This window comes from Gordionus sp. m RMFG-2023, chromosome 3 (assembly GCF_954871325.1).
Source record: "Gordionus sp. m RMFG-2023 chromosome 3, tfGorSpeb1-WG-v2, whole genome shotgun sequence".
Lineage (NCBI taxonomy): Eukaryota > Metazoa > Nematomorpha > Gordioida > Chordodea > Parachordodidae > Gordionus > Gordionus sp. m RMFG-2023.
The window spans coordinates 4,512,932-4,582,071 of NC_088777.1; the positions used below are offsets into that span (position 1 = coordinate 4,512,932).

The 69,140-nt window shown below is 26.9% G+C and overlaps 2 protein-coding genes across 3 annotated transcripts; one reads left to right on the forward strand and one right to left on the reverse strand.

The window, feature by feature from the left end:
• The first annotated feature begins 8,861 nt into the window (after nt 1–8,861).
• Nucleotides 8,862–11,663, forward strand: LOC135926642 (uncharacterized). The gene is made up of 5 exons (XM_065462571.1): nt 8,862–8,937; nt 9,188–9,248; nt 9,322–9,520; nt 9,689–9,793; nt 11,445–11,663. The coding sequence occupies exons 1-5, from the start codon at nt 8,862–8,864 to the stop codon at nt 11,661–11,663; spliced, it is 660 nt and encodes a 219-aa protein (XP_065318643.1).
• A 4,030-nt stretch (nt 11,664–15,693) lies between these two features.
• Nucleotides 15,694–59,214, reverse strand: LOC135927371 (slit homolog 2 protein-like). Of its 2 annotated transcripts, XM_065463339.1 has the most exons (36): nt 58,593–59,214; nt 47,299–47,370; nt 45,868–45,939; nt 44,676–44,747; nt 40,533–40,604; nt 39,846–39,920; nt 39,439–39,510; nt 38,861–39,027; nt 38,378–38,588; nt 38,210–38,281; nt 37,948–38,019; nt 37,804–37,875; nt 37,014–37,085; nt 36,866–36,937; nt 36,103–36,269; nt 35,810–35,960; nt 35,479–35,550; nt 35,095–35,166; nt 34,660–34,731; nt 34,149–34,220; nt 33,969–34,040; nt 33,632–33,789; nt 33,238–33,466; nt 32,579–32,650; nt 31,832–31,975; nt 31,387–31,550; nt 30,810–31,041; nt 30,254–30,417; nt 29,829–29,919; nt 28,484–28,733; nt 27,723–27,892; nt 27,123–27,382; nt 26,792–26,964; nt 25,733–25,994; nt 24,199–24,441; nt 15,694–16,476 (listed from the first exon to the last, which is right to left on the reverse strand). In XM_065463339.1, the coding sequence occupies exons 1-36, from the start codon at nt 59,129–59,131 to the stop codon at nt 16,031–16,033; spliced, it is 5,448 nt and encodes a 1,815-aa protein (XP_065319411.1). In that variant the 5' UTR covers nt 59,132–59,214; the 3' UTR covers nt 15,694–16,030. The 2 variants fall into 2 exon arrangements, with proteins under 2 accessions (XP_065319411.1, XP_065319412.1); XM_065463340.1 differs by lacking the exons at nt 15,694–16,476; nt 24,199–24,441; nt 25,733–25,994; nt 26,792–26,964 and having other exon boundaries at nt 27,341–27,382; nt 27,772–27,892.
• Nucleotides 59,215–69,140: the final 9,926 nt, after the last annotated feature.

Sequence of the window (69,140 nt, forward strand, 5' to 3'; positions counted from 1 at the left end):
TGCGTAAAAATTGAATAAAAATTAATGGATCTCTATATAACTAATAAATTACGGTTAATGCCTATGTTTAGCAAAATTTATATGATTAGAAGTATTGATAACAATATTATTTAATAATATATTATATTTAGAAATAGAGAAATAATTTAAAAAAATAAATTAAAAGTTATAATGAATATTAAATAGATACGATTTTTTTTTTTTATCTTTATAAATTTTTTTATTTAAAATATTTTCCTCACATCAAATATAAAATAAAATAAAACAATATTATATAAAAACGGAGGTGGGACTACAATTCCCAAAAAACATGAGTAATTATATTTTAAAATTGGAAATAAAATTGTCAAATTATTTTAACATATAAATTATCTAAACTAACAATAAAATAGATACAAAATCTACCACAGTTGGTTTTGAACCAAAAAAAGATATTTTGGCATACGGGACATCTGAGAGAGATGATAATTCGTTTACCAACGAAACCTTGCCTTTAGACATAAATCCAACACAATTTATACAAGGTAATGATTCTGTAATATACTCATACTATTAAAAATAATGCGTAAAAATTGAATAAAAATTAATGGATCACTATATAACTAATAAATTACGGTTAATGCCTATGTTTAGCAAAATTTATATGATTAGAAGTATTGATAACAATATTATTTAATAATATATTATATTTAGAAATAGAGAAATAATTTTAAAAAATAAATTAAAAGTTATAGTGAATATTAAATAGATACTATGATATTTTGAAATAAAATTGTCAAATTATTTTAACATATAAATTATCTAAACTAACAATAAAATAGATACAAAATTTACCACAGTTGGTTTTGAATCAAAAAAAGATATTTTGGCATCCGGGACATCTGAGAGAGATGATAATTCGTTTACCAACGAAACCTTGCCTTTAGACACAAATCCAACACAATTTATACAAGGTAATGATTCTATAATATACTTAAAATATTGAAAATAATGCTTAAAAATTGAATAAAAACTAAACGATTATCACTATATAAACTAATAAAATACGGTTAATGACAGGGATCCAAACCGAAACGAATATCGGTTCGGTTCGAACCTCTAAAAACCGGTTTAAACACTTATGTATTCCAACCTACATCCGAATTATATACAGGGAAGAATTTTTTTTTATTTCATAATTAATAAAAAACACATACATAAAACCTTCATTTTTATTAATCACACATTATAAAATAATGTGTAATTTTATAAATTTTACAAATAAAATTTGATTAATTTTAATATGAACAATTATTTAAAATTATTTATTGATTAGCACAATTAGTATATTTTCAAAATTCGTCTCACTCAAATTACATCTATAAGGAGATAATATAAATTTAATTGTTGAAAAGAATCTTTCCACATAAACTTAGGTAGCCAGCATTGCCAGTGTGATATCAGATTTTATGTATCATTATTAATACTATGGATTTAATTTTTCTTTAGGCATCATAATTTACAACCTAAAAATCTAATAAATGCTACAAAATGGCAATATACTTAAGTTTATAAAATATATGTCGGACACTTATCAATTAAATGTGATTGATAATAATCTTTAAAACAATTCGAATATAATTAAAATTGTTGCAATATACTAGTAATAACTTACACATTATTTTATAAGCATAAAATTATGAGACTCGAGCGGTTAAAATTTTAACATATAAATTATTTTAACTAAATATAAAATAGATACAAAATCTACTACAGTTGGTTTTGAACCAAATAAAGATATTATTTCGGGTTACGGAACATCTGAGAGAGATGGTAATTTGTCCACCAACGAAACCTCGCGTTTAGACACAACTTCAACACAATATTTCAAAGGTAAGATTCTATTACTCATAATACAATAATGTTTAAAAATTGAATTAAAAAAGTAAAATCTAAAAGGAGAATCAGTATACAAACTAATAAATAAAGTTTAATGCTTATGTTTTGCAAAATTGGTTAGAAATATATATTTAAAATTTGATAAAATAATAACATTATTATATACAAAATTTTTTATATGTATCATAATATTTTGAGGAAATTTTCTTTTTTTCTCTCTTACGTATTAAATTAATAATTTTTTTTTAAAATATATATATTTAAAACATTATAAAATTAAAACACTATCTAAGTTATAAAAACGACTACATAATTGTGTTCCTAAAATACATTTTTTTAGAGAGTTAGTTGGTTAGTTGGTTGATTTATTTATTTTTATTTTCTCTACTCGATATAAAGGGGGAAGATAGTACACTTGTTTAAAGATTTAAAATTCTATTATTCTTTTCGTTTTAAAAATAGTCACTGCAAAAAGTATTGAATCAGAACTTCTTCACAACCTTCTTGACCCTAATAAACAAAGGTAACATTTCTTATCAATAAAAATAATGGTTTTATATAATTATTTAGAAAAATTAGTACAGCAACAACAATAGATTTTATAGATGAAATTACCTTTATTGCTGATTTGGTGCAAAGGGAAACGAGCAAAGGTGGCAAAAATAAAACATATTTTGTGCCAATATTCAATGATAATTTTGAAAATATTAAGGAGTGGAAAAATTTATCCATCATATATAATAAAACGATAAAATCTACCCTACGCGTTCATTGGAAAAATGCCACAAAAGGGGTAAAAAAAACAAATGAATTTGTTCATCTGATACATGTTTACAAAATAGCTAGTATAATGATATAAAAATTATTATCCTAATGATAGATATAAATATTATATTTCTAATTTTTACAAATTTAATTTATATTATATCCTCTCATACAAAAAGGATCATTTTCATAAGACTAACAAATACAACCAAAATTGTTCAATTCTGTTACATTTAAAAAAAGATACCATAATAAGATCATTCAATTCGGCAAACGTTCGAGGGGTAATTATTTTTAATATCACGAAATAATAATTACGAAAAATTAAAGAATAATTTTTTAAATGAACTGCAAATCTAAAATAAGACAAAAATTTGGGATCGGGCTGGGCCGGGTTTAATATTTTTCAGAGACCATCAGGCCCGACCCGGATACATGAGCGGGTTGCGAAAATTTTTTTAAAAAAAATCCGAATACTTCTGCAGGTCTCTAGAATTTGGAACGGGTTAAAATTAAATATATGATAATGATGCAATTTAGTGAAATAAATTTATTTTTGAAATTTTTGCCCAAGAAACAAGGCTCCAATATTTTTTTTATATCTATAATATATATTTTACGATTAATAATAAAATTTTTTTTAATCTTTTCTATATTTAAATATATTCGGGTTAGGACCGACAAATAATTTTTTATTCAATGTCTGGCTTTTCGGGACATATAAAAAAAATTAATTAGTCGGCCAGGCTTGAATAATTAAGCCCGATAGCAGATAACTAATGAGCATTATTCAATATATTCATACCATACTATAAATTTTGAAATGTTTTTAGATGATGGCGCAGGGGTTACTTTAGCATTTATATATATAATATAAAGGGGTTAATATATTTATATAAATAAGGAAAATAAATCAAAAAAAATTTTCTATAGACATTGCATTTGAAAATTCATAGGTTTTCAACAGACAAGTTATGCTCAATAGGCTCATTTTTAGAATGATGAAATTAAATGAAGAAAGATTATAAAAATAAATTGAAATAATAAAATAATAAAATTTGGAACCAAAAAAATATACTACGCTAATCTTTTTTATCCATGATTGAACATTTATACATTTTGATGTTAGGTCTTCCTATTTTGAATGTTAATTAACTCTCATTTCTTTAGATATATATATATATACATTAAAAAATATCAGTTTGATCTAGACGTAACGGGGAAAGAAATAAATATATCGTACTATTTACACAATGGAAAATTCAAAAATTTTCACTACCCTGGATATTATTTGGTGGGTATATTCTTTACCAGAGGTTGCCATAATCCTATCCAGGACATCGAGAACATGACACTCAATCTTCGTATTCATGACAGCAAGAACATGACATTTAGTTATGAAATTTTCCCTTAATTACTTTATATAAAATATATCATTTATTTTTCCCATCGGCATTACAACAAAGATATAGTATTGTTAAACGGCTCGTTTAGACCCGAGTTTTTAAAACGGCTAACTCAATTTTTTTTAGCCAGAAAAATATTACCTAAGCCTCGAGATTTCGATAATATATGTCTAGACCTTTGTTCCTTCTATGGACAAAATCTTCAGGTTTACTTAATATTTTTCTGGATGTAATATTGAGTTAGCCTTTTAACAACACCTAATAATTGGACTAGTGTTGGTAATTTCCTAATTTTGACCATCTCTATTGTGTCTTAATTAAGCTTTTAGACTAAAAAGTGGAATTAAGCTTCTAAGATGAGCCTCGACTTGAAGATTGGTTAGAATATTTCTGGATAAAAATATGGCTACGCTGTTTTATAGTTGACTAAAGATGGGTAGTTTAACAACACTAAATTAGACTTAAGGTTTGGATTTACTTTTTTTTATAGATAGATTTTTAATTTAAGATTTTTTGTAAAATCAAAAATAATCAGGTGCATCGGGTTTAAAATTTACTTATGATTATCAAATAATTTTACTTATAATATTTATACAATCTTCCATTTCTTTTTAATATGGGGGAAAAAAAATGTTGATACTTGGTTTTAATGGAACTGAAATTAAATTAATAATTGATATAAAACGAAAAAAATAATTATTAAATATTGTATTTACCAAAATTAAGCCGATTTCGATTTATTAAGGAATTTATCAATTTGTTGTTTTAGTTGACATATTATTAAGGTTTCGAATTTAGTGGAAATCATACATTTTTTGCATATATGAAGCATCCATAGATGCAAAGGAAGCATTGCTTTATTCTTAATTTTTTTAAAAATAAAATTAGTAGAAAATTATACTATTCAAACTTATTTTAAAAAAAATAAAAATTATTATTACTATTTTTACTTTTAAAAGAAGTAATTTTCTTTTAACTTCTTTTAACCAAAAAAGAAAATCAAAAAATTAAGCTAATGTGATGTTTAATTTTTTATTTTAAAGAATAAGGGTTGGAGAAGAAATTTTAAAAAATTCTTTAAATTTGGCTTCAACAACCTCTAGCTTAGAGTCTGAATTTTAAATTTAAAAAAGAATGAAACTTTTATAATCTATCTCACCATAGAAAAAAAAGAAAGAATTATTAAAAATTTATTCGCGTGTAACATATGCTATTGGTGAAACTGTTAAAGTTAATATATTTGACAATTTGTTCTTAGGCTAAAACCTGCACAGTAAATGTCTTCGTTTCTCACGTGTTTTTCATTATATATATATATATATAAATAACTTTAGAAAATTATAATATATAATGTTTCGTCGATAATAGAAATTTAACCCTTGTCTTCTCTTATTTATCTGAATATTTTTTTCTTCCCCCTTCGAGAGGACTTGGACATAACCTGAGAATTTAATGAAATTGGGTGATAATTCAGTTGAATTAGATAGAAAAATATAAACAATGAAAGTTAAAAAAAATATATATTGTAATATAATTAATTAATTTATTTTAAATATAAAAATTGACAATATTATGATTACAGCACCACTCTCGCAAGATTCTTCTACCTTAAAGTTCAAATCGCTTGATACAAATATTACTTTGGCCGAATTTGAAACTTCGATAAGAAGTTTACCCGCTACCTACTTTTCAAAGCCTTTAGACCAAAGAGGTAAATAAAAATATTCATATTGAGAGACCAGTATTTAAAAATTTCTCTATAAACGAATAAGAGAATGTCTTTACAAAGGCTGATATATTTATATTTTCAAGATTATAAGTCAACCCCAAGAAGGCGGGCATCGAAGCAATCCAAATTATATTACTAGTTGGATCCATAAAAATTTGTTTAAAATAATTTTACAAATCGAGCTGCGCAAAAAAAAATCTAAAAATTTTTTATATTTATAACAAAGGACTAAAAAAAAATGGATTATAAAATTAATTAAAAAATTTATAATAAAAAAACAAGAAAGTTTATATTTAATCTACATAAATAAAGGAAAAGATGTAGTTGAAAAACCATTTATACCAGAAGATTTTAATATTTCAAAATCCAGCAACCCAAGTGAAAATAATTCGATCAAATTTGAAACTTCGATGAAAATTCCAGCCATATACCCTTCACCATTATCCAATAAAAGAGGTTTTTAAAACAAATATTTTACACTTTTCAACTTGTTAATAATATTATAATTAGCAAAACGTTAAAATTTATCTAGGAAAAATAGATTAATTTATGATTATATAATCTATTGATTTACACTAATTATTTCCATTTATTTCAGGATCCGGCTTAAATTTAACAAATATTAATTCTACCAAAGTCAAAACCTCAATGGAAAGTTTAACTGCCAATTATTCTTTACCTGGATCAACTAATACAAGTATTATCATGAATATCTCAAATATATAAAAAAAATGGTTAATCAACTTGACTAATGATTTAAATATCTTTAGAAACAATTAAACTAATTAATATTTTATCTAAACAAATAGAATTGGAACAAGTTTTAGTGGTGGGCATAATAGCCTATTCTAAAAAGTCTTTAAAAAATCAGAGATTAGTTTAATTTCTTTATTAATTATAAGACAGTTGCGATTGATAAAAGCGTATGCTTGTGTAACATATAATATGCGAAATTGTTAAACTTAACATATTTGAAATTTCTTTTAAGATTAACGTTTGAATCAAATATTCATTTAAAATCATATAATATCAGACTCCTCGTAAAATTTTAACTTTAACAAATAGTTTCATATATTTTATAGAATGTTCAAAAAGATTTTAATTAAACCTGTCTATACGATTTTATATGTTCTTTATCACATTCAAAATTTTTTTACATTTATATCAAAAGAACTCAAAAAATGTAGAATAAAATAAGTTAAAAAATTTATAATAAAAGCAACATATCTCTTTAAAACTATGTTTATTTTAAACCTATATAAATAAAGGTAGAGATGTAGTTGGGAAACCAATTAAACCGTCAGATGTTTATAATATTTTAGAAATTAGTAACCCAAGGGAAAATGATTCCACCAAATTTGAAACTTCAGCAGAAAATTTATCAGCCATACACTCTTCGCCAGCACCCAATAAAAGAGGTAAAATTGACTAAAAAGTTTCAAATATCAAGAATTCAATCTTTAAAATATCAATCTGAATAAATGACTTTAACAATTTTAAATATAAATTATCTCTAAATTTATTTAAATTTATCTTAAAAAATATTTTACACTTTTCAACTTCTCATTAATATTATAATTGGAAAAACGTTAATATTTTATTTTATTTTCTCTAAAGATTAGGAAAAATAGATTAATCTATGATAATATATCCTATTGATTTACACAATCTAAATCCATTTATTTCAGGATTCGGTTTACATTTAACAAATATTACGTCTTCCAAAGTCAAAACCTCAACGGAAAGTTTACCTGCCATTTATTTTTCACCAGGATCAACTAATACAAGTATTATCATAAATATCTCAAATATATAAAATAATTGTTAATACAATCTGACTAACGAATAAATATTTGCGGATATAAATTAAACTACTTAATTATTTTACCCCAACAAATAGAATTGGAACAAATTTAAGTGGCGTGTAATAGCCTTTTCTAAAAAGTCTATAAGAAATCAGAGAATGGGATCGATTTCTTTATTAATTATCAGACAGTTTTAATTGATAAAAGTTTTTGCTTGTATAACATATGATATTTGTGATACTGTTTGACAATTTCTTTTAGGAATAACATTGAATGTGAAATAGGGTAGCTGCCTGCACTGTAAATGTCTTAAATGTCTCCCACTTGTTTTTCAGTATATATTATATGTTTTGACAATAATGGCAAATTTATCCCTTTTCATCTCTTTTTTTTATAACTTAATATCTTACATAAAGGAAGGGATGGAGTTATAGTTGGAGAATCATTTATACCAAAAGATTTTAATATGCCAGAATCCAGCAACCCAAGTGAAAATAATTGGATCGAATTTGAATCTTCGACAAAAGGTTTACAAGCCATACCCTTTTCGCCAGCATCCGATAAACGAGGTAAATTGAAAAAAAAAATATCAAATATTAAGAATTAAATCTTTAATATAAATGATTTTAACAATTTTAGAAATATAAACTATTTTATTAAATTTATTTAAAATATATATTTTACACATTTCAACTTCTTATTAATATTATATAATTAGCTAAACGTTAAATTTTTTTTACTTTTCTCTAAAAATTAGGAAAAAATATAATCTATGATCTATTAACTAAATCCATTTACAGGATCCAGTTCACAAAAATGGTTAATCAACCTGACTAAAGATATAAATATCACGGACACAATTAAACTTTAAAATTAATATTTTACACTTTTCAACTTCATATAATTATTAGCAAAAGGTTATAATTTATTTTATATTCTTTAAAGATTAGGAAAAAATAGATTAATCTATGACAATATTATCTATTGTTTTTCACTAACTAAATCAATTTATTTCAGGATTCGGTTCACATTTAACAAAAATTTCTTCTACCAAAGCCAAAACCTCAACGGAAAGTTTTCCTGTCATTTATACTACACAAGGGTCAACTAATACAAGTATCATCATGAATATGTCAAATATATATATTGGTTAATGCAACCTCAAAACCTAAATAATTATATAAGCATCTAAGGGAAACAATTACACCAACATATTATTTATTCTTTCTACGGAAATAATTAAACCAATCAATAAATTAAATTAATATTTGTATTATAATGATTTATCCCATTATTTTGCACGTTTTTGGTGAAAAATATACTAAAACCCATAATCACAATATGCCTTTAATGAGTATTACGGCGGGAGTAAGGCGATAAAGCCCCGGAATATTTTCATTTTGTTTATCACTTACATTGAAAATTAATAAATATATATTTTTGAACACTTAAATTAAAAAATACAATATCATAAATCGTGTTCCTACAATATAAACCTTTTTGCGATAGTTAGTTGGTTAGTGTATTTAATTTTATTTTCTCTTATCTATATGAGGGAGAATCGTATTTGAATAAAGATTTAAAATTCTGTTTTTTAAAAATAGTGACGGGTAAAAGTATTGGATCAGAACTTCTTCCCAACTCTTTTGACCGTAATAAACAAAGGTAACAATTTTTTTTTTTATCATTTCTAATCAATAAAAATTGTTACAAACTTATATTGAAAAAAAAAAATTAGTGCAACAACAGAAGAATTTATAAATCAAAATATCTTTAAAGCTGATTTGAAGCTGAGAAAAATGGATAAAGGCGGCAAATATTTGCCAATATTCAAGGGTGATTTTGAAAAAATTAAGGATTGGAAAAATTTATACATCAAAAATAATATCACGTTAGAATCAACTTTGACCATTCATTGGGAGAATGGTACTATGGGGGTATATATATATAAATTAAATGATTTTTGTTTTTATATTATGGCTTCATCTTATCCATGTTTGTAAAAATAGCTCTATCCTTTTAATTTTTTTTTGGATAAATCTGTTTGGTATTTATTATTATATTTAAGACTACATTTCTAATATTTTTATATATATAAAAAAAAGGATCATTTTCATAAGACATACAAATACAACCAAAATTGCCCAATTATGATCCACTTAAGAAACGATGCTGTAATAAGATCCTTCAATTCGTCCAATGTTCGAGGAGTAATTATTTTTAATAAATAAATAAAAATAAAGTGTTTTTAAAATTGAACGAACGTTAAATTCGAACGCGTTTGTCATAAAAAAAGGAACGCGTTCACGTTCAAAGTTCGTCAAAAATAAAAACGCCATTCATCATTTTTTTTCGAAAAATCGAACTTCGTTCACGAACGCCTTTCAAAATGGACGCGTACATTTACAACACTACAAATTACTAATAAGCATTATTTAAAAATATTCATTCCAAACTATAAACTTTGAAACGTTTTTTCGGGTCGGGCTGTATTTTAATTTTTTTAAATATACCCGGACCGGTCATAAATTTTTTTAAAAAAATAAAATAACCGCATCGGGCCTGAAAATATTTTTAAAAAATATATACGGGTCCGGACCTATATTTTAAAACTAGATATTTGAAATCGTCATTATTAGCTATAAAAATCAAAAATAAATATATTTTAATAAAGTCGGGCCGGACCTGAAAATATAAAACCCGGGACCGGGCCGAAAATTCCGGCCGGATAGTGGAAGTGGTACTTCTCCAGGTCTCTGATATAATTAAGGAAAATAAGATATATTCTCTAGAAATCAATAGGCATTTTGAAAATGGCCACGGTTAATCTTTGGAATGATAAAATTAAATGAAGGAAAATTGTATTTTGAAGAAGAGGAAAAAAATGAAGAAAATTAGATAAATGAAAATATTAAAATTTGAAAAAACAAAAAAAAATATAGGGGATACTGGGGTTAGGTGAACCCCGGGGCTTGGCAAACCATTTAATCTCATTTTCAAATTAAATAAACCAGAAGGTTAAAATTTTGTCCTAATAAGTTTTTTATTAGATTACATCTATAGACAATTAATTATTATGATAAATTTAAAAGATTCTTACATGACAGAATTTTAATTTTTATTAAAATATATCATCATGTATATTTAAATTAAATTTTATATCAAATTTTAAACATTCTTCTATAATTTTGGAAAGTTTTATGAGTATCTATTATACCTAGATATTATTTGATTCATAATTTGTCAATCTAGAGCTAGCGGGCCTTGCTAAACCATACACGTCAATTATGGCAGTTAATAATGAAAAAATATTTCAAAATCTTGAAAAGCCAATTTCATGGATGTTTTATGATTGTATTTAGGATTCATGCTAAGAAATCATAATCTCTCATTAAGATTCTTATTTTTTACATCCAAAATGTTTATTAAAATTAATCAAAATTAAGTTATTATAAATTTTTGAACAATAAAATTATCCCATCTTCACATTACTATAAATAAAAAATGCATTTCAATTTATTATGGCTTAAAAAAAAATCAATGGTTTAGGAAGAGCTCCTTGAAATGGTTTGCTTCACCCCGCTATTGGGGGTTGTTGGGTAAAATTTTCGCTTTTACAAAAAAATAAAATTTATTCTTAAATTTTTTTATAAGGCACCTGTATGGAGTATAGTTTTAGGTATCTAATCATATATTATTTTTTAAATTATCTAAAATACCAGGAGCTATAGCCAATTTAGTAAAAATCGGTTTGACTAGCCCCTATGCGTTTTCGACTCAACCTCTTTATCTCATAATAGAACTTTTTTCTCTTTTTATTAATTAACTCTCATTTCTTTATATATATATGTGTATAATCAGTTTGATCTAGACGTAACAGGGGAAGAAATCAAAATAACGTACCGTTTACACGATGGAAAATTGAAAAATTTAAACTATCCTGGGTATTATTTGGTGAGTCTATTCTTCGCAAGAGGATGCCATAATCCTCTCCAGGACATCAGGAACATGACACTCAATTTTCATCTTGACATATTTAGTTACGAAACTAACATTTACGATATACCAGTTGTTAAATAACTTTATATATAATATAACATATAATTTTTTTTTGTCAATCGGCAATATAATAGCCCTAAGGTTTGGATATTCTCTATTATAGATTAATTATATTTTGTAAAGTCAAAACGGGTTTATATGATCATCAAATAATTTTTATACTCTTCCATTTTTAATATGGTAATATGGGGGAAAAAAAGGTTAATAATATTTGCTTTTATGGAACTGAAATTTAATTAATAATTGATATAAACGAGAAAAATTATTAGATCTTGTATATACCAAATTTATATTAGTCTATTTAGATTTATTAAGGAATTTATCATTGAATTCAAGTTAAGTTAACATATTAGTATCGAATTTGGTGTAAATCATACATATTTTGTATATAGACATACCGAATGAAGCATCCCTCGTAATTTCGTTAGAAATATTACTATTTCATACCACGTTAAAATAAAAAAAAATTATATTCTTTTTACTAATTAAACAAAAAAAAATGAAGTGAATCAAGCGAATGTTTTAAGCGTTGGGGAAGAAAATTTAAATAAGAAAAGAGAAGGGAGTTGTTTTTTTAAATGCTTTTCTAAAAAAGGCTTCTTTCACTGAAAATATACATATCCCCGATAAGACGAATTTTTTTAGGGCAATATGGTATGGTAGTAACAGCTGAGATATTAAATTATAATATGTGAAACATTTGAAAAAAAAATTATAGTCAGAAATATAATTTCAACTGTAAATAAAAACCGTGAAACTTATATCTTCTATTTTTTCTAAAAATTGATTTATTGAAACGATTGATTTTTTTGGAGCAAACTTGGCGATTTTCTAAGCTGATAATGTGCAGCATACTATTTGTTTTCTTCTCTCTTTAAGAAAACGCTTGCCTATAAATTGCTTTGACGAGGAGAAGAAAAAATAATTTTGTCCACATTCCGAATAAAACCCATAATTCATCCATCATATTATTAAGGTTGAGTTGTAATGGTGGTACAAAATTTATGGATTAAATTTTAAATTAATAAGAATTGGTGAGATAAAAATTGAAGTTATTAGCATTTATTTTCTTATTTTTTAGGAAGAAAATTGAAGCAAAATAAATTAATCGAAATTTTTTTTCTTCTCGGTTAAACGCTTTTCTCATTTTGATAAGTGCTTGTTGCTTAAACTCTTCCCTATAATTTTAAATTTTAAATATCTTTCTAAAAAACTAATTTGTTATAAACTCTTAAGACATATATAAGAATTTTCGTGAGGGTTTTTAACATTTTTTTTTGGAAAAAATATTTAGAATTTAAAATAATTTATCTCTCTTTTTAATCCTGAAAAATTTGATAGAATATACTTGGCACCACCACCATATATTTCGAAATAATTTTGCCGTAAATTTTTGAATAAACCTAAGCTTAATTTATAGACATTTTTTTTTACATATATATATTTCATATAAATTTTAAAAAATAACCAAAAAATTCATGGTGAAAATCTTTGTACATTTCAGGCAAAATCAAGTTCTGTAAAAACAGGTGCTCTGAATATTTTAAGTTTGAAAAAATTTGCTAAAGCTCGGGTCAACGAATAGCCCTAAATTTTTTACCCCGACAATATATATAATTGCTATAAAAAAACTCATAAAAAATATAGGCGACAAGATAAGAACCCTTACATCAGAACCTAAAGAATATAATTTTTTTATAACAAAATCTACAAATTACTATTTTAAAATATAATTATTCGTGTTTTTTAGGAAACTTTTAGTCCCACCTCCGTTTTTATAGAATAAGGTTTATATTATTTTATATTTGATATGTTAATTTTCTTATAATTTTATTTGATAGATTATAATAAAAAAATTATAGTATAAAAAAAAAATTCCCCAAAGATCTAAAATATTTATTTCAATTGTTACTATTAGCCAAAAAAAAAATTAAGGTCCCTCAATCAAATTATCAAAGGTTATTTGTCTCAATTGTTCTTATAATAGTCTCAGGCTAGGACTACTCTAAGGAAGGATATTTAGAAATATCAAACATCGATTAATTCATCTAGATTATAAGCCGCTTTCGTCATCGCAAATGATAATCGCGTCAATCGGCACAAAAGATAAGTTTGCATTTCCGTAAAATCCATTTGTTGAAACTTTGAATAAAAAAATTCCCTTTATTTCTTTTTGCGAATATGGATTTCGCGGTTTGGCGAAATTTAATTATTATTTTGAAGATTCTGGAATAAATTTTTTGGTTCTATTTCCTCCCTTCCCCAATTGAAAATAAAGAGGCTTATTGTCGAGGGAAATTTTTTGTTTATTTTATTTTTGGGGGAAATTGGCATTTATTATTGATTGATCTTATGTTCTGAGAGATGTCATTAATTTTCAATCAATCAATTATGGTTGTAGAATCAGAATATTTGATAGTGATTTTATTTTTACGGTACTAAATTTTAAAATAAAATAATATTCTTTAAAAATATAAAAAGTCAAAAATCTGAATGTTATCAATATTATTGATCTTTATATAAGTAAATTTTCTTTTTCTTGTTAATATGAAAGTATGCATTTAATATATAACAAAATCTCAGAACAGTAAAAAATATAAATTAAACATATTATATCACAACAAATTCTATTTGCTTTATTGAATATTTTTTGAATCCTCTTTTTTAAGCATATTAGATTAAAATCATGAGTTTGTAATGATAAAATTTTATTGAATAAACATAAACATTTAAAATGGAAAACGATATTCTGTTTTATTATTTTTTTGAAATGATTTAACTTGATAAATACTTGGGACTTTATAAGATTCAATTATTTTATTTATTAGCAGCTATTAGTGTTGTTAGAGGGCTCGTTTTGTGCCGATTTTTAAAAGGTTATCTCACTATTTTAGCCAGAATAATTTATACCTAAACCTCGAGACTTCGAGAGTATATGTGAGTTAGCCGTTTTTAAAAAATCGACAAGACGTACCGTTTAACGCTAGCGGCTATAAATTATGCCACTCCCATCCCCTCCCCCCGAGAATCGAATTTAAGAGCGATTCTAATATTAATCCTACCCTATTAATACGTTGAATTTAATTTTGTGAATAGTGAATGTTTTCTTTAAATAGAAAATTATTTAATTAAATAGAATAATTAATAAATTTTTCAGTAAGTATAAAATGCGATTAAAACATCATAATGCACATCTAACAATTCAAAATTTAAAAAAAAAAAATTACATCTAAGCACAAGCGAGTATCAATTGTAATATTTGTATTTTACTAAATAATGTAGTGTTTATGCAAGTCTAAAGATATTTCTTATAGATGGCACATAGGATTGACATCTACTGGCGAAATTTTGACGCTTAGGTAATATTTTCCTGATTATAATGTTGAGTTAGCCTTTTTTAAAAATCGGCTCCAAACGAGCCATTTAATAACACTAATATAATGTAATTACCTAATTAGATCACATTTTTATTGAATCGGGCATTATTATAAAAGAAAAGATTTTATTTTATTTTTGTAATATAAATATTAAAAATACATAAATTTTATTAATTTTTTTTTATAAAATTCGATTATTTTTCTTATGGCCGCGAGTGTATATATATATAAATATATATTTTTAACATAATTATTTTATCCCACATTCTTCTAAGTAAAAAGATAGAAATTATAGTTATTTTCATCTTAGCTCAACTAAATTAGTTCTTTGAATTTAGTATTAATTGTTATTAAGCGTATAAGTGTCCAAGTTTGCCTAACTAAAAATTAGTAACTAATTTTTCATGAGACCCGAATTTCGGAATCATACATGTTATTATTCATTATAATATTTTTAATTAAAAAACACATACAAGAAATGCGCATACGGGTAAACTAGTTGACTAAAATTCGTTACTTAATTTAGGTTAGCTAGGGACGAGATATTAGAAAATAATTGTATTAAAAATTAGATGCGATTACTATACACAATATTGTTACGCTTATATATAAATATATATACATACATATCATTTATTATCTTGGTAAAAGTGTAATAACAATTAAAAGCGAGAGTATAAAAAAAAATTGTAAATGGTTTATAAAGTATTAGATACAAATTAAATATCAATAAAATTTAATTATATATAAAAACATATTTAAGGCGAAATGGGGGGTGTATTTTTTTTAACTAATGATTGATTTTTTCCTTAATATTAGTTCGCGCAGAAATGACTCTGACCCTGTATTTTATTTTATTTTCTAGGAAAGGCCTACAGTTGTAAAAAAAAAATTAGATATGGATTTAAATGCTTAAACATAAAGTCACAGAAATGAGGCAGCTAATATTTATTATATTAAGTTATATTTACACTCGTCACATTGATACCATTTTATATCTTTTATCCATGACTAATGCCAATAATATTTAAAGTACTTTTTAGATTTTAAGTTCTCTCGTTTATATTGACCATTATTATTATCATTATCATCATTTTCGAGCTCATTTCGACGTTCGATTAGAGGATTATCGTCATTCCCAATATCGCCAAAACCGTTATCATTTTCTTCCTTCACCATACATTTATCGTTATTTTTTACCCCGTCTCCATTTTTATTGTTATTACTAACATTTGTCGTGCAAGAACATTTTTTAATTACTTTCATTATTTTTACTCGACTCAAATCCCCTGGACATATGAGCCGTATTTTCCGGTTCTTGAATTTCGTGGGTCTGCAACACGCAAGGCTCCCGCAATCGCCTTGGCATTCGACCTGCCTTATTTTCTTTCGGCTCACGCAACCGTTGGAAGCATCTTTATACCATTCCTTCTTGACGGATTTCGTGCACGATGGAGCTTTGATTGATTAGATATATTTATTCTTATTATATTCCATTTATAAAATACAAAAATTTTAATAACTATCTATTTACCCCAATAGTGAATTCCGCAAACGGCCATTTTTCGCCATTAAAATATAAGCTTTTAAAAAAATCTTAGGCAATAAAATACGGCTTTTTACAAACGAAGTTAAAGAATTCTTATATATGAGCCAAAAATAGAAATTTTTAAACATAGGTTCTTTTTTATGGGAACTCAATTATAAAATTGTATTTTTTTTATTATAATAGTTTTTAATTTTTATATATAGTGCTTTAAATATTGGAAAATACTGTTAACCATAATAGATCTGATCCGAGATGGGTGGAGGTAAGCATAATAAACATTATAGTGTCGAACACAGTGATTGATGCATTAAGAGATCATTTCGCAATTTTAGTGTTCCACAATAGATTGTAACCGAAAAAGGAACACGATTTACCAGTTATCATTACAGTAACTTTTGCAAGTAAACATTAAACACATCATTTCAGGCTCTGGCTCAAATATTAGCATTATATCGGACAAAACATTCAACGATGGGAAGATTCCCAGTGGGGCTAATGATGGGCCAAATGATATATACATTTTTAAGTCAATGGTCTACGTCTCCTTGCGAAAAATGGGAGGAGAATAATACAAATAAAATCTCCCCAGATGAGACAGTGGTGGGTAAATTTGAAATACAACTGGCGTGGAAGACGGTTATAATATAGACGAGAAAAGGAGAACATTACCTATGAGAGCGGTGTGCATGCAAAGCTAAACACGTCAATCAATTCAGAGAAAGAGTCACTGATGGAAGATCAGGCAACTAGTCCTGAATCAATTAACTGGGAAGAGACGTGCTTGGAACAGAAAGATACCGAAATAGCGATCAATGCAAAAGAAATGTGCGACTATCATGGAGACTTTAAAGAATAGCTTATTCAAGAAAATGAGATATATGTAACAATTTGAATAATGCTAAACTTAATAATAAATTTAGTTTTAGGGGGTGAAGAGATGTAAAGTCGCTATCGAAATCTATTATGTAGCATAAATTTTGTAATAAAGTTTACTAAATGTTGCAAACGAAACGAAGTTCGTTTTTTTTTAAAAATAAATGATGAATGACGTTCCTTTGATTTCTGACGAACTTTGAACGTGTACGCGTTCCTTTTTTTTTGATGAACGCGTTTGTTTTAATTTCGTTAAATTTTAAGAAAATCTTTTTAAAAATAATCATTTAATAATCCAAATTTTTATTTTATAAAAAAGGTTATTTTTTAATCAGCTGTAACCGGCCCTATTAAAGTCATATGGCATGGTTTATTAATTCGAATATTATTGTTTATAGAATAGCGTAAGCATTATTTTTTAATCAGCTGTTTCCTTTAATCATTTGAATTTTTTTTTAACCGGCCCTATTAAAGTTCAATAGCATGGTGTATTAATTCAAATATTATTATTTATAGATTAACGTAAGCATGAATGTTGTTATTTCATCAATTTTGAATTAACATTACCATGGTTCAAATATATTAAATACTTTACAGTAACATCAAATATTAAATGAAGTAATTTCTAACATAAAATGTGTCCAAAAAAGTTAATATCAGTTCTAAAATCTTTGAGTTCTAATTTAAAGAGATGCTTGAATTGTAAAATTTATTAATTTATATAATATAACTATCTTGATTGTTGAGCTTATAAAATTATTATGATTATAGATTAGATACATAAAGTAAAAATCATCAAATTTATTTATTTTGTGTGATTATTTGAAATTTGTTTTTATCGAGTGTTTTATATATTAATAGTTGAGCACAATTTAAAGTAAAAAGTTTTTATAATTAAAAATTAATAAGAAATTTTTTTTAATAAATAAAAATATTTTTTTATTCATTTATAAAATCATTAATTTTAAACATTGGCTAATATATTGTGTTAATAAAAAAAGATCTTTATTTATATTAAATGAAATTTTTTTAAAAAATTTATTCATAAATTCTTGAACGAACGTGTTCACGTTTGGACTTTTGTCAATGGACATTGAACAGAACACGTTCAATATTTTAGAAATGTTAACAGCACTAGTATGTAATAAAGGTAAAATCAAATAAAAATTACAAATTGGAGATTTTTTAAAAATTTTATTTCTTCTTAGATGAGTATGATAAGGAATATTAATAAATCTTAAAAAATATCTGAAGGAAATACAAAGTAACAAGAGAGTGACATAAGGAATTTTATAAAATACAAATAATGATTAGGATTAAAATAATATTCTAATATGTGTTCATATACAAGAAAATATAATTTTTTAGTGAAATTGAATCAAAAATTATTCATAGTTTTTGTGAACACTTTCTTTTTTTCGGAAGGTGAATGTAAACATGTTCAATTTTTGTTGATGAACTGTTTGCATGTAAACTAATTAATTGCTGAACCCCATCATGAGATCTGTTAAAAAGTAAATTCTTCAAACTCATTTTAAGAAGCAGGTCAAGATATAAAATGAAGATAAAGAAATTAATTTAAAATAATTTGTGTCAGTAACCTCTTAAATCTGATGTTATATAAGGTCTTTGCAAATTTTAACAATTTATTATCTAAAAATGGTTTTCATATAAAACTTAAGATTTATTTATTAAAACAGCATTTAATTTATTAATTTAAAGCATAAATAATCATTCATTTTAATAATCAAAACAATTATTTAACATAAATTGAGTAAAAACATATGGCAAAAGGAAAAAAATTAGATTTTTGTATACATATAATTTCAAATAATATTTAGCTTTAGTTTATAATTCTCTGACTAGCACAATTTTGAGATAAAAATTTGTTTAAATTGCCAACATAGGAATAAATCTAGTAGGAACACAAAGTAAAGTTTAATTTGGAAGAAATGGTATTATATGGCAATAAAAAATATTATAAGTTTAGAAATTGTTTAAAATACATATTTAATACTCGTATAACATTAACCCATTTTTATTAATTTCAAATATTATATTGATAACAATCTTTTAAATAAATACAAATGTTATATAAAAATATTAATTTTCCTTAAGTTTTTGCCACCTTAAAGGTTTTCTTCTATAAATAGGCCATGGTGGTACAACTAACTAAATTAACATAGTATAAAATATAACAACCATATTAGATATATTTACTAAAGATGATATCAAAATGCCTATTCCTAATAAATACACTGTGTAAGAAAACATCTGGGTATAATAACCCAGAACAAAGCCCAAAACCTAAAATAAAATTTGTTACCTAAATTTTTATATATTTACCCCAAATATAGATATGATAGATTGGTATATTTTTTCAGCTAGCAATTGTCCTTCGTAATCCTAAAATAAATCTTATAAAATTTTCTAAGAAAAACAAATACCATATGCAATGGAATATTTTTAAAATATTTATACATATTTTAATGTAAAATTACAGCTTTAAAGGTTTTTGCAATTGACAAAGTTTTGACAGGTAGTGAAGTGACATGATGAAAATGAAATGTTATTTTTTCGCATTCATAAAAAAAATGATGTCAAATCTGAATAAGGCTCGACAATAAATTACTAAAAAAAGTATAAATAAGCAGGGATTTTTATAATCAGGAGCATTTTTCATTTTTTATAATTTTCAAAACTGAAATTGTATTTTAATTTTTTTATAAAAGTATTTTTTCCAACCATATTTGTTTTGGATCTCTCTGATATGAATAAATGCTCGAGGAACGTCAGATAAATATGATTTGTCCACTGTCATTATTTGTTTAAAAATGAATTTATAAAGGTATATAGATGTGCAAGATCATTTAAAAAACTTCATTAATGGAGCATTTCCGCAAAAATATTTTATATTTTAACAGAGTCTATTATCAAAACTATATTGTACAAAAGGTTGAAACTTTAAGGAAACAATTATTTATATCTTAAAGTAGTTGTTTTTCCTTAAATGGTTAATAATATAAAATTTTACATATTTATAATAATTTGGGCTTCTACTACTAAATTTTAAATTGGTAATATTTTATTTGTTAGATCCTTTAAAAGCAAATTATGAGATGCATATCAAATACATTCGATAATTGGATATTTATTTCTTACAAATATCTAGGATTTTTTTATTAATAGGATTATTAATTTTGTTAATTTTTGTGATTTCCTATTTCTTCAATTTCTTTAATAAATTCAATAGATATATATATTATCCCGTATGCATATTGGTCCATATTTCAATCAATCTATAGAAAATGGGACTTGGGATTTCTTTAATAAGATTTATAATATACATTCCACTCTTATATGTCCACTCATCAAGCGCGTAGGTAGGAATTTGGTCTGGGGGGGGGGGGGGGTAATAAAAATTTTTAAGAAATATTATTGTTAATTAAAAATACTATGTATAAATTTATTAGGACTAATAACTTTTCTAATACACAATTTTAAATTAATGTGAATTACAAAATTTTTTTATATATAAACCGGTATTTAAAAACTATAAAATAAATGTGAATTATAAAATATAAAATGAATATAACCACGATATGAATCACTTAAATGACCCAAAATTGAAATTTGAATTTGAGCCTTTAAAATATATAAATTATAAAAAATTAAAATGTTGGAAATAAAAATTAATACACAAAAAGTTTCTTAGGTATAATTGTATTTTGTATGTTTTGAGCTAATTTTTCAATTATCTATTCCTGCTTGGCGTTAAATGCTTATGAATATTCAAAAGATCCAAATCATTTAATCTACTTTCAGAAGTTGTATTTTATAGGTATGTTTTTCAGAGACTTGCCGGGTCGGCCACCGAGCCGGACCGTATTTTAATTTTTTTAAATATCTGAAAATTTTTTCAAAAAAAATATCCTGGCCGAGCTGTATATTTTAAAACCAAATATTTGAAATCGCCATTATTAGCTATAAAAATCAAAAATAAATATAATTTATTTTAAAAAATTTGGGCTGGGCCTAAAAAAATTTTTTTTAAAAACGCGGGCCGAAAAAATTTTAACAAAAAAATCTGGGCTGTGCTCTGCAAATGGTACCTCTGCAGGGCTCTGTTATTCTTTTTAAAAAAGAGAATGTTCTCTCATTAGTTTACTAATGGGAAGAGTTGCTAATATATATAACCATTTTGATACATTGGGAATATAATCTAAAATATGTTTGAAATAATGCAAAGCATCCATAGCTTTTTGGGGCTGTATCAACCATAGTTAATCTTTTAATCATAGTTATTCAGCTAATAAGGCATCATAAGATATTTTAACATCTTCATTATAAAAATCTAACAAATATTTAATTTTCTATCATCATCTGAAAAGGTTGAAAAGGCTTTTGTGTAAGTAATATCTACGGATTTGTAATTGCTGCATGATGAATTAAAAACCATTTATTTATTTGAGCTATAAATGTATCTAAGACAGGTAACATTTGTTTTATAATACTCTTCTACTGATCCTATATTAATGTTTTGACAATGAGCTTGCTTTTTGCAAGTCGAGGGGGACAAATATTAAACACGTATACCTCTGCTTTTGACTCAACAATAACATATAAAATATGAAATTCTTCATCAACATTAGCTCTAATTTCCTTGAATTCTAATATAATGCACTCGGCTATTCTCATCTTCTTAATCAAGTCAATGTCATGTTTTTGAAAAGTATTCCATAAATTAGTTGTATAATTAAATAATACGTTCTAATGAGAAAAAAACTTTGGAAAAAGTATTGAATTAAATAATTTTCTTGCTTCTGAGGAAATATTTCTTTCAAGCCATTGTGATATTTCAGTAATAGCATTAATAATCGGCTCTTCTAACTCCATAAAAGCTGTTAATGCTTGATGGCGGAGACTCGATCTCGTTGGACAGGCTTGCAATTTCTTTCTCCCTGTTGAATAAGGAGTATCAGAGATAATTATTATTTGACTAGAAATTTAGATAAATAATACGCCATTAAAATTTGAAAATAATGGGTAAATTACGCCAAGGAAAACTTGAAATCGTAATTAATTGATAAAATAACTTAGTTGATAAATGTGATAAATAAATGTATAAATAAATGTAATTAAATATAGATAGGAATATATATTAACAAATATAAATTAATATTAACAATAATATTTTTGATAAATATTATCCGGCATCTGCATTTTTTGGCTTGGGGGGGGGATTTGTCCCACTGCCCTCCGCCGTTGCTTACGCGCCTGTCACCCATCATTAATAAGAATCAAATTTTTAATCCTTTCATATTCATTGTTTAATAAATTTTTACTGAATAAATTCTAGAGATAATTTTAAATATTGTGTTTAAAGATATTTCAAAAAATTTATATAATTATTAGTTGAATTAAAATTAGAAAAGTAAGTCAGCTTACCCTTTCCTATATCCCTTTATTTTTTTGTGCTACTCCCTTATCTTATTTTAGTTATTATTTAAAAAATTTAAATATTTTAGTCGATAAAATAAATTCATACGATGAACATTGATATAGTTTAACTAATATTATATTATCGAAAATGAAAGTAAATATAAAAATAAAACACAATTATGAGATATGAATCAAGGAACAAATATTTTTTTATGATATAAATCAGGCTTATTTGATCAAAAAAAACATAAAATAAAAATTCGGGAAGCTAAGGGAAATTGGCCCTATATCACATCCCTAGTTATCATTATATTTCTTTATTGTATGATTTATTAAAAATTTCAAAAGGGTAGGAGGCTATTGCATTTGACTTAGAGGGTGCAGAAGTTACTGTGTAGGGCTGGAAAAATTAGAAAATAGTCCTAGTTTCATATGCTAACAACATACATTTAGAGTAACTTTAGTGTATGATAATTAATTTGAATATAACTAAATCTGTCGTGACGTATATTACAATTCACCCTAAATCGAATTTATAATCAGCGTTTGGCACTAGAACAAGAACGCATAATAGAATTTTCAGGAAACTGCCTCTGAGACCATAAACAAAATGGAGGTAGTTCGCATATTACATTGTTTAACATGTTGTTCTGATTCCCTTTTTAGTGGCTTAATTTTATGTTTAAATACCTTCAATTTTTTTTGATTGCTTTATATATAGTTTGGAAGGAACTTTTGGAATCACACTTTTTAAAAAAATTATAGTAACCGGAACCAATTTTTTTAAAAAAATAACCGGAAACAGAACCATTTTTTTAAAAAAAATAACCGGAAGTAGAACTATTTTTTTTAAAAAAAAATACCCAATAATAATTCATGAGAAACAATTCTCGGGAATTGATTTTTTCAAAATTTTAAAATATATTGTTTGAGGATTTTTATTCCATGGATATATTTATAGGGAATTTTTTCTCCTATTTTATTAATTTTTGTAAATTTTAATATCATAAAAAACGGGGATATTTTTTGCAGGGAATGATTTTCCTAGATTCTTAAAATATAATCGGAAGCAGAAAACATTTTCTAAAAAATAACCGGAAACAGAAATAACTTTTTAAAAAATAACCGGAAACAGCACCATTTTTTAAAAAAATAGCCAGAATTAAAAAAAATGACCGGAAGCAGAACCATAAATCTTAATTTATAAATTCTATTTATACAATCAAAATTATTTTCAAATAACTATCAACTAATAAAAAAATAATATTTATAGAGTTAAATAAACCGATTTCAAATAGAAAAGAAATGAGCGAACCTTTGTCACAAAAAGTTCCGCTCCAACCTGCCTTACATAGGCACCGATATCCCATAGCGTTCAAAGGTTTGCACTGCCCGTTTTTGCACATATTAGCGACGCAGGGATCAGCTGATGATAGTGAGGGGAGAAGGCCTTGTTGGTTGTTGTGACTTGGACAGCCAGGAGACATTTTGTACTGATCCGATATTTGCGTCGAAAAATCGAACAGTTTACCGTTTAAGTGAACGTTCTTTAGGCAACCTTGATATATATTCACAAATGTGTTTGTTTGAAATAAAATCATTTCAAAACTTAAATTATTGGTTTGATGTTAATTTACAAATTTAAAATAATTATATAGAAAAAATTATTCGAGTCTAGTTGTTAAACTTCCGTGGCCCATTAATTGTGGACGACTTCAGATTCTGTAACACAAATTTAATAAAATTAAAGGATGGGCCTGGTATTAGACCCGCCATATTCTAAAAGTGAGTTTGCGGGATATTCAATGATTAAAATTCATAAAAAGGTAGGATTAAAGAGGGGGAAAACATAATCACATTTTATATAATATTAGTATTAGTAAATAATTTTTTTTTGGGTCAAATTATACTAATTTAACAATCTTTATTTGAATATTATGCATATTTTACGAAGTCAAAATATAGTAAAATTAAATACAAATCACAAATATATTTATCGGAAAAAAATCTATTTAATTTAAAAGTTTCTTATCTTTGGAGAGAAATAAATTTCGCGAACTCTTAGCGAATCATGTTAAAATTCTGATTTACCATCAGCTTTGAGATAGAAGAACAATTTTTTTTTCCCCACAACTTATTCATTCAAGTAAGAATTCACTCTGAAGCCGCATTTGAATGCTTAATTGAAAATATATAATTACCTATTTTATTTTTTCTAAGTTTATTGCTTTGATTAGATATTAAAAAATTTCATCCATTCCTTTTTTTGATGAGAAAAATTTTGATAAATTCTCAGTTTTGACGAATTTGGAGAGTATACGAATTTCTGCTTCTCTTTGATATTTTACACTTTTAAGTTTAAAGCTATCTACATTTACTTAAAAAAACGGTCGAACTTGATTGAATGGTTCATTGTTAAAATTTTAAGCTATTTTTTTTATCTATTATTATGAAAATCATATCCATCTTCAATATATTGGATAATGGTTTTTTAAATAATTCTGAAGAACATTTTTTTTACTAAGTTGATTGTACCCTAAGATCCGTGGCTGATATTTAGCCCAAAATTTAGCAAGAAAAATAGCAGCTGTTTATAAAATATGAATGAAATTACAAGCTGTTTATTTAATATTAAATTTCATAAATAATCTTAAAGGTTTTTAAATTACTAATCAGCAGAAATTTCTTAATTTTAATAATTTCGCAGGACATTTGGTCGCCTTATTCTATGCGGGACAGAAATTCATTTAAAGGGATAGCGCGAGCAGAACGTATGGCAGGTCTAGCAAGTATAATATCATTATTACGAGTTTTCCTAAATCTATCTATATTTATATATTATTATTAACCAACGAAGGAATTAGAGTCCCATATGTGCCATTGGGTTTTGGCTTCCTGGCTAAGTTTTTCTGGCAGACCTGCTAGATAGAGCATTGGCCATCTATAATTAACGACGTTATTATCGTATGAGTGTTGAACTTCGTTCTGGAACGATTTCGAATTCGGTAGAATATAGTTTATCAATTGATCCAAACTCCTGATGGGGCCGGTATTAGTGACCGTTATAGCGGGACTATCGTCTATTTTCATCGTCAAATTTTGCTCTAATAACTGATCGGATATTGGGTTATGAATGAATTCAAAATGTCATATTAGCCTCATTTTTTATATTATTAAAACTTAGTGATCTTCATCGTGCCTAATTTTCAAGCTCGACCCGGCCCTAACTCGAAATTTTTTGAAAAGGTTTTGCCGGCCTGAAATTTTTTTGAAAAAATTTACCGGCCCGGCCCGAATGCTCAAAATAAACGATATATATTATATGGCGTCTAGTTTTTATAAATAAAATCAAATATTTTTATTTTACATAAAAGATTCGGCATAAAATTGATAAATTTAGATATATTTTAAAAAGTTTCTAAGGCCCGACTCGAACCGGCCCGAATTTCCTTAAAAATATTAGGCCCGACCCAACCTGACCCCGGGGCCTACTTTCGCAGATCTCTAATTAAACTTACAAATGATTAGATGTCCTTTAATTTTAATTATCAATATATTTATTGTAGACATGTATTTTATATATTATATAAAATAATTTTTTTTTTCCTAATAATATAATAATCATTTTAATTTTGATTATAGTAATTTTATTATGTGTATTTCGGGTTATGCTGTTGAATAATGCTTGGGTAAAATATTTATAAGGTGATCAAAGTCTGCCTCATTTGGGTTTAATCTTTTGATGTGGTTCGCAGATTGTAACCCTATATTTTCTAGATAAAACCTTATACTTATTCCTTTAAAAAAAATGGTCTAAGTAATTACACAGCTTAGGTTTCTAATCCCATAATAATAAGAATAATAATTAAATAGAAATATTATATATATATATATATTTATTATTATACCAAGAATTGAACTTGATGAAATAATCCGTCATCTACCTTTTGATAACTGAACATGGTTGAAGGAGCGGGATGATTGCCTAAATCAAAACTCACCCTTATCCTTCCTCTAAACAATTCGATAGCTATATGTGGCTTAACATTAAACGGATTTATATATGTACTGGCCGTAGTGACTAAAAATATATTTTGTTTTAAATTTAAATTTTAAGGTATCGACTAGTTTGATGATCATATAATAAAAGATTGAGTTTATATCCTATATAAATAAGAAATTTGTGGCATGTCTAATAAAAGGTTGAAAAGTCAATCATGATATAAATCGAGATGAAACCTGACACATGATTCTGAAACGTATTATTTTTATGACGATTATTCATCGTCATCGGAGTATTGAGGAAATCGTTGTAGCCCTCTTTATGAATTTTTAGGGTAGGTAAAGTGGGAGCTAAATAAGCAATTATTCCGTTGGAAAGACTGGTGGCAAAACTCAGGGTTAGATTGCTTAGTAAATGATTGGATCTTGCTTGAGATAGGAAAAAATTGAGATTGGGATTATCGTTATCAGTAGTTGAAACTAGATTCACTGATCGTCTTAAATAATCGTTTAAAAAAAATATGATAATAAGCGTTAGAAAGATAATATTGAGAATTTTGGGGTTAAGAAAAGAACTTGATTCATAACTTCCAAACCATCTGTTTGATTTATTTTACTAATTAGCCATCCAACCTAATTTATTAATTATTCTTTTTTATTTAAAAAAAAATCTATATAATCTTCGGGGCAGCACAAATTCAATCATTCTCTTTCTTTCATTTTACATCCAATATCTAATCTTAACTTTTAAAAGATTGATCAAATGGTGACTCTGTGAGAGTTATCATTTTTTTATTATTTTTAAATTTAAAAAAAAGAAAATATCGTTTTAAAAACCTATCTTGTTGTTGATACAAATCATGCGTCAATTCTAAGCTTAAATAACCTCTTCTAGATGTCGCTGATGTCCTTTCTTCCATAAAAGAAACGCTGGTTAAAATATCGCACTTTTTACCACCGTACCCTGGTGAGCAATGACATTCATATTCTGGGTTAGAAGCGTTTGGCTTTTTAAAAATTAATTTAGCAAATATTTAACAATAAATTTCAATTCATTTAAATACAAACTTATTCTAGGCATTTTTTTTTAACAATTAATGGGTAACATAAATCTAATATTAGATAACAAAATAAAATATTAATACATATAATATTGACAATGTTTTATTTAAAGAAATTTTAGAATGCATCGATTAAGTCAGTAACTAATAATTATAAGCTGTAATTTAAATTAAATATCAATTTAAAAGAGTAGCCACAAAAGTATTAACAGTTATTAATTACAATAAAGATCTCTTCAAAGTTGATAATTTCTAAAATCATTTAAAATTCATCAAAAACTTTTCCGTGAATTCAAATGTTATCGATTACTATTGAATGTTCATTTGATTAATTAGCAAATATTATATACTGATGTGGTTTATATGTTTTAATAGTTGAAAATTGTAAAACATTTTACAAAATATTTTATCAATAATTTTTTTAAGGAGACATCTTTTTTTTTTGTCCAATGACAGCTGAACGCGTTTTGAGATAAATAAAAATGATATAATACTATTATTTAAATTTAAAAAAATATATATTATATATAATTATACTTGAAAGCAAATTCCATTTTCGCAATCGTGCTGCAAGCAGGGACTAGATCTGGGCCAGGTTATGATAGAGTTCATATTTTCGTTTTCGGCGCTTATTTCGCAATATTTGCCAGTCATGCTTGCGGGGCACCTACACTGGAACGAATCTATCAAGTCGACACAGGTAGACCCCATTTGGCAAATGTGGTGATGACAATCGTCTATATTGTGAGAACAGTTAATCCCATCGTAACCCTTGGGACATACACATCTAAATTTTGTGTTTATAACTTAGTTTTTTTTTTCTAGCGGGACAATTCTCCATAAGTATAATTTAAATTATATATAAATGTTAGTGTCAATGTATTTTTTTCCGACAATTTGTTATTTAGCGCGTTTCTTTTAAATTTTAAAAATCGCATTATACCGGAAATATATTCTGTCATGATTGAAATACGACCCATCTTACGAATTGTTAGAACAATTTTGCTGTTAACCTCTGAGTCATTTATAAATTATACGAAATATATATATAATATATTAAGTTTTAAAGGTTCCTGGAAAAGTTGTCTGAAATTCATAGGGTAGATTATTCCAAACATGGCGGCATACATTTCCGGTAAAATTGAATTTTTAAAATTTTTAAAAAACGCGCTCATAGTTTTTTTTTTCATTTGTAAGGCTGTGTCCAAAGCAATGACATGTTATAATACCTAGACTGACGACGCATTCATAATGATGTGTTTCAAAGCGTAGTCGAATGCAAATCAGCTGGAACCGCCATTTTGGTAACCCATATGGTAATTATTCCCATGTTAAAAAACTACTATTAAATTGATAACTTGCTTCCTTATCATCTCGATGATGTGGCAATTCTTTAAAAAAAAAGTTTGCGTCAGGCTTAGGAATAAATTGACCTTTAGTTTAAAATTTTTAATAATGATATGGGTAATCAAAATGGCGTCCCCAGCTGTTTTTCATTGATGTACACTTTTAATGAATGAATCGTCAGTCTAAGTATTAAGATATGTCATTTGGTCCAAAGGAATTTTATAAAAATTCGAAGAGTTTTAAAACTTTGGCAAATCTTAAATATTACGAAAAATGGTAAGTTAAATTTTTTTGAAATTTATAAAATTTTTCTAGAATTATTATTTAGGACATGATTATATTTTTATATTTAAAATAGCTTATTTATTTTATTTTTATTTAAAGTTTCGAAAATTTGTGAATTTAAATCTTTTGATATTTTTTTTTATTATATTCTTGGTTTAAAATTTAATCCATCACTATGTTATGTATAATGGTTTTATTATCTCTTAAATTCTTGCATTTAATGTTTCAGGCAAGAAAAAAATGAATATACCTATACAAATATTCCGTGTTGACGCAAGTGGACCCATTGAAGCAAGGGTTAACATCTTGGCAATAGTTTATTTTTTCTTCGCAAAATTTCCCTAAAATTAAGGTGTGCCAAAACGAAAATAAAATATATTCCGATTAAGATAATGTCATTTAAAGTCCTATAAATTGCTGAACGAAAAGAAGCAAACAACATGTGTAATGTGAGTGTGTGTGTGCATAATGGAGAACAATTTGATAGATAAGGAAAGAGATATTTAAAATATGCGGGATTGATGATAATATCAAATATATGATCCAGATGAAATAATCAAGAAAATTAGGATGCTTAAAGAGGACCATTAAGACTGGGACAGGCGGCATTCGTGAGTAAAGCGATTATAGAGCGATATCGCGTAAAGATAATTTAATTTATTTCAAAAAACTTACCAGTGTAACCGGGAGAGCATCTACATGTGTAAGAATTCAATCCATCTACACATGTGCCATTATTGTAGCATCTACTTCCACTATTTTCCGTTTCCAAAATCATGGCACAATTGTCTACATTGTTTTCGCACCTTAAACCGTCATAACCTTGGGGGCAGAGACAACTTTGATTATTTTTTTTAAAAAAATATAAATGAATCTATTTTTTAATATGGTTCTTGGGAAAACTTTAAACTATTTTACACGTATTCTTAAAAATATTTATCCAACATATCATTTTTTTTAGGAACCATTTATTTAAATAATTCTACGAATAAGTTCAGAAGATCATCTATAATGAGCCATTTAATTCCCTGTGGTTAGCATCAGATATCTTCTTAAAATAAAATTTCGAAACTAACCCCATGAGACGTGAGCTTATTGTTTTAGGGCTAAAAATTGGGTTTGGCCCGAAATAAAGTTTTGTTATCGATACTTATTTAGTTTTAACTAATATGCATCATCACCACGATATTCAAATAGTCATTTAGCAAAAAAAAATGATCACAAAACCAACCTAAATCTCCCGTGTTGAATAACTTTGCAAAGTCCGCCGTTCTCGCACGGGTTACCGTAACAGGCGTCTATGATGTACTGGCATTTATCCCCATGGAAACCTGGACCACATTGACATTTAAAAGCGTCTTTTTGCGTGGCCGAACCCTTGAGGTGTATGCAAGTAGCTCCGTTTAAGCACGGAAAGGTGTAACAAATATCGCACTTGGAAAGGATTTCCGCGTTAGGCTGGTCTAATCAAGAAAAAAAAACAAAAATATTTTTATTACTTTAACTTATTTCCAAAATATTTCTCAGCTAATTAATAAACAGTGTTTTGCCAGAGTTGTTAAAAGATACTTTATAAATGGATCTAGATACAGATACTTTAATCAAAAATCTATCTAGATACAGATACACATTTTTATATCTAGATACTTTAACAACTCCGGTGTTTGCCAAACTCTCGTTAAACTCTAAAATTAGCGATCGATCTCAATGAAATTCGAAACAATTTAATAAAAAAAAAAACGTCTTTTTTAATAGCCGCATTTAAAAACGAGTGTGCTTTTGATTTTTTTTGCTTTTTCAAAACTAACTTTGGCACACGAAGGCCGAGGTAGGACTAGTCAGTAATAGTTTGTCCTTCATCGGATGAGGTTCCCAGCACCTGGCTATTCCGGGTTCAATATAGGATTTACGTACCCATTCGGATAACCACGCCATTTTACAGTCGCAATACAATTCGTTTTGTCCCAAGGCTCTAAATTTTGAATAATAACGGGAATATTCAAGGAAATGAGATAAATTTAATTCACCCAAAAAAAATGCAGAAGGTTGGATCCAAAGCAAAATTTGAGCATTCAACAATATTAGATTATAATGAATTTCTATTTTCTAGCCGGCCATGAATAATTTTTTCTATTCTATTATTGGGAGTTCTGAACAAACTAATTTATAGTTCATATACAATAAGAAGGAAAAAAGTTAACAAGATATAAGCAAAAAATTAATGATTTTTTTGTTTTTATCTTTTTCTTTTACATGTGGGATAAAATTTTCATATCTTGAAAGCTTTGCTCGGGTAAGAAAGATATTCGATTGCCGTGCAGGGACAAGAGTCTTAACTGGCTCAGTCCATGGAAACCTTTAGCATCGACACATTGGATTTTGTTGTAGCTGAGTATTCTTTTTTTTGGTGCAAAAAAAATAAATAAAATTTATTTATTATTGCTGATATATATTTTGCAAAATATTTTTTTTTAAATGGCAAATCAAAATGTCGGATTATTCCAAAGGGGCAAAAATTGATTCATTTTTTTTTTGTAAAATGCTAGAATATTCTTTATTTCCTTTCTTCCTTCCCTTCCCTTCCTTCTGAAAAGATCTATGACATATAACAATACCTAGAGTGACGATGCCAATCATAATAATGCATTAGAAGGCGTAGTTGAATGCAAATCAGCTGGATCCGCCATTTTGGTAACCCATATAGTAATTATTCTCATGTTAAAAAACTACTATTAAATCGATAACTTGTTTCCTCATCATCTCCATGATCAGGCAATTCTTTAATATAAGTCGCGTCAGACATAGGAATAAATTGACCTCTCGTTTAAATTTTTTTAATAATGATTCGGGTAATTAAAATGGCGTCCCCAGCTGTCTTCCAGGTGTTATTATTATATGTCGTTGGAAAAGATTTATTTTCAATATTTTTGTTTAAATAGAAAAAAATTGCATATATCCTATATAAAAAAAAAATTAATATATGTATATCCATTTACTTACAAGGTGGATAATAGAGAATTATTGGAGAACATATGGTCCGGAATGTGAGTTATTTGATTATTGCTCAGATCTCTAAACATTTGTTATTAACGAAATTAACAAAATATTGTTAGTTTAGAATATTATATACAAAGATCCACGATTTTTCAATAAGCACAATCTTTAATATAAATAAAATCAGAGTTATGTCACTCACTTTTGTGACATTACAATAGGCTGGCTGGTAACTAGTGCGCTGCGCATTATATAATTTTTATTAGCCGAGAAAAATCTTCGTATCCCTGTATTCACAGCTAGCGCCCAAAATAGGCTGTGAATTATATAAAATATCCTATATTTTTGTTTACCTCGATGCGACACGTTAACTGTGAATGCGGGATAAGATACGCAAAAAAAATATTATGTATAATTAGCAGAGTTGTTAAAAGATACTTTTTAAATGGATCTAGATACAGATACAACGTCTAAAATAATATCTAGATACAGATTATTTAATCAAAAATCTATCTAGATACAGCAGATCTAGATACTTGTATCTAGATTCTTTAACAACTCTAATAATTAGTAGCCTTATTGCCAAAGCGCGGGAAAAAATTTTTACTATCATTATGTATAAAATTGAATAATAATAGTAAATGCGTTATAATTTATCGTATTACATTCTTTCCAATTTAGGCAAATTAGCCAAAACGTGACTAGGTATGGAAGTTATGAAATTATTATCCAGATACAATTCTGTAGTGTCGAAAGGAATCCCTCTCGGGAATATGTTCAGCTTTGAGTGGCTACACTGAACTATCGTTCCCGAACAGGTGCATTTGTTGGGACAAATTTGTCCGGATTCGCAATTGTGCTCGTGGATATAGTCGGAATTCTCATCCATTTCACCTTTTATCGATAAATTATTATTTTATTTTTTTGATATTTTTTTATTAGTATTCGATTTAAAACGATTGACGACTTTTGTAGTTAAAATTTTTTTTAATATTATTACGGTATGTGGTAATATTAGGATTAGGATAATAAATTTTATTGAATAAAATCTATAGTAACATTTAAAATCGTTGGTTTCGAGTTCTTGGATAGGAAGATCCCTGAAATTTTGCGGTGTGTAACATCTGGGATTACCCGTCACTATGTACTGATTTTTTAGCCACTCCTTCATCCATTTAAGATGACAATCACATTCGAACGGATTAGCCAGTAAATTCCTAATTATATTTTAATAATTTATACAAATAATCTAAAATTGGTGTCTTTGTAATTAAATGCTCTATTTAAGGACAATTATTGCGATTGTTTTTTTAAAGTATTATTATTATTATATATATCTATTATACGCAATAATAATATGTTATACAAATACGTAATTCGATATAAAAAGGTTTACAGTGTAGATAAATGCTTCAAACCGTTGAACGCCCCGGGCATTATAGAACGAATTTGATTGTCGTAGAATGATCTAAAAACAATATTTTAAACAAAATTATTGGAAATTTATGATGATATACAAATCTTTTATATTATCAAGTTAGTTTTTTTATATTTTGTTTGTTTAATGAAAATATACAATAATCTCAGATTGGGCAATTCGTCGAAGGTATCATTGGTTATGCATGTCAATCTATTCGTCCTAAGGGTTCTTTATATATATATATATATATATGATATTTTATAAGTTAGGATGTAATATATATAAGTATAAAATATAATTATGTTGTACTTATATCTAGTGTTGTTAAAGGGCTCGTTTCGAGCCGATTTTTCAAAACGGCTAACTCAATATTTTAGCCAGGAAAAATATTGCCTAAGTCTTGAAATTTTGATAATATATGTCTAAACCTTTGTTCCTTCTATAAGCAAAATCTTCAGGCTTGCATTTTTCTGGATGAAATATTGAGTTAGCCGTTTTTAAAAAATCGTCTCAAAACTTGACGACACTACTTATCTCTTTCATTATTTTATTTTTTTTTTAAACTATATATAATGTATAATATATATTTCACAGTAATTAAATAAGTAAATATTATTTAAAAAAATGATATATAGAATTCATATAATATGATAAAAGCATAATTTACAGCGTTCTAAGGTTAATTAAGCCGGTAAACATTTTAGGCGTTAAACGGGTCAATTTGTTTTCCGTTAATAAGCTTTGTAAAAAAATTAACATTTAAATAAATAAATCAAATAATAAATCAAAATTATTTTATTTCATTTTTTTAATTTTATAGTATAAAAATAAATAGCAAACAGTATATCGAGCGCCTAAATTTACTTTTGAGCACGTATTATAGAATAATTCTTTAGAAACTTTTTAATATGAAATGATAAGAGCATAAAATGCTGCTTGGTATATGTTAAGTTACTTTAATTAAATAAGAAAAAATATTGCTTGATTTAAAGATTTCAGGCAAATGTATAAGTCAATCTTTGTTATTTTTGTTACAAATTTGCCAAAGTTATTTAATACAGCTAAAGAAAAAAAATATATATATAAATATTATTGTTATTACAGATTAGTGACTTTCTTGCAATTAGCGAAAGCATTGTCGTGAATATTCTCTATCAAATTGTTCCTTAGATCGCTTTAAGGTCGTATATATAAATATTTGAAAAAAAAAATATATATATTAATATATCGGGTTAGTAATAAAATAGCTAACGTTTCCTTCCTTTTTTTTAAAAAAAAATAATTCTATTTTCTGAGTTTAAGAAGTATTAAATATTCTTTAATCTCTCTCTGTTAGTACGAATTCTCAGCGAAGCATGGAAAATAGGGCGGCATTTTTGTGTGCCGCCAGTTCACGCTATCTATGTATGAGTGGTAAAGGAACTTGAGAAATCCGGGCTTTACAACACCAATTATAGATTATTATTTTTTTAATATTGCGATTTACATCTTTTCCAGGTTAACGAGCGTTTTAAATGCATCCGTAGGTATTTCCGTTATCAGGTTATTGCTCAAATTTCTTTAAAAATATTGTGTTTATATTATTACCAAATTAAATAAAAATTAAATTTGATACTAAAAAAACTGGACCATTACATAGTAAACTACCTTACCTTAATAAAGTAGGGCATCTTATATTTTGATTTTCCTTGTTTCTTTCTTTCTTTCTTTCTTTCTTTCTTTCTTTCTTTCTTTCTTTCTTTCTTTCTTTCTTTCTTTCTTTCTTTCTTTCTTTCTTTCTTTCTTTCTTTTCCTTCTAGTATTTAAAAACTTGTTACATTTCGGTCGTGAAAATGGGAATATTCGAAGGGATATCTTTTAGATTCCGTCCTCCGCACTCGACCGAATGGCCTTCGCAATTACACATTGATGGGCATTCCAAATCGATCATGCACTCACCTGCCAATTTCGTTCTCAATTCTTCCGACCCTTAATATTTAAAATAAAAGTTTTATAAATTTTTTATTTTACATATTTGATTCGCAACTCTATGAAGTGAACATAAGTAAATCTTCCTTTTTTTTTGCCTCCAAAAGGATTAAGTCGTGGGAAAGAAAAATGTAACAATAACCTTTGCATTTGAATTTGTTGATATTCATATCCGCCAATCTTTTCTTTTCAACCCTTGTTGGACTATCGCAGGTAGCACCACTCGTCTCTATAGCCTTTTTATTCTTTAACATATCTCCCAACCATCGCATGTTGCAATCACAGATAAAAGGATTTTTTCCTAAATGCCTTTTTTTTAAAAAAAATAATTTAAATTCAATTTTACCTTTATATGGGTTTTGTACAAAATAAAATATATCATTTTAAACAAGAAATGTAGGTTTCTGCCACTAGGTATTAATTCAGAATAAAATTTCCAGCAAAAATGTTAACCTAAAATATTCTAGGTAAATTAGGGCAGGAGGCTAAAAAAATAAATAGTAAAATTGATCCTTTAAAATCGTTTAATTTTCGGCGGCCAGGGGACCCCTGATAGTTTCTCTTTTTTTTTAACACGGCCCTGCTAAATACGGCCATATCAGCTAGTGTTGTTAGACGGCTCGTTTTGAGCCGTTTTTTTAAAAACGGCTAACTCAATATTTCATCCAGAATAATATTACGCAACCCTGAATATTCTTGTTTGTAGAAGGAAACCAAGGTTTGGAACATCTTATTAGCAAAATCTATGGGGGTTGGGAAATATTTTTCTGGGCTAAAATATTGAGTTAGCCCTTTTTTAAAAATCGGCTCTCAGTAACATTTAAAGGGCACATTAGATAAACGATGAGCAAAAGTAAATATATAATAATTTTTATGAATAAAATGTTTTGATAAAAATGTGTTACAAGGTTTGAATTTTGGTCAATGAAGCGAAGGTACCATTAGCTATAGATTGGATCTTATTGTCGTACAAAGACCTGAGAAAGTTCATATTTTATATTTGAAAAAAAAAATTAAATTATATTTTCGATAAAAAAGATATTCGAAACTTACAATAAATTTAGGTTAGTTAGATCCTTGAATAATTCCGTTTGAATACACCTAATTCTGTTACCATTCAATAACCTTTAAAAAAAAATGAAATGTACAGAAAACAGATTAATATATATTTTTCTGATAAGTTATTAATGAATATTGATTATTGTTATGGTACTAAACACTATGTCCGTAAATAGTTTTCATACTAAAATGATACTTTATAATTGGTTGAATTTAAAAGAATCTACATACAAGATCAGTGTCTGATGCAGGCTAGTTAGGGTGAGTATAGATTAGATATGATTTTTAGAAAAAAGGGTTTATTTTAAAAGTATAACCCCCTAAATTTTCACAATTATTTCAAATTCGTTTTATTTAAAGGAGATATAATATTTCTCATCTGGATTGATATCTATAAAACGCAATATAAGGTAGGGTTAACTGTAAACTATAATTACAAAAAATAATGTGCAGCCCATACCTGACTATTTTAGGGCGCATGAATTTTGTCCAATTTATACAGTTGCTCAATTTATCAAGACTTTTTTTTTTAAACTTTATTGGATTTTGCCGGAAATAGATTCTATCATGTTAGGAATAACCTCTCTTATGAATCGTAGACAATTTTGCTGCTAAACTATTGAGTCATAAAGTAAAATTTTGTCATGGTATACATGAGCTTTCACAAAGTAAGAACGAATAAAATTATAAAATCGCGAAAGAAGCCCTGATAGCAGTCTCAATTACTCGGAAAAAATACAATTTTTTATATAATATATTATAAATAATAATCGAAATTGTTTACAATAATTGAAGCGAAGTTAGATCTTCGAATATTTTGGAAGGCAGGAGTTCTAAATGATTGCTGTACATTATCCTAAACAATTAGAAAGAAAGTTTAAGCAAAAAAAACATATATTTTGAATTTATTTTAAAAAATAAAATTTACAATGAATTCAACGTCTTCATGCCCTCGAAAACTTTGGCTGGCAAAGTGCTGATGGAGTTATGGCTCAAATCTCTAAGAAATATACGATTTTTCAAAATATACACATATAATTTATAATACAAAAATCATAATTATATTATAACTTAGTCCTCTAACGAAAGCGAGTTATCCTTATGATTTTGATTCAGTTATTTTCTTTTTTTAAAAAAATTATACGTTAGAAAATATGAAAGAATATTGATAATATTTATTTTAATCATACATTTTAAGTAGGAATTTAAGTCCAGCGAAGGCCTGATCTGGAACCTCCATGATATTGTTGTTGTTTAAACGTCTTAAAATAAATAAATATAAATAAATAATATGTAAACAAAATAAGGATATTTAAAATTTATTAAAAGCGATTAATTTTTGAGTTTTAATTACATACATTTCTTTGGTACTAGGCGGAAAGTAAGGCGGGAATTCTTCCAACCGTTTGTTGGAACAATCAACCGTGCCCTTTGAACACGTGCAAGGGTGAGGACACATGGGTTCAAAGTTGAGAGGGCAATTGTCTTCTTCTCCTAAATCTTGATCTCTCTTAATTATGTGCCGACGGAATATGTTGGAATTGAAGTTCAGCCCGTTTACATTCTCAGCTTTTCGTGCAATGGAAAATAAATACAAATAATCACAAGACTTACAAAATTGAGCCCTGTATTTATAACTTTTTTTTAATGGAAATTACCATGCAAACATTCCTATATAATTAATAAAAAAAAATCAATAAAATATAATTAAACAAATATAAATTATACATCATATTTAAATCCCTCGAGGATGTGAAAAATATAAAATAAGACAACCATATAAATTTTAATCTAAGTTAACCAAAAAAAACAAAAGTGAATATTTAAAAAGAAATATTAACCTCCGCAATCCAAATCCATATCCGATAATTCGGCCACCTCTTTCTTGTAGTTACGTTTCGCATTAGTGAAACATCTCGTAAACAAGGCCAGGGCTGGATGGACCCGTAACCATTGGGTTAACCAGGCCACGTTGCAATCGCAATGCAAAGGATTATTCATCAATCGTCTTTTTTAATTTTTTTATTTATTTGTAGATAAATAGAGGAGAGTGTCGCTAAATGACTCGGTTTAAGCCGATTTTTAAAAATGGGCTGATTCAATATTCTAGCCAGAAAAACGTCGCGTTAGCCTCCAGATTTCGCTAGTAGATGTCCAAATCTTTGTGGCATCCATGAGAAAAATCTTCAGTTGAGTAAAAAAATAGAGCTAGCCATCTTTAAAAAATCGATTCAAAACGAACAGTTTAACAACAATATTAAACAGAAGGTAAAATTAAATATTAGTTCATAGTTTATAAAGGCGTTTTTAACAAATTTTATTTTTTAAAGCGAGTAATGGATCGGGAAAATTTATACAAATTAAAATTTCTTAGATAAAAAAAAATTATATGTATACTTATAATATTTGATTGACTTACAGAACCCTGAGTTTAGGCATTCCGTCAAAAATTTTATAAGGAATCGTTGAGAGGTTATTGTCATTTAACGTTCTGTGACAGTATAAATATAAATAAAAATGTATAAAAAGTCTCGTTTTTTTATTATTCCAGCAAATTCTGAAATTAAAAGATCCTTATTTAATTTACTTAATAATTGCATTAATATACTCACTATAGAACTTTCTATAGTTTTTTTTATTTATTTTTCTTTCTTTCTTTATTTAACTTTATTTATTTCTTCACTATTTCTTTTCCGTCTTCTCTTTCTTTATTTCTTTCTTACAAATAATTTAGAATGAGTTTCTTAATTTTAAGAAGAAGAAGAAGAAGAAGAAAAAAAAAGTAAAACGTTTAAAAAAAAAATAAAATAAAATCGATTTTCTCACAAAATTTCCATGTGCAAGAGATCTTTGATTCCACTGGTGTCCGAGATGCATGAAATCTGATTATTATCTAATTGTCTTATTACGGATAATTTTTTTAAAAAAAAAAACAATTTGGTCATTTTAAAGTCGTTTAAAATTTATACTCGACAAACTTATCTTTTCTTAAAATAGTATAAATAGCAGAGTTGTTAAAAGATACTTTTTAAATGGATCTAGATACAGATGCATCGTCTAAAATAATATCTAGATACAGATGTTTTCATCAAAAATCTATCCAGATACAGATACCACATTTTTATATCTAGGTATCTAGATCTTTTAACAACTCTGATAAATAGTATTCAATATAATTAGGGAAGACGGCTAAAATCGGTTAATTTACCAATCTATAGACGCGTGCCGAAGAAAATCTGGAAAACTGAAAACTATGGTGAGAGTTTTAGGATAAAATTTAAAAAATTAGCATCTTTAGGGCTAAAAAACTAAAATGACTTAAGAACAATTATACCCAACTAATTTGAATACTCAAATATTAATACAATTAGTATCGTGTTTTAATTTAAAATTTGATGGAATAAAATGATAATTTTTAAAATATATTAGAAAATAAAATATAATCTATATTTTAAAAAGTTTAAAATGATTATATTACATGATTAAATATTATATAATATAGCAAGCTCTTACAAGTTTTTTAGTAGTGGGTTACCATAGAATGTTTGTCTTGAGATGACGATTATAAAATTGTTACTTAAATCCCTTAAAAAAAATAAAAATTATCGTTTAAAAAAATTTAAATATAAATATCATTATAGAGAATGGCCATTCTTATGATCAATCTAGCTTAATATTTTGGCCAGTGAAATATCGCCTAAGCCTTAAGATTTATCCAATAGATGGCAATTAGTCGGTTTAAATCGAACCATTTAAACAACACTAGATCAATTTATGTAGGAATAAACTTAGCAGCAACCAGGGATCCAAACCGAACCTGAACCGAACCGTTAAACCGCTAAAACCGGTATTTTTTATCGAACCTGAACCGAACCTAAACCGCTAAAAAATTTCTAGCTGAACCTGAACCGAACCGCTAAAATGCCTCTGAACTGGTTCAAGCCTCATGATTTTATTCTTATAAAATAATATGTAAGTTATTATTAGTATATTGAAAAAATTTCAATCATATTCGAATTATTTTAAAGATTAGCATCAATCACATTTGATTGTGTCGGTCATAATTTTTATAAACTTTAGTATATTGTCATTTTACAACATTTTTTAAATATTTTAAGCTTATAAATTATAATGTTTAGAGAAAAATTAAATCCAAAATATTATTATATATGACAAATCAAATCTGATATCATATTGGCAGTGTCGGCTACCTAAGTTAGTGTGGAAAGATGTTTTTCAACAATTAAATTTATATTATCTCCTTATAGATGTAATTTGAGTGAGACGAATTTTAAAAATATATTAATTGTGCGGCTTAATAAAAATTTTTTTATGTAATTGTTCATATTAAAATTAATCATTGATATTTATTTGTTATATATATTTATAAATTAAATGTTATTTTATAATGTGCAATTAATAAAAATGAAGGTTTTTTGTGTGTTTTTTTATTTTAATTATGTAATAAAAAATTTTTTTTCCCTATACACAAGTCGAATGTAGGTTTGAATACAAAAACGTTCAAACAGGTTTTTAGAGGTTCAAACCGAAGCGATGTTTAGATTTTTTAAGAACCGAACCTAAACATTAAACCGTTATTTTTATCCGAACCTGAACCCGAACCGAACCCTTATCCGTTTCAGTTTGGATTCCTGGCAGCAACTCTAGTATTAACATGTTTTATCTATACTTAACAGTTAACAGTCACAATGCATTATAGTAAAAATTTTTAGACTGAAGTTACCCAGTTCTCAATTCTTTATTTTTATCCTTTAACACGGGGACTTCCTAAAAATAAGTTAAAATTTATTAAGGTAAAATCTTAGCTTTTGAAGGTGACCGCTATAAAAATCTGAGATGAATTTTTTTTTTTATTATCCTTTAAAATGCAATTAATATATGGCTAAAACTAAATAGTTTTTTTTAATAATTTTTATATATTACGGTATATTATATTATAACACACCCTTTTAACAAATTATCAAAGAGCCACTTTGATAATTTTGTTAAAGTAAATATTTATATATACTTTTATAATTAAGTTTTGATACATCATTTTTATATAATATATATATATAACAATATAAATTCAATTACACCTGTATTTACATTAATTTTTTGTAATTTTTATAATTTTTATTTTTTAAATTTTGATAAAAATATTTATATAATTATTTCTTTCTTTTTTATAATAAAAAAAATGTTACAAAATTATATTTTAAAATTAAAGTGAGTGTAAAATTAAATGTTTGTTTATCTTTGAAAAAATATATAATTTTTATCATTAATTTTTTTTTTATATATCAGTCAATTATAAAAGTTTATAGAGTTACCTTGTCTTGTCTAGTCAAAAGAGAATACTTTTTTTTTATATATGACAAATTTTTCTTTATAATTTGTGATAATAATAAAAAAAAATTGTTCATGGAGTAAGACAACATTTTAGAGGCTCAAATTAAGGTAGTCTAAGAATTGTCTGAAATTTAGAGGGTAAATGTATTTTACACATGTGTTGGAGTACACTTCCGACAAAATTAGATTTCTCGGATATTTTCTTTTTAAAAAGAAACGTTGTTGAGCGCCGTATTTTAGACCATCTCATTTTAGTCCCAAAATGTTATACCAGTTTGTGTAAAATACCTAATCCTACAGTTAGATCAAAACTACAACCGATGTATCTGAACTACTAATCAGGAAAAAATAAATGTACAGCTTGATTATGCACATTGGCGGTAACGTAATCTATTTTTTTTTCGATATTATCCCCATTTCCCCTTTTAGACTTGAAATATGATCAATTTGAAGATAAGAATGACAAAGCCAACGAGAAAATAGGTTTAAAAAAGAGTTCTATCTTTCATGCCAAAGGAATTTGTCTATAGGCGCTTTCACTATCGCTAATCTATCCAAAAGAAAATCCCATCAATTTTAATGGCCTATATATATAAGAATCTCGTCTTAAACATCTGAACTCATTGACATATAATAATACCTAGACTGACGATGCATTCGTTAAAAGTGTAGATCAATGGAAAACAGCTGGGGACGTCATTTTTCGTATCATTATTAAAAAAAATTTAAACGAGAGGCCAATTTATTCCTATGTCTGGCGCAAACTTAATCAAAAGAATTGCCTGATCATCGAGATAATAAGGAAGCAAGTTATCGAATTTAATAGTAGTTTTTTAACATGAAAATAATTACTGTACTACGGGTTACCAAAATGGCGGGCCCAGCTGGTTTGCATTCAACCACGATCTCGAATGCATTAGGTATTATTATTATTGTCGTTGCTTGAACTAGATATTCGGTGATCTGACCGGCTAATTTTTCGAAACCCGATGGCCTGGCCTGATCCTGAACGAAATATTTTTTTTTTATTTGTTTCCCAAAAAAGCAGGACTCGAAGTAAAAATTTATTTTCCAACCCGATGTCCGACCCGAATTTATTTAAATATTAACATTTTTTCAACGGATATAATCCAGTATTTTGATGATTCTACAAACTATGGATCCACACCGAACAGCTAAACTGATATTAATCTCTATTTTTACAGAACCGTTATAACCGCTATTATTTACCGGTCAAAAAATTTCCATCCGAACCTGAACCCAACGGATATAATCCAGTATTTTGATGATTCTACAAACTATGGATCCACACCGAACAGCTAAACTGATATTAATCTCTATTTTTACAGAACCGTTATAACCGCTATTATTTACCGGTCAAAAAATTTCCATCCGAACCTGAACCGAACTTTTAAATGCATTGGCGTTTAACCCTCTCGATATTTAGACCCTTTTAAAGATGATTAATAATCAGTTCTGACTTTAGAGGAAAAAAAAATAACAGTATTTTAATTTTATATATTTTTTTTACATAGGTATTTGACGGGGCCAGCTAACCCCAAGTTAGCATTACAGAAGTGTTCTTAACCCTAAAAATTTATTTCTTCCTTCACACATAAATGTTTTAATTGTAATATGGCTTGATATTATTTTCTAGACTAATATACTTTTTATGAGAAAAAGGTCCCTGTTTTTATAGGTTCAAAGAAATAATTATATTATTCTTGAACCGAACCTAAACCAAGAGCCGTTATTTTTATCTAACCCTGAACCAAACCGATATTCATTAAGATTGATCCCCGCTACAAACCAATAAAAAAATATCTGAGCCTTTGCCAAATAATCTTAAAATTTATCAATATTATTTCAAAATTTAAGCCAAACTTCCATATTTAAATATTAGGCCTAACCCAGCCCAAACTAAATTCTTTTTTAAGAAAGATAGACCCGACCCGAACCAATGGCCTACTTCAGCAAATTTCTACTAGATATAATATGTAATCCATTAAGCGATTGATCGCGTTAAAACCATGTTCATCCTTTATGGGGAATTTATTTTTCATTCTCTTCCTTTATTACTACAGAGCAGGATGCGGAATGAAAGGGAGGGGGGGTACAAATTAACTTCATCATTGAAATTTCGGGGATGTACCCTCCTACTCAGCATACCAGTCCGGTCCGGGGGAGGGGAGCTGCGTCATTGGCAAAGGGGGTTCTAGAGAGTTCTGCTATATAGTATACCACAGAACTTTACATATATTGTTGACTAGATTATGAGATATTATACCGGTATATAAAACTTACAATCTCTGCAGATCTGGCATGTTACGGAATAATTTTGGATTGACATACGTCAAGCGATTGTTGTTTAGCCGGCTTTTTTTAAAAAAAATGCATTTTAAAAAAATTTATCGAAATGTTTTCGGTTTATAATTTGCAAACTCTGGAAAAGAAAAGCACAAAGTTTTTATTATTAAAATACTATTCAATTTTTTTTCTCCACTCATTTTTTGAGATAGTAATAATGGCAAGTTTACAACAAAAAATATCTCAATAATTATGATGAATTGAAAAATTTGAGATATTTATAAAAGGAGCTAATTCCAAAATTTTTTTTAATTTTTAATAGTAAAATTATATTATTGGATAAATGAGTGATCTAAAAATGTATTTTAGCCCAAAGATCATTGCGTATGCCATACTTATAGATGTCAGAAAAGGTTTAAACATCTACTTAATGAATCTCGAAGCTGACATATCATTAAATGGGCCTAAAATCTTAATCTAAAAAAATGGCGAAATCGAGCCTGTTTAACAACACTCACTAGGATAAAAACTAAAATTATGTTAAAAGAAATATTGTTAAACAAAGATTAATTTTGGGCCCCCCCTGTATTCAGTATATTTCTAAAATTAAAAAAATTGTTAGCTTGCTCTTCTAATCTTGAGAAATTTCCGCCATTTTTTTTTACATATCAATTTAATGTCTCGTCTCCACAAGAATGATGATAAAAATTGAGGAAAATAAGATATATAATATATTAAATTAAATCAAATTATATCCATTTTCTTCTTTCTCAATAATTTATATAAATTATAACTAACTATATACTTTGTGTTAAATCATTAAATTTTCATAATTTAATTTTGTCTAAAAAAATTATCTATAGGATATAAATCTATAAGACATTTGATATCGATTTTTAATTAAGGCAAAATATTTCTTAAAATGATATATTTTAATTCTTTTTTAGCAATTTCTAAAAAAAAATATCTCTAATAAATGATTATAGGTGCATGTTTTAAAAAATTTGCTTAAATTAGAAACAATACATAATCCTGCTAAGATTAGGCAGTGATTCAATTTTTCGCGGGGGAAAGGAAGGGGGTAGATCCCAAAAGTGATCACGATATTATGACACAGACTGACAGACAGTTTGTCTATCACTCTTTTTTTTTCTTCTTTCTATAAGAAAATAATATATATATTTTTTACATTCTTTGGATATTGATGGTGTCTTCAAAACTTGACTCTTCTATGAAGGCAATGCGGTTTTGCATCAGGTTTCTTAAATTTGTTTTTTTTAAGAAAAAAAGATTCATATCGATTAAAAATAAATCTAATATTTTTTTTAGAAAAAATCCGGGTCGGGCCGAATTTAAAATCCGGGTTGGGCCGAATTTAAAATCCGGGTCGGGCCGAATTTAATATCCGGGCCGGGCCGAATTTAATATCCGGGCCGGGCCGAATTTAATATCCGGGCCGGGCCGAATTTAATATCCGGGCCGGGCCTGTTCAAATGGTATCTTTTGCAGGTCTCATTCTTTTTATAAATTTTTTTTTATAATTTGAAATTTTCATTTTTAAAAAATTAGAAAAGCGTCTAAATTTATTGTTTTTTTAAACTGAAAAAAAAAACAAGTTTTATTTTTTTATTCTTACTTAAAAAAAATGCTTCGTGTTTTTTATTAGACCCTTTATTATTGAGAAATTTTAATTTTTAAACTAAAAATTTTTACTTTTTTTTTACAAATTATAATAAACGCCCATTTTTTTTATAAATTAAAAATAATTAAAGATTAACCAAAATAATTTAAAAAAACAATGTTTTTTATTTTGTTTTTAATATTCTCCATTCATCTATTTTCTATTAATATAATATTATGTTATATTTTATTTTATGTGAGCCATAAATATAAAATTATCATCAAATTGATGGGAATTAATTAATTCCAATCACGAATTCTGAATTATAAAAGGAAGGAATTTATTTTAAAAGGCATGTTAAATAAATATATTTGAAAAAAATATATATAAAATTTGATTTTTTTTGACAAATTCGTTTTTTTAAAAATGTGGATTACTTAATCCAGGCTTTAAGCTAGAAGGGGGGGGGGGGTGCATGAATTACATATACCTAATTTTAACAATTTAAGCACTATTTAAAAAAAAATACATAATAATTTTTGGAATAGCAAGTGCTTCATAGCATACTGGACCTAGCCAGGATTGTTAAAATTTTTATTGGAGGTTTTTTTTTAGGTTCCACTTACTTTAAACCCTTTGGCTATATTAGATTTATATATAAATATTTTTGGGTTTTTCACTTTATTTTAATATATATAAAAATTGCTTCTTTTTTTTCTAAATATTTAGAAGTCGTTATTTTATAAAGATTTTATTTAAACTTTTCCTAATTTTTCTTTCAAATTCTTGTTTTATCGATATATTGTTATATACATTTTTTGGGGGGAAGAGCGATGAAGGGAGTTTATTAGCTTAAAGATATTTACGAGGACAATGCAAATTTCCTAAGTGGGGAAATTTTTTTCTTGTTCACTCTTCCCAGCTACGCACCTAACCCTAACCTCCGAGTGCTATATATAACAGATTTTTGTAAATTTAAATTTGTTATTGATGGCTCACAAAATCCTGAGATTACGAAGTCCCTTGAAGCTGTACCTCTTTATCAAAGTTACATTGTTTCCTTGTAGATCTCTAATTTCATAAAATAAAATGTATATATCAATAAATTATAAACTTAAAATTATCATATGGCGAACCAAATTTATATATATCAAAGACCTGCAAGCCCGGCCCTTAAGCCCGGCCCGGCCGTATTTTTAAATTTTTTAAATATACCCGGGCCGGGCCTAAGATTTTTAAACCCGGGTCGGGCCGGGCCTTAATATTTTTTATAAAAAATTTTACATTATGAGTTATTGGTTATAAGATTATATTATATTATAGTTATGATTAATATAATATTGGGTGATGGTTAACACTACCTAACACCCACAGATCGATCTAATTATTAATTTCCTGAAAGATACCGGAAAACTCCATTTTAAATTACTTAATATATTTTAATATCTAAAATTGCAGTGCTCCACTAGTCATTTTCAAATTGTGTTAGAAAACTTAGAAGTTAGACTTAGAACAGTATGTATAATTATCAAAGACCTGCAAGCCCGGCCCTAAGCCCAGCCCGGCTGTCATTTATTAAATACAATTTTAAGAAATTCATTTAACTCCAAATATTTGGAAAGTAATGCCCCATTAATAAAATCAACAATAGATAATACTAAAATATTAGTGGGGCATTTAAAACAAAGTAATAAATGCCAGCATTTAAAAGCCCTTTATAAGATATAGAAGTCCGCTGGAACTCTAAATACAATATGATCAATTCTGTTTATTCTCAAAATGAAGAAATTAAAAAAGTTCTTCTAGAACATGGGGGATCGGAAAAGTATTATATTATAGACTTTCCGATCCTTCAGGATCTAGTCAACATTCTTGAGAATTTTAACAGAGCTATTGTTGAGTTACAGTCGGACTCTTGCATACTCTTTTTAAAGTGGTAATATGGTATTATGAACTTCTTGAAGTTTGTAATACCTTTCAAAGCGAAAAAAGAGAAATAAAATTGATATTACTTAATATAAAGCATTTTTTAATTGAAAAATTTGTTTTACACAAGTATCATTTTATTTCTCTTTTTCTCTGTCCCAAATTCAAACAATTACGTATGTTGTCAGGGACAGATCGCAAGATGACGGAAAACTATATAAAAGATTATATTAAATCACAAGAGGCTCAGGAAGTAAATGAAATACCATCGACCAGTCAAATTACGACTGTTGTTAAACAAACTGAATCGTTTTACCACAAATGGGGCGATGGTAATTCTGGTAATATGTCAATACCCGATGATGAATATTATAATTACATAAATAAAAAAATAGATGAAACATTTAAGGTGGATAATTTGTTAGAGTGGTGGGCTTCTCATCAAAGCGAATTCCCAATTTTAGCAAAATTGTCAAAACGGGTATTGGCTATTCCTGCTTCAAGTGCAAGCTGTGAGCGGAATTTCCACTACTGGAAGAATTCTTGAAGAAAGAAGAAGTAATCTTCAACCTGAAAAGGTAGATATGCTTCTCTTTCTTCATGATAATTTGTGAATTTTTAATATCTTTCTTGAGTATAGGGTTTCGTCAATCATGCTGGTTTTTTACTTTGCAAACTGTCAAATATTTATTGCATTTATTATATTTACCTTGAGTCATGAAAGTTTTTAATCCAACATTTTTCATTATTTTTTTTACAATATATTATATAATACAATTATCTTCTTTTGTTAAAAATTTATATTATAAAATAAATTATATTAATATTGTGCAATATGATTATATTTTCAAAATACTATTTATTATACATGCATTTTTTTAAAAAGCGATTTATTTTTATTTTATAAATTAAATAGTAAATTAAATACAATATATTAATATTTTCCATTTTTATAAATTAAATATTAGTTTTATTATTTTTAAATGTAATATAAAATATAGTATATGCTCAAAATATTATTACCATTTTTATGAATATTAGTTTTATTTTTATAAATGCAATATAAAATATAGTATATGCTCAAAATATCCATTTTTATAAATAACAGTTTTATAATTTTTATAAATTTAATATAATATTCTCAAAATATTAGCTTTTTACATGTATTTTTTAAATAAAAATTAAAAATCACAAATAGAATCTTTTATATTCAAAAATATTATTTGCACAAATTTTTTATAGTATCAATTTGTAATTAAATATCTGAATAAAATATGAAATGTACTTATATCCGGGCCGGGCCGTAAAAAAATTTTTTAAAAAATATCAGGGCCGGGCCGGGCCGTAAAAAATTTTTTTTAAAAATATCCGGGCCGGGCCTAAAAATTTTAAAACCGGGCCGGGCCGGATTTTGTTAAATAATTTATAAAATAGTGCTTCTTTCTCGGGACATGTCTGATTAACGTGTAGCAATAGACTCATGTCTTTTATCAAGTTTAGGTAAAATATGTTCTAACCCTTAATCATTTCCCATGCCAGGATCAGAGAGCCTAATGTGCCGGGTAGGGGTTTAATATTATATTTTCTAGCGGGCCTGGATTTTTAAAATTGGTTTTGGCTTGGGCTGGGTTTGGGACTAAGATTATTAAATTTTAATTTAGATTATTTAAAACAGTTGCTAATTTAAAGAAATATTGCGATATTTTTCTTCTATAATAATAATAAATTTTAGTATTGTAAACAAAAATGATTGCCTAAATATATATATGGTTGAATTTCATTAAATAAAAAAATATTAAATTTTTGGATATTGAGCTTGGGCCGGGTTTGGGAAATTCTTTTGAAATTTATCATGGGCTTGGGAATTTTTTTTAACATTAGATATGGGGGCCGGGCGTGGCCCAAAAATTTTTTTAACTGCTGGCCTAGGCCGGGCTTGGTCAAAAAATTAAGGCCCATGAAGTTCTCTGGCCAGGATTTCATAGTCCAATTATTTCTTCCCCCCCCCCCCCCCAAAAAAAAACATATCTTTTTATATATATATATATGAATCAAATGAACAGTGTTTTTTTTTAATATCAAAAATAAAAATAGATAATTTATGCAGTTAGTATTTATAAAATATTGAATAAGGTAAAATGTAATCTAAAATTTATCAGTATTTATCTGAAAGTTGCTTAGTATACACATATATTAAAAATCGGAAAATTCCAGTAGCGCCACTAGGAGAGAGGAAGGAGCACCCTGAAAAATTTGTAAAAAAGTTTCTCATCCCACGCCCTCCATCTCGAGATTATAGTTAGACCCATGGGCTTGGGGAAATTTTTTAAATGAATTAATACGGGCCGAGCCGAGCCGAGCCTCACAATAATTATAACGGGCCGGGTCGGGTAAGTCGAGCATAAAAAATCTTTGAGCCGGGCCAGGCCATTAGATATAAAAAAAATTTTGGCCGGGTCCGGCTAGGTTTTCATAACATTTTTTGTACACAATTTCTAATTATATAGGATTATTTCTTTTTTATAACGAATAAGAAAAGTTAGTTAAAATAAGAATTATAATAATGCTATAAAAAAAAGGTTAATTTTTTTTTTTAGTGTTGTTTTAAAAAGCTTGTGTTATAAATCATAATCGGTCCGCTTCGGTTCTTTTTAAACAACGCTAATATCTATTTTTTTTTGCTGAATATTTATAGCGCCCAAATTTTTTTTTTAACCCCCTGATAAAGATAATTTATATAAACAAAGTTTATAAAAATTACTTTTTATTTATAAAATATATATATATAATTTTTTTAAAATTAAACATAAAAAAAGGATGGAATTAAATAGAAAATGGGTGCACAAAATTGATAGTTTGTTAAACGGCTCGTTTTGAGCTTATATTTAAATACGGCTAACTCAATATTTTAGCCAGGAAAAAAATATTGCCCAAGCCTAGATATTTCGATAATATATGTCTGAACCCTCGTTCCTTCTTTGAGCAAAATCTTCAGCCTTGTTATGATATATATTTTTCTGGGATGAAATATTGAATTGACCGTTTTTAAACACGGCTCAAACACTCTAGATAAAATGAAAAACGAACTATCATTTGATTGTATGATTTATGATAATTTATATTTATTTTTTTTCGATAATTTTGTTCGTGATCCTTTTTTTTAGTAGCTGTTAATAATGCGATTTTACAAACTGTCTTTTAGTGGCCGAGTTAGTTGTTGTTTAAACTACCTAACTTTGGTCGACTACAAAACAGCGTATCCATGTTTTGTCCAGTTGAGACTCTCAACTTAGAGGGCTTAATTTCAGGCTAAAAGCTTGACTTACCTTGAATTCATAGTGGCGCGATTGCGATCGCGATTTAACAACTGATTGATTTTTAAAATCTGTTTATGAGATCAATTTTTATTTATTAATATTAATTTTATCTTTAATTCAAGTTTTAATAATAATCTAAGAAATAATGATTTTAATAAATAAAAATTGATCTCATAAACAGATTTTAAAAATCAATCAGCTGTTAAATCGCGATCGCAATCGCGTCACTATGAATTCAGGGTTAAGCCACAATAGAGATGGTCAAAGTTAGGTGATTTAAATTCATTTTTTTTTTTAAAATATGAATTTACGGTCATTTAAAATTTAAAAAAAATAATAATTTTTTATACCAATTTTAGGGTCACCATTTTTTTTTTATACATGAAAGAATGTAGAATTTTTTTTTTTTTTAAAAAATAAAAGGTCCAAAGGTTTGGACATTTATTAGCGAAATCTCGACTGGGAAAAAAATATTGAGTCAGCTGTTTCTAAAAATTTGACTGAAATCTGAACCTTTTAAGGACACCTAGTGGACCCTATAAAAAAACATAGATGAATTTTTATATATATCCTTTAAAAATGAATGAAACAAAGAAGGGTAGAAAAGAAAAGAATAGAAAAGAATAGAAAAAAAGAAAAGAAAAGAAAAGAAAAGAAAAGAAAAGAAAAAAAGAAAAGAGAAGAAAAAAAAAGAAAAGAAAAGAAAAGAAAAGAAAAAAAAAGAAAAAGAAAAAAAAAGAAAAGCATATTAATTATTACATTATTTCTATATTGATACGCTCTTTATAGCCTCTCCACTCTTGCAGGATCCCATTAAAAAATAAAATTAGATGAATTATTATATCGCACTCAGTGACATATTGTATTCATAATAATGCATTTGAAAGTGTCGTTGAAATGCAAATCAGCTGGAACTGCCATTTTGGTAACTAATTACTCTAATGATGTTAAAAAAGTACTATTAAATTGATAACTTGCTTCCTTGTTTTTTCGATGATCAGACAATTCCTTTAATAAAAGTTGGCGTCGGACATAGGAATAAATTGGTCTCTCGTTTAAAATTTTTAATAATGATATGTGATATGGGTAACCAAAATGGCGTCTCCAGCTGTTTTTTAATGATGTGCACTTTTAATGAAACGCATTGTCAGTCTAGGTATTATTATATGTCATTGATCCGCACTCAAAAATGAGAAAATAGTACGCTAAAAATCGATAGAAAGGAATTGATTGACATTTTTTTTAAAAATAGTTTTTTTAAAAAATATGTAAACGCCAGGGAACAAACTCTTTCTCAGTTCTCTATAAAAAATAAAATTTATTCCAGAGGTTTTATTTAAAATAAATAATTTGGTTTTTGAGTTAATTATAGATAATTGAATAGGTATCTGTAATTATTATTTTTTAAATATAATCCAGATGTATATTGCCATCCTCGCCAATACCCCATCATATTAGTTTTTGTTAAACGGCTCGTTTTGAGCCGATTTTTATAAACGGCTAACTCAATATTTCATCCAGAAAAATATTATGCAAACCTGAAGATTTGACTCTTAGTAGGAACAAAGGTCTAGACATATATTGTCGAAATCTCCAGGCTTAGGCAATATTTTTCTGGCTAAAATATCGAGTTAGCCCCTTTAAAAAATCGACTCAAAAGGAGCCGTTTAACAACAATACCCCATCATAGTAATTATCTAAACCTGAAAGGTTTTCATTACACACTTTTTTCAACGGTAATGCTCAAAAAAATGTTAAAACTTCCCAATAAATATTTTTTGAAAAAAAACTTAAAAACTAATTATCAATTCTTCAAAAAATTTTCAAATACCTAACAAGTGTTTTTTGCCCGAATAAATTCCAGGCTTTTTCATAATTTTAAGAAATTCCATATTACTTTATATTTTGTTTGATATCGCACGAAAATATAATTTAGGAAAATGATACTTGCAAAACCTTTCTTTCTTTCATTCTCTTTCTTTCTTTCTTTCTTTCTTTCTTTCTTTCTTTCTTTCTTTCTATCTTTCTTTCTTTCTTTCTTTCTTTCTTTCTTTCTTTCTTTCTTTCTTTCTTTCTTTCTTTCTTTCTTTCTTTCTTTCTTTCTTTCTTTCTTTCTTTCTTTCTTTCTTTCTTTCTTTCTTTCTTTCTTTCTTTCTTTCTTTCTTTCTTTCTTTCTTTCTTTCTTTCTTTCTTTCTTTCTTTCTTTCTTTCTTTCTTTCTTTTTTACTTTCTTTCCTTTCTTTCTTTTTACTTTCTTTTCCTTTCTTTTTTGATCTATAAAGTTCCGAATTCTTCTTTTTTTTTATATATATATAATCTAAAAGTTTTACTTTCACCAAAAATAAATTATTTAATAAAGGCTTATTGTTCTTATTGTGTTTTTTTGTCTTGTTTTGTAAACTTAATAAATTTATAAAAAAAAATTAAGGATTCGATTTAAAATATCAATAAGTTAAACAGTTATTATCAATTATAATATATAATAATTTGGACAAATTTTAAGCTAATAGATTGATAAAAATTATCCGACTTTATAACTAAGATTGTTCCTGTTTCCGTGTTATTCATTTCCGTTTCCTACAAATTTGTATTTCGTTCCCTAATATTAATACATGGACTCTTTATCTCCGCTTCAACTTCCCGCACATTTTAATTAGTGCTGTTATAAACGGCTCATATTGAGCCTATTTTTCTTTAAAAAACGGCTAACTTAATATCTTCTCCAGAAAAAAATTATTACGCAACCCTTACTATTTCGCTCATAGGTGGAGCAAAGGTTTGCTTAGACAATATTTTTCTGGCTTAAAATATTGAGTTAGCCATTTTTAAAAATCGGTTCATATCGACAACCAGCGTCTACATGACAGGATTTTCACTGGATGCGAACACCCTTCAAAAACCTTTGCCTACTCCCCCTAAAAAAATTTCGCAGGCTTCGGCGGCGGTGTCTCCCTAATATTTTTTTTAAACCTTTTTAATTTTATTGATACTCTTTTTCAGAGAATTTATAAAGGACAACTTAAATTAATCTACCTCTACTACCAACTATCGATATTTTGTTTTTTATAGATAATAATTTCAATTAAAACCTCCATTATTTACAATAAATTAATTATTATGGCATTATGAGCTTGCTGAAATATCTAAACCTTTTAAAATTACATTTAAAAGGATAGCAGAAAGTTTTATTTGGAAAACTATGCGTATGATTGTTTGCAATATATAGATTTGGTCGATGAATTATATTATAATAATTCTTATGATAAAAGTATTAATTTTTAAAGCAATAAATTTTGTCCTATTTCATCTCGAAATTTAATAGATAACCCCCCAAAAAAAATTTATCTTACCCCCATTAAAGCAGCCTACCCCCTCAAAAAATAGGATGAAAGCTATTCCTACCCCTCCCGCTCATGTAGACGCTGTCGATAACACTACTTTTAATACCACCTTACCATATTTTTATGGTATAAAAATGGAAGAAGAAGAGAAAAACTATTTATAAAATTAAAAATTATTCCAATTTTTCGAGAACCATTAGCCTTTAATACTTATTAATCTTCATGTTCATAGGGCATAGCCAAGATTTTTGCCAAGGGGAGGAGTGGAAGGAATTAAATGGGGTTTTCCTACATGAATCTTATTGAAAGATCTTAAGGCCCACTTATTGCAGGCCATTGGCTTGATTAGATTTTTATTTTAGAAAAAATTATGTTTTTACTAGGAAAAATATTATGCAAGCCTTAAGATTTCATAAGTGGCACAAAGAGTTGATCATCTTATAAAATAAAAATCTCGATTCTTACTTTCTTTCTTTCTTTCTTTCTTTCATTCTTTCTTTCTTTAATTTTATTAACTTTTTTACTAATTTTTCTTCCAAAGTTCTTCCTTTATAGTGATATATTATTTTTAAAAAAAATTGGGAGAGGGAGTTAAGGAGGGATGATAATTTGAAGAAAGGAAAATTTTCCTTTGCTCCCCCCTGGTTACGCTTATGTTCCAGTTCATTCAAGATTTTCACTTTTGCGATGGGGAAGAAGAAAAATCTTCACTAACCAATAACAATTAGTGTTCATAGAACTAAACATCATGTGTATTTTTTTCTTTTTATGAAGTACTTCTTCTTTCTTATCATAAGAAAAAAACGGGGGGGGGGGAATAGAAATTTCCCATACTTCCTTGTTGGCTTCTTAAATAATAATTTTTGAGAAAATGTGAGGAAATATTGAAAAATTTAATATAAATTACAGGTTGTTTCATCAATTTTTTAAAAATAAATCAAATAGGTCAAAATTATTTATCTAAAGCTTCCTAAAAAAATTTTTTATACACATCATCATCATTTATAATTCTGAGCATTCCAGGAGTTTCTTGTGGGAGACTGAGAGGTAATGAGAGTTGAATTGGACTAGAGCAAAAATAGATCATGAATTCCAATATATATAAATATTTTCACAATTTACTATGGTAGTAGTTGTAGGGATTTTTTTTTTTAAAGAAAAGTTAAATTAAGCTCTGTCAGCTGTAGATGCTAAAATTTATCATTTTTAGGAGTTCAATAGGTGCTAAAAAATCTAAAATATTTATTCGATATGGCTCTCTTAAATTTTATTGGCGTGTTCCTAATAGCTCTTCCTTAGTAACCCCCCACTCCATTAGTCAGAAAAACGATATTAAAAACTAATTAAAGTGATAACCATTCAAGTCTTTATAAAATAAATATCGTCCATGTGTGAATTAGAATGATTATTAGTATTTTTTTCGGCATAATAGTAAATATCAATAATAAAGGTTAGGTTTTTGAGCAAAAGCAATGATAATTTTTGTAACAAATTTACAATTTTTCAAAGAAAATATCAGCAAAAAAAACAGGCTTATTATGTAAAATGTCCAATCAAGTGTTCAAATTAATGGCTAAAAAAAATGTTATAAACCCACCTTATTACACGCAACAAAGCAGATAAATTTCACAAATTAGTGTTTAAAGAAAAGTTCACTACTAACCCCGGAATTAACAATCACAAATTTTGATAAATTTAATATATAATCTTTTATTTATATTCATATTCTTACTATTCAACTAATCTCTTTCGCATATTTTTTTACATTTTAACTTTTATTTCATTTATTTTTACAAATTTTCTATGTGAAAAAAGATAAAAATATATGTATAAAAAGACAATTTTTTTAAAAAATATATAATAATTTCATTATAATACTTTTTAAAATACTTTTTTAAATATAAAAAGGATAATAATAATAATAATAATTTTTTTTCTCTTTAAAATTAAGAAAATAAGGGTCAACAAATGGTTATATTTATATATAAATTTCTTTTGTTCGGTGCAAAAAATTGAATGAATTTTACTTCCCTTTTATATTATTATACTCATTCCGAATTCACTTTTAATTGTAACATGTTTTTAAAAATAAGGTTTATTAATAAGAAAAATTAATTTAATTGGTTAACAAACAATAAGAGAATAAGTTTAATTGGTTTATAACACAATTTTTCTAAGCATTTATTTTACTGTAGTGTGAGTCGGAGACAAAAGAAGTATTTTTTCATTTTATTATTGATAAAATTTATTTTTTGTTATCATAGTTTTTATGATTTTAGGCCACGACCTTTTTAAGGCTAACTAAAGATTCTATGAAGTACTGATGGTCACGGTCCGGTCTTTGGTCCGGACTAAACCGGTACCCTAGGACCCCGGACCGGAACACAATTCTTAAGAAAAAAATATATCCAGACCGTAGTCCTAAATAAAAAGACCGATTTGTTTTATCATTTTATTAAATATAATTTTATTATATAAACAATAAAATTTATGCAATGGTATTGAAGAAAATGATTTTGTGCTTGTGGAGGGCATATTAAAATTAAGAGTAGATTGTGTTTTTTGAGATATTTTCATTTTCATCATTAGAAGAAGTATATATTTTATGTTTTATCAGATGTCTGCTTAAGGTACCTAATTATTTTATTAAGAATAAGGTTAAGTAATTTTTACAATAAATTATACAGACAGTTTTCTTAAAAAAAAATAGAACTATTAATAAATAACTAAAATGTTTTAATAATATTACTGCTTATTTTGATTAATTTATTGCTTAAAAAATTATAAACAATCATTTTGTTACTAGTTGCTGACGGACGATACATTAAATTTGGTACTGCAGGTGAACACATACTCTATGTAATTTATTGGGACTATAAGTAAAATGTTTCTTGGACGAACTTATGGTTTTCATATTGTAAAATAAAAATTAACAAAATCTAAAATAACTCCTCTAGAAATATATCATAAAATAAAATATACAAAAAAATTATATTAATTGTATAGTAAAGCAAACTTAAACAATAATAAAAGACCGGTCCGGACCACGGTCCTCAAAAAAGATCGGTCCGGTTCGATCCCGGTCTATGACCGATAGGACCGGACCGTTGATCTTCACTACTAGGAAGAAAACTTGTGAAGGGGCATGGTTAATCATCCTCAACAATATATAGTGTTTGACCTTCTCGAACCCCATTAATGTATAGAGTGGGGTAGAAATCTAACTGTTAGGACTTCCATATCGTAGATTTTACGATAAATAGCTATTATGAGATAGGAATTTCTACATTTTGCGAAGGTAAATTTAAAACTGCTTTACCAGTATAAATATAATTTAAATAATCGATAAAATTTGGTTCGTGTTGTCTTCTCAGAACCTCCCAATCCCTTCTCGTGGCAAAACTTATTTAGAAAAGAGTTGCAAAATATTGCCTAATTACCATTTTCGGGTAAAATTAATTAGAAAGTCAAGGTAAGAAGCGCCAATCTTAATTCCCGATAACCTTATTCTTTTTGGGATTCATAAATGTCTTTCACTTCCAGGCCTTTTCTACTCGTCAAAAAAATTTCTACTCTGTTAGCCTGACCGAACCATAAAATTGCGATTTAGACCTGGCTATAAATGGGAGAAATTGGGGAGGTGGGGGAGAGTGTAAATATCTTTACACATTTAATATCTAATATATATATAAAAAAAAAGAATTCTCACAGTTTTTCGGTTTGAATAGGTATGTATTTAGGAATGTGTAGGATATTTCTGTAACTGCAATCGATACTTTCGCTGGAACAAGAGCATTTTCCTGGACATATAAGCAATAGCGATATGGGGTTAACGTTATTATTATTATTATTAGAACTTTTTGATGTATCGGGAGCTGGCCCGCTCGGATACTCCTCCTCCTCCTTGTCAGCGATGTTATATTTATCGGGCACTCTTTGGTGGGGTTCATTCGTGCCACCATCCTCCATCATCATATTATTTTGGTAATTAAGATTGTTATTTCTTTGGTGGAGGTCTAGATCGTTGAAACTGTTTAATCCGCCGTAGCTGTTGGAGGGTTTAAAATTTTGGCGCTTCCCGTATTCCGCGCTTTTAGGCGCACTATTCTCCGCCATTCTGTCTTCCTTGTCCATCAAATCGTTCACCAAATCGGCCCGGAAATAGTAATTATATTTAGAAGTGGAACCTCGGACTCCTCCCATCAACAAGAGCTCCGACACTACACCGATAAATAAATGCAATATCATAATTTTGCCTAAATTATAATTTATTTATTTTTAAAAAAATTCAATTTCGAAACTACTTTTTTAAAAAATAAATAAATAATAAAATAAATTAATATAATCTGATTTTTCACATATGATTTTTTACTATAATCAAAATTTTATTTATGTATTTAAATATATATATATTATTTTTATTAATAAAATATTTTTGAAACAGGTAAAAAAAAATATTTAAAAAATATATTAAAAAATAATAATTTTCGATAATAAAATTTTTATTTTAATAAAAATGTATAACAAAAAATTTTTTTTAGAAAACATTTAATATTTTTTCTTTTTTATTAAAAAATATATTTTATTTTTTTTTAATATCAGAAAAACGTAAATTTAATAATGTTTAATTTTATATATTTTTTTAAATTATTAAATTTTTTTTCCTCCTAAATGATCATCAATTCTTCTTTAATGTCTTAAAAAATTTTAATAATAATTTTTGATTCTGAAGGAAGGGAAGAAATTCATCTAAACATATTTTTGTTTGTGGGTTCATATTTAAAGAAAATATAGACATTATACTATAAATCTGGAAAATAATAGAATTAGAATGAAATATAGAATAGAATAGAATTAGAATATGAAAAGCAGAATAGAAAATAAGGAGACAATGAAATTATATTGGCTAGGCGTCAGATTTCTCTCCAAAAAAAAATGTTACTTAAATTGTTTATAATATTTAATTAATTTTTTGAAAATAAAATTGAAAATCAATATAAAAACAAATTTTATTTTTTATATTTTAGAAGCGTGTTCCTTTGTAAAATAGATTAAATAATGATTTAATAAATCACAATTAATTTAGTTATTTAATTTTTTTGCGAAATTAGAAAAAAAAATGCAAAAAAATTATATATTCTAAAGGCAAAGGAGGGAGTTGCTGGAAAATAGTTAAAATTCTCTAGATCCTGAGCTCATATTTTTTATATCATTTCTACCCCTCTAGATTATTACTCATTTAAAACAGATTATTTTATCAATAAAATATTTCTTTCTACAAGTTTTAAATAATGATAAAAATAATTTTCAAATATTTTATTGATTCAAAAAAAAAATTATAATTATTAACCTAATATTTGTGTTTTTTATATATATATTTTATACAATTATTTATTTTTTTTTAAAAAAAAAGAAAAAACTTATTGAGGATTTTCGAATCTATAATACTTTTTTAAGCTATTTTCTATAACATCTGTTTTTTTTTAAAAAATCTATTGGTTATATAAAAATATACTTTAAAATACATTATAATTACGATACTTATTTTATTATTTTTTATTAAATTAGCATATAATACAACTTGAAAAAATTAATTAATTTTTTTTTTAAAAAAAAATTTATATAATTATTATATATTTTTTTAAATTAATACAGGAAAAATATCTAATATAAACTTTGATTTAAAACTCTTTTATTATAAAATAAAAATAATAAATTAAACAAATGGAAATAGAGCATTTCTTTAAAAATATTAATTTCTAAAGTTTAGATTATGTATACATCTTTAATTAGGTTCTATAAAATTTCACCCCTGTTCTAGCGTAAGGTTGTGACCACCAAAAGAAATCGCAATTAAAATCGTCTCGAATTTAAAAAGGGTAAAGTCGCTTGATTTATAAATTGTAGGAGGTCTAACATTCAAACCCAGTGCATACCGCGCCTTAGGAAAGGAATGTAGGCTGCACTCGGTGCTAGATGCAGACTGGCTATGCTGCGGTCTAGTTATCAAATTTCACCTTCACCCCTTCTCCTCATAATTACATTTAGCGGAATTTAGGCCGCATCTCATAAGGCGTATTCAGTTCACATGGTTTTTTTTTACCAAAAACAGGTCCAAATTGATGGGTTGAATTTTAATTTAAGACGGGAAAAAAGGGGGAATAACAAGCAACACGAAGTCACATATTTTACCTCGAAATGCGCATATAAAATCGTACTTATTATTGTATGTATAAAAATAAATTTTGATTTGTATTTTCCTTTAGGTCTTAGACGAGGCCCGTACTTAGCGGAGGGTGGGTGGCAGAGCTATAACCCCCCGTCGCCCCTTCCCAACTAACAAAAAAAATTGAAGGTACAAGGCTAAAAAAATATATTCCGAAAAATATTACCGTTTTTGTTTTTTTATTTATTTTTAATTAGATAATAATCATCACATATAATATTTATACATTTATTTATATAACATTCACCGCCGAAATAAATAATACTACTAAATTTATTATATGCAGTGTTGTTAAAAAATTATATTTATTATGCAAGGCTGTAGATTTCGCTAAAATAAGGCAGGAAGGTTTGGAACCTCTATTTCCCCAAATCTCGAGGCTTACATATTTTTTTTCGGTTCTATTTATTAACCATTCTAATAAAATTTCCCCACAAAATCATTCATAAATTCTCCCCCCCCCCCCCCCGCAAGAACTTAAGTATTAGGTATATAAAAAAAAATAGTAACATATAGAATTATATATAAATGAAAAACGAAAATAGGATATCGTTTTTTTAAGTTAATAATCTCTATATTTATTTCTAATTCTTGAGCTATCACGTCAATTCGGCGCGGAAAATTCGGCGCACGACAATTCGGCGCACGACAATTCGGCGCGACAATTCAGCGCAGGCGCGGCGACAATTCAGCGCGTATTTATTACAGTTGCAATTTATTATATATTACTTAGTATAAAAAAATAAGGATGATTAAATAGAAATCATTTTGAATTTTGGTCCTATTAATTATTTCTCCATATTTATTTTTACAAAAATCTCAATTTTATTTACTGAATGTGTAATATAAAAAAATTAACAACCAATATTTATACGACGCAAATTTAAAAAAAAAGAAAGAAGAAGAATTTCTTCAAGTTCCAGCAATTTACTTTTCAAATGTAATTAAAAATAGTATCGAATTTATTTTTCCGATACTGGCGCCTCAACCCATTTTTTATAATTATTTCATTAAGATATATTTGAGTAAATTGTCGAGGTAAAAAAAAGATATTATATTTTGCAGTGGTGTGCATATTATTAATCTGAATAAATCTTTCACTTGTTATTTGTGCTCTGAATCGTTATTATCTTACTCCCTAAGTTCATTTCACATCCTTTTTAAAAGTATTTTTTTTATTTATTTATAACCCCGACTTTTAGACCTATTATTTGGCCCTGAATACATTTCCCTATTTTGCGATACTTTCTCTCCGCAATCTCTTCAGGAATATCTTCGATACTAATTCCAACAAAACAAACGTGCCTGGGGTACAGTATCGCTTGAAGCCACTTTTTAAACGTACTATTTATAATAATGTCAACCTATAGAGGTCGATAGAATCTTACGGGGGACCCTCTTTGCATTAGTGGCGGGACCCTCCATGTTTAATTTACTCCATTTTTTTGACATTTGTTTTTCTATGCCCCCCCCCTCCCTGAGGCTATCTGGCATCTTTAAATCATAAATCTTTTTTTATATCTGAATATTATATACATGGATGAGAAGGTAATAGAAGATTGCGGAAGATGTGCCATCTTCGTTCATTTTTCAGGTGGATAAAATATCTCAATTTTTTTCTTACTTTACTGTATTTCTTTAAATGACAATGTTTAAAATATTTTTCGAAGCCAAAATAGGAGAATCACATTTCCAAGAAAAATGGCTAACCCGCCACAAATAGATGGATTTTATTGTGGAAAGTTATAATAAAGTTTCTTATTAAATATGACAGTCCTAAACAATGATGGACTTGCCATAAAGTTGGCATTGTGCTCATAGAATAGAAAGAGTGGCTGATTAGAAAAAAATAATAATATATTAAATAATTTATTTATTTATTATTACCGACACCTTATACGATTATTGACAGGTTCTAATAGACAGAGAAACTACAACTTTAGCATATCTCGCCTTTATTACATCTTCATTTTGCCTCCACGGAACATTTAATATATAATTGTCCGTTCCTCATTATATCCCCTTTCGAACGGACACATGGAGCTAGACCCAACAACATAAATATTCAATGGCTGCCAACGTTCAATATATCAATAAAATTTGTAATTTCTTTTCTCTTTAATCGGTACTTTATCAATGATAATTTCTATTTTTATAATAAAATATTTTTTATTTTGAAAATTATTATTATTTTCATCGCGTTAGTTCTCTTTGTGTCACTTCAACCATAATTTATTCATGAGAGCAGGAAGAGTTTTTCACTCCAATAGTAACTCCCAAGAAACCCGCATGAAATCCTATCACTTCAAGTAAGTCTCACAATCTTCTTTTCACTCTTCTTAATCCCTTATAGCTTTTCATATATATATATATATATATGTATATTTTATAGTCATACATATTTCATATGTGGCTATTTTCAGAGACAATGATTTTTCTAAAGTGGGTGGTTCCTAAGGAAATGTTTCTAGTAGCAATTTCCTTTTTAGTTACAAACATATGATATTAATCTCTCGAGTAATATTTTTTTTCATAATACACTTCCCTTTTAACCAATGAAATGTTATGTTGCGCAAAAAAAAGAAGATAAATTTGACAAATTATTAGCCTTTGTTTAGGAAATACAAAAAACTTTCAGAAAGCATGCCCCTAGGAAACTGTCTTGGAAAAAAAACGTTTTGTCTGGAAATGGCCTTAGATTCAATCTTATATCTATAATAATTATTTAGCTAACCATTTCTTGAATTACATTTTTTTTTATAATCAATAAGAAGTCATATTTAATATATATAATAGTAACCGTCAACCACCGTTTAAAATGTTTCTTTCCTTTTAAAAACATATTTTATAAATAATTTTGTGTAAAAAAAAATTTTTTTTTTTCTATTTTAAATATAAAGTAATAAAATATTTTTTTAAATTATATAACCAAAATTTATATAGCTAAATTTTAGGGTAAAAATTAAGAGGCATTACCTCCTATACATCCTTCCAATTCATAAAGTCCCATATTCACCGTAAACCATTATGTTATGTAGCATATTGTAGAGATCTGCAAAAGTAGGTCCGAACCGTACCCGACTCGAGGCCTCGGCCCTATTTTAAAATAAATCAGGTTCGGGCCGGGTCGGGTCTGGCTTTGGAAATTTTTATTTTAATATATCTAAATTTATCAATTTTATGTTTGATTATTTAACGTGAAATAAAAAAATATTCGATTTTATTTATGGAAACTAGACATCATATAACATATATCATTTATTTTTGAGTAATTATAAAAATTAATTTCTATATTTAAATAAATTCTAAAAAAATTTCGGGCCGAGCCGGGCTTGAAAAATTAGGCCTGATGCAGATCACTAGTATATATTGTGTTAAATTAATGCGACAAATAACCTCAGAGGGTTTAATATAAATTGGGCTAAAATTCGCTAATTTATAAAAGACGACGTCAAAAAAAATAAATAATATATGAATAAAAAATGATACAATTTAATTTTTTATATATTTTTATTACATGATTTCGCATAAAGTTGCCGATTAAGTTATAGTATTAAAAATAATATTTTTCTTCTTTTTTATTTTAGTTCATTAAACGTTAAAAATTTTTTTTATAAATATTAACATGGTAATAAAATTGAGCTCCTTTTGGCTATTATTATATAATATATATATATATCTTATCCTTGCACCCTTGATGTATTAAGTATCATCTTTCTTTTGTAGATTTTGATTTTGGTTTAACCCAAACTCTAGCCTCAAATTTATAAATATAATTTATTTTGGCCACGTTTGGTTTGGTTTTCAAAAAATTTTGCCCTTTCCGAATTTTTATAATTACCCAAAATAAAAGATATATGTCTAGTTTCTATAAATAAAATCAAATATTTTCATTTTACATAAAAAAAAATTCAACATAAAATTGATAAATTTAAGATATATTTTCAAAAAAAATTCCAAGGCCCGACCCGACCCGAAGTTTGTTCGGGCTGGGGCCTACTTTTGGAAATTTCTAACCTATATACTAAAATCCTGCTACTTCTGTACACTTTCAAATAAAATTATAGTTCCTCAGTGTAATCTTAATATTATTAGATATTAAGGATAAAACTTATTGAATGTTTATGTCGCATAAAAATTGGTAAAAATTACAAGTTTTAGATATAAGCGATGATTCTCTTTCGCTTTTATATATAATTTTTAAAAAAAGTATAAAAGGTTTACTGCAAAATCGTATAGAAATTAAACATTATATTGTCATCCATCCACAAAAGAGTTTTTGAGATAAAATTTTGAAAATGTTAGCGTTTTTCATGAATTATATATATATATATATATATATATATATGTATACCTCCACTAATATTAAATAAAACTTTAATAAATAATTTATCAAATTATAAGGATAAAAAGTGCTAAGTAAATGATTTTTTTTTTGCTTAAATTGTGCCTCCAAATAATATACTTAATAGCATCAATAATTTATAACTTTTTTAATATACTTTTTTGTGTTATTTATAAAAGTAATATAATATGAGTAAAATTATATGAATTTTTTTTTTATATCACGAAAGTTCAAAATTAGCAGAGACCTGCAGGAGATATCATTTGCTCGGCCCGGCCCGGTTTTTTTTTCAAAAATCATTTTCGGTCCGGCCCGGTTTTTTTTTCAAAAATCATTTTCGGTCCGGCCCGGGTTTTTTTTCAAAAATCATTTTCGGTCCGGCCCGGTTTTTTTTTAAAAAATCATTTTCGGTCCGGCCCGGTTTTTTTTTCAAAAATCATTTTCGGTCCGGCCCGGGTTTTTTTTCAAAAATTTTCAGGCCCGGCCTGGAGGACCGGGCCTGCAGGTCTTTGAAAATTATAAAATAAAAATGCTGATAAAAAACACTGAATTTTATAAATTCGTTAACTATACAACAAATATTAATTTATATGTTTTTTTGTTTATATTTTTCATCACAACAAAAATTTATGTCCCATAATTATATTATTTTTTTTTTGAAAATTTTTTATATTTTATAAATATTTTTTTATTAACAAATTTATTGTCAAAAAATTTTTTTTAAAATATATATAATGAATTAAGATAATAAATTTCTTACCACAGTCCCATATATAATATAAGACAAGGGAAAATTGTAACATATATTCTCCAATTAAATTTTTTATCGATAATCATATGATTTTTTGTTTTGTTTTTAATTAAAAGTCTACAAAGTTGCGTTATTACTTATAAAATGAAGAGGGTAATATTTTGTACTTTCGTTATGCAAAGAGTTATATTATCATCCTGTTGAAATCGGGTACAATTAACATATCCTCCGACTCTTTGGTAGATACGTGAATACCGATGTTTAAAGCCGAAACATCGATAATGCTAGCAACAAATAGTGTGAAGGAAAAAAAACTAGACTGAGCTAACCCCACCAACGTGATTCTAAGTTGCGGGTGGGTGGGGGGAAGTAAATACCGGCCGATACTCATAAGGCAAAACTATAAGTTACAGACATGAATCTCATTCTACCTAAACACTTTGACTCGGGGGAGGGCTATATCGAACCGAAAAATCTCCCTTTACCTATCATCGAGCAAATCTCTATTTCCAACTAACAGACACGGAAGTCAACAAACAGTTCATCGAATAACCTATCATAAAGAAAAAACCCATACCTTTCTTTATAGCTGCAGACCCTATACCAGCTTTTACCATGGGGAGGGAAGAGTCATCTCTGTTTTAACATGTACAGCGATGATTCATAATTTTTATGAATTAATAAGGTTTGATAATTTTTTTTTTTTAAAATATAAAATTAATTGGTTTTGTAGTTTTAGGTAATATGTTTCATGTTATATTTTACTTTATACTTTTATTTTCATTTTTTAAAATAAATAGACCTATTTTTTTTATTAATTAAATTTCTTTTTTTTCAAAATATTTATTTTTATTTTTATTTTTAACTCGCTTGTAAATTAAATATTTGATTTTTTTTTGGTTGAGTCTTGTTTTTCATATCTATGAATATTTATTTTTTAATCTATATTCCCTCATAAACATTTTACTTAAATTAACAAACCTGATATTATCCTTTTAACGGGTTGTCTGCTTTGAAAGGGGGAGGGGGGGGTTACTATTTATAAGACTTTGCTAACTCAGATATTGGGTACGACAAGTAATTTTACATTTCTCACCATACAAGCCCCAATAAGGAAGGCATTCTAATATATCCTCCTTTCACAGACTCAAAGATTATCCAAGTAATATTCTACTTAATAGTAGAGGCTCAAATCGCAATAGTTACAAAGTAGAAAAAATAAAATATTTTTAAAAAATTCAGATTTTGTTCATTTTATTTTTTAAGCAAATTTTATACCCTTTATTAGATTTAAAGGATTATTAATTTAGATCCGGTTAAATTTAAAAAATGTTTAAATTTTATAGTTTTTAGTTGTGATAAACTAATAACTCTAGATTTTAATGATTAGCTCGAATCTTATAGGATTGTTACTAGATCAACTGGTTCTTAGATCATCGTGATAAATTATAAAGTCCGAATAAAGAAAAACATTCCTTGCAGCAAAATAAAAGTCTTGCTGGGCTTTTTGATATTTCTTCAAGATTTAGATTTAAAAAATGTGTCAAATTAGGAATGTTACGAATATGTATTAATTTAATTATTTATTTTTTTAAAGATAAATATTATAATATTTTAGAATACTTTCATTTCATTTATAAAAAATATGTTTTAATTTATAAAATTATCGATAAATATATTTGTCTAGATAGAATGGACGCATCCTCGTCCCATCAATTTGTTAATGTGCTTTTTACGAATCCAGCTTAAAAATAACGACTAAAATACTTGGATGTCTTCTACATTTAAAAAAACCGCCAAAGAGTATTAAATTAAGTTCACACCTTTTTTTTTTAGCTGAATCAACTATCGCAAAATGTTTTTGGGTAGGGCCAGTTGGCAAAAAGTTGTTTTATGGGCCAATGGCCTGGACAATTAATAGGGTTTAAAAAAATAATCAAGGTAACCTTTTATAAAATTTTAACGGTGTAATTTGGCTGGGCCTGATTCTAATATTCAAAATGATGAAAGTAGAGCTAAGGTCAGCGAATTTGATATTGGTTAAGTAACCAAATTGACCATCACAAAATAATTTCCTTAGACCCTAAATCCCAATTACTAAAATAAACTGAAATAGATTAGGGAGGTGAATGCAGTCTAATGTATCCGGTAGATTCTACTTAATCTAGTGTTAGTTGTTTATATTAAAAAAAATTTTTTTACAATTTTGATTTGTAAATTAGAAGGAGGTAAGGAATAGGAAGAGTTTATGTTGAAAGGGGGTAAGGGAAATAGAAGATAATTCGTCCGTTCCTTAGGTTGGTGTAAAGTCTCCAGCTAATATGATATGACCAAAGTTCTCTAAACCTTCCAGTTAATATCAGCATAACTATAGATTTTAATCTTCACGTCAGTCATAAATGCCTATATAACTAAAAATGTAATATTTAATGCACGTCACTCATAAATGTCAATATCGCTAAAAATATCATGTTTAATCTATACACGTCAGTCACAAATGTCAATATCACTAACAAATATTATATAATTTATGCACGTCAATCGTAAATGTCAATATCACTAACTGAGTGAATATATTACTTACAGAGTATAAATAACACGTTATACCGGGCCTAAAAATTAGGTCTGATGCAGATGAGTAATTTGAATTGAGAAATGTGTATTTGTTAATTTTTTTGCATTATAATTACAATTAATATCAATAAATATTAATCGTATGTTTATTCCATACAATATTTAATTTGATCAAATAAATTCCTTATCTGTAATCTAAATTGAATATTTTTTTTATGCTTAATATAATAATTTCCGAAGTTATGAAACTTTTTGGTAGGGAGCGTAGCGCTGAAACTGAATCTTTTTTTTATTAAATGCTTATAAAAATTGAAATGCTAAATCAAAAATTTCATAGCAGCGTGGGCGGGTATAAGATTTT

Excerpts from the sequence above, each read along its gene's own strand:
- LOC135926642 (XM_065462571.1), top strand. The coding sequence starts at position 8,862 with ATGATTTATCCCATTATTTTGCACGTTTTTGGTGAAAAATATACTAAA. Across the intron at positions 8,938-9,187 it reads TCACAATATGCCTTTAATGA|TGACGGGTAAAAGTATTGGA; the intron begins GTATTACGGCGG and ends TTTTAAAAATAG. Across the intron at positions 9,794-11,444 it reads ATTCGTCCAATGTTCGAGGA|TTTGATCTAGACGTAACAGG; the intron begins GTAATTATTTTT and ends GTGTATAATCAG.
- LOC135927371 (XM_065463339.1), bottom strand. The coding sequence starts at position 59,131 with ATGATATTGCATTTATTTATCGGTGTAGTGTCGGAGCTCTTGTTGATG. Across the intron at positions 35,551-35,809 it reads CCCATTTTCACGACCGAAAT|AAATTTGAGCAATAACCTGA; the intron begins GTAACAAGTTTT and ends ATATTTTTAAAG. Across the intron at positions 25,995-26,791 it reads TTCATCAAGTTCAATTCTTG|TTATTAGAGCAAAATTTGAC; the intron begins GTATAATAATAA and ends ATATCCGATCAG.